The sequence below is a fragment of the Pipistrellus kuhlii genome, unplaced genomic scaffold (genome assembly GCF_014108245.1).
Source record: "Pipistrellus kuhlii isolate mPipKuh1 unplaced genomic scaffold, mPipKuh1.p scaffold_m20_p_16, whole genome shotgun sequence".
NCBI classification, from domain to species: Eukaryota; Metazoa; Chordata; class Mammalia; order Chiroptera; family Vespertilionidae; genus Pipistrellus; species Pipistrellus kuhlii.
This window is the reverse complement of record NW_023425471.1, coordinates 13244386-13316474: the sequence shown is the minus strand read 5'-3', so window position 1 is coordinate 13316474 and position 72089 is coordinate 13244386. Positions and strand designations below refer to the sequence as shown.

The window sequence follows — 72089 nt, the reverse complement described above, 5'->3', positions numbered from 1 at the left end:
GGTCCTTCAGCACCACCTGCAACCTCTACAATCTGGGAGCCCTCATGGGAAATCCTACTGATGGCTTAGGACTGCTTCCCATGGTTCTCGGCTCTCTCCAGACCTGCCTGCTTGACACCACTGCAGTCCCAGTGTCTGCTCTCTGTGGGGACCCTGCAGAGGACTGCCTGCCCCTCACTGCCACAGCCAGGGGTAAGCAGGGCCCTGTTGTCTGCTCATTCGCTGCAGGGGACTGCTTGCCCCTTGCTGCTGCAGTGAGGGGCAAGCAGTCCCCCACAGTCTTCAGTCTGCTTGCTCACTGCGGGGGACATTCCCACCCTGGCCCAGGCACTTGCGCACAAGCTATCTCAGAGTGCCTGGGTCCCAGGGATGTTTCTGCCCTTCCCCCAGCTACTTAGTACCTCTGCACATAGGCCTGGAGTGGCAGAGGGGTCATTCCAGAGTGGCCTTGGTCCCAAATATACCCATCCCAGGACCCAGTCTGCTTGGTGCTGGGGCAAGCACAAGCAGCCACCCCCCCCCCCCCAGCCACTTGGTGCCTGTGTATGCAAATTAACACATCTTTGTTGGATTAATTTGCCTACTCACTCGTTTGGCTGGTGGATGTAGTGCAGTGATGGTCAATTTGCATTTTTTCTTTTATTAGTGTAGATATGGGACAAATGTTTTAAGCAGAAGGAAAAGTAAGTATAAAAGGAGGGAGTATGCCTAGAATGTTTTATCAACAGAGAAGGCACTATACCTATGGTAGTATGGATGATAAGGAAAGGATTAGGAGAGAGCATAAAAAGAAATGGAAGCCAGTTCATATTAGGCCATGTAAGTCATAATAAAGACTTTGGCTTTTACTCTGAGTAAATTAAAACCCACTTCAGGGTTTCAAGCAGAGCTTGAAAATCACTGACATGATTTTACTGACATTTGACTTCAGCATTAAGAATAGATCAGAAGGCGGGAAGAATAGAACCAAGCAGACTAGATATCACTCTAATAATCCAGGAGAGAAATGATAGTGATTTAAATCAGGATGGAAGCAGTTAAGGTAGTAAGAAGAGGTCACCATCTTGATCTATTGTAAAGGTGAAGATGGCAAGGTGAAGACTGATGTGGAGCCTGGCAGAAAGAAAGGAGTGAAGGATAATTCAAAAGTATTTGTCCAGAGTAACTGGAAGGGTATGAGTACAAAAGCTTTAAGGGGAATATCAGCTATTAAGATTTGGGACATTTTAATTTTCAAGTGTCTAATAGTCCCCCAAAGGAGAAGAATCTCAAATTTATCAGAGGAGTTGGAAACAGAGATATTGATTAATCAGTTGTCAACAATATGGTATTTAAAACCAACTATAATACTAGGAAAAATGACCAAGGAAGTGAGTTGAGAAGAAAACAAAAGAATGAGCCTGACTTATTTTATCATTGAGATAAAATAAGATGAGACAAAATGAGCAAAAGAGCGACCAATGAGTTTGGAAGGAAACTAAAGAGAACATGATTTCTGAAAGATAAATGGAGACAGTGTATCAAAGAAGTAGTGATCAACTGTTGAGACAAGTAAAGGAAAAATAAAATGGGGAAACTGGATTGGATTTAGCAATGTGGAGGTCATTGTCAATGGCAAGAACAGTTTAGTTGAAATGGTAGTTCTGCAAACCAGATTGAACTTGATTTAAGAGAGCCTGGCCATCATGGCTCAGCAATTGAGTATGGACCTATGAACCAGGAGGTCACAGTTCAATTTCTGGTCATGGCACATGCCCAGGATGTGGGTTCAACCCCCAGTAGGGGGCATACAGGAGGTAGGAGGCAACAAATCAATGACTTCTCATTACTAAATCAATAAAAATAAATTTAAAAAAATATTTTTTAGAAAATAGATTTAAGAGAAAGAGGAAGAGAGCAAGCATAAGCAACTCCTGTTTTACTGCAAAGTGAAGTTCAACAGGAGCTGAGAATTGTATGTGAAAATATTAAGATCATTATTAAGATTAGAATTGGATTGTTAGTACTATTATTAGGAGTATTGTTAATATACAAAATATTGTTAGGAATACTAATAGTGCCCTAGCTGGTTTGGCTCAGTGTATAGAGCATCAACCTGCAAACTGAAAAGTCCCAGGTTCTATTCCCATCAAGGGCAAATGCCTGGGTTGTGGGCTCACTTCCCAGTAGGAGCGTGCAGGAGGGAGCCAATCAATGATTCTTTCTCATCATTGACATTTCTCTCTCCCCCTCTTCCTTCCTCTCTGAAATCAATAAAAAAATGTTTTTTTTTAAAAATAATGCTAATAGTTATAAATATTTAATAAGCAATTTCTGTTTCTGTTATTGTCCTAAGCATGCATGTGGGTATGCCTGTGCATATGTATACTAGAGGCCTGGTGCACAAAATTTATGCATCGGGGGAGAGGTTCCCCTCAGCCCAGTCTGCATCCTCTCCAATCCTGGTCATCCCTCTCACAATCCGGGACTGCTGGCTCCTAACAGATCACCTGCCTGCCTGACTGATCGCCCCTTACTGCCCCCCCCCCCCGCCAACCTGATCACCCCTAACAGCCTATGCTTGCCAGCCTGATCACCCCCAACTGCCCCTCTGCTGGCCTGGTCACACCTAACTCCGCCCTCCCGCCATCATGGTCGCCCCTTAATGCTCCCCATAGGCCTGGTTGCCCTCAACTTCCCCCCTCTGCCAGCCTGGTCATCCCTCCATAACCCCCCCTACTGGCCTGGTAGCCCCACACAACCTTGCTGGTCAATTGTTTGGTTATCCTCACTAATCCCCCTACCGACCTCATCACTCCATGCAGCCTGGTCAGTCATTTGGTCGCCCCTTGAAAACCCCCCTGCCAGACTGGTTGTCACATGCAGTCTGCTGGTCAGTTGTTTGGTAGTCCCTCACTAACCCCCCTGCCAGCTTTGTCACCCCACATAGCCTGCTGTTCTATTGTTACTAAGGGCGTTGTGACCAATTTACATATTACCCTTTTATTAGTATAGATGTGTGTGTATAATAAATTGTTACATTTTATGCAATAGGCTCTACTGTTAGCCCATTTTATTTCAGAGGAAAGTGAGACACTCATGCAGAGAACCAGTCTCCTCACATAGGTAGAAAATTGCAGAGCCAGGATTCAGTCTAATTTGGCTTCAGAATTTGTCTGTTTCAAACTATACCATCTTGCTACTGTATTATGAAAAAAATTATTAATACAAATGAGGTGTCAGACAGGATACTTAAACCATGTAGGATATCAAATTATTCTAATTGCCTGAATTAAGTAAACAGGTGTTTGCAAAACCCTTCTGATACACATTATACTTATCTGTTAAAAAACCTCTAAGACATACTGCAAAGATGTTCACACAATATCAAAGGTTAACCTGACCCTCTTTATATGTTTACTAATGGCCTGATGCACAAAGTCCGTGTAAGAGAAGGCCTTCCTTCCCCCAGCTGTGGGCACCGTCTTCCCTTTGGCACCTGGGACCGGGACCTCCCTCCTACCACTGGTAGGCACCAGGGACCTGAGCTTCCCTCGCATATTATGCTTTTATTATTATAAACGAGCAAATTTTACCTCTTTCAGAATGTTCATGGATTTCAAATGTTCTTTCAACAGTCTAAATGAGGCTGTACTACACAACATAATGCAAATTAAAATTTGATATATAAAGAACTATCCTAAAAATAAAACTTTCAACAAAATCTAAAGAGGGAAATGTTCTTGCACATGAATACTTAATTTAATGACCTCTTCATAGTTCAGTATAATTACAATTTCTTGTGTACTCAGAACAACTTCCACGCAGACAAATGTAAACTACTCTTGGGCCTCCTGAGCTATTTCCCCTCCAGTCTCAAGTCTGGCAGTTGAAAAGATCTTTTTCTATGTAGGTCACCCTCTGTCTTAAACCTCTTTACCAGCCTTGCCTGTTTTCCTGCCTCAGACCGCAGTTCCTTATGATTATCTTCAGGGCCCTCATCCCTGCCTGTAGTGTTGCTTTGATTCTTGCCCCAGTTTCTCGGGCTTAACTTCTAAATAGTGCCTTTATCACCTTCCTCCACTCTGGACTCATGCTGCCCCTGTTCCTAGTTCAACAATTTCCTTTGACATCATTTTTGAAAATTATATTTTCTTTGACATCCTTCTTGAAAAATCTTTTTACTAGGAGAGTTGCCTGGGGTAAGGAGGTGAGGAGAAGGGAGAAAAGAACATAGACAGTGGACATTTGGAAAAAGGACAAAGGCTCTGTAGTATTCTTGGCTGTGTAACTCCTCACTTAGCAGCCACCTCACGCTCTCTTGATCTGGGACTTTGCCTCTCACCCTCAGCCAAAGACCCTTCATATACTGTTATGAAATGACTGTGCCATCAATTTGGCTTTTCTAACCATTCAGCTTCATCACTTCATCTGAGCTTGTTAACCTATCATTCTGAGCGTTAGGAGCTCTTCAAAAAATAATAAAAGTAATAGCATAATAGAAGTCCCTTTCTCCTTTCATTTCCTTCCAGATTTCACCGTAAAAGTAGTGTGAAGTTAACATGGCAACAAAAGCAGACTTCATTAATAGCAAAGAAAATGGAATAATACTAGCCAGTATTCAGTCATTGTTGTTGCATTTTCTAATACAGGCACTTGATTTTCCACACCCAGGCCTACCAATGCAGTTCAATATGAATATTTCAAAGTAAAAGTAAAACAGTTGTATGCTTCCTCTGGGAGATTTTTGTTTTTTCAATTATGAAAAAGAAAAGAAAAACACTAAAATTAAGTAGAGGACAAATGAATGTGACACATACTCTTTTAAAAATTATATGTGCTATAATAATAGTATACAATTAAAAGCTTTGAAGTTGGTGGTCCTATTTGGAGACCTCTTAATATGGAGATATTATTGTATTATTACATCAGCCACCTATTAGCTGATCACTAATACACCAATTAATCTTTCTCATGGTAAGCACCCTTACATCTGAGTCACTTCCTACTTGTTGTCATTTCGCCAACCCTTAAATTGATATCTGTGGCCCTAAGATCAATTACACTTAAGCTAATGTGTAAAGCCTGGCATGTTAATTAATTAGAATCAAATTTATACTTCTGTAATTGAGACTAATTATTTGTTTGGTGTAACTATGCTTTTAGGCATCTATTCAAGCCATTGGTCATAGGTCTTGAATAAACATGGTTTCAAAGTCTATATATGTTAAAACATCAGGCCTGGGACTTCATGGAAAGGAAGTCTTTCTGAACTGACATCTATAAATAAATCTTAGGATCTTACTCAAATTCATACACAGATGTAAAATAATAAAAATTATAGCACAATTTAATATTTCCATAATATAAGCATCACAAATCACATCACAGTTCATTACATATAATTCATTATCCAATAAATTGGAAAGTATCATATAGTTTTCTTTGTTCATTTTATTTATACCATAGTTTTTTCAACAACACATGCTTATCAGATAAGAATATTTATTCTATATTAGATAATATTATAGAAAACATAGCCAAAATCTATTTAAAGTTATTAATTCTGAAATACTTTGAACACATAAGTTACATACCCAGTAAAAGGGGGAGAAATAATAATTTAAAAATTAAAAGTTTTTATAGCCCCTACAAACAGTGTAAAAGATACCTATATTAAAAAATTGATACTTCATGTCATCTAAATTATTGAGGCAGATATGGGCTGATTAAGTAAAGCAGGAAAATCTCCAATGATAAAAATTGTCATTATTATGCTGAAATCTCAAAGTTCTCAAAGGAATCGCTGAGAGAATAATGTAAACTTCAGTAAATAGAATAACTTCCCAAGACATAAATGTATTTAACTTGATTTACAAATGCTACAACGAATATAAAGCTGGTATTTTTAAAATCCCTATATGTTCACGTTGACTTCTGTCACCCCAATTAATTTAATAAAAAAATCATAATTGAAACAAAAGAGGGAAATGATCTATTAGAAACTATCATAAATCAATGTCAAGTCATGGCTGTGTAGTTTTTTTTTAAAAGAGAAATCTTAAATAAAATAGAATAATGCTTATCAATAAAAGTAAAGTACTAAGATGTATCACTACTGCAGTCAGGGGTTGACTTTCATGTTTGACTTTGAAACAATCCATCCTCTGGCACATTATATAATCTCAACCTAAAATGACTATTTCATATGCCAAATTTAGATTTTCATATATCAGCTGAAGAACAAGTATTTCAAGCCATGGCTTGCAAGCCCTACTTACCCACAGATAATACCATAGCTAGTGTTGCCATTTTTACTTGGAAAGTGATGGTTTATAATCGCTTGCATGTTTTATCTCAGTGGTTTGCAACCTATGACCTACTAAACATTGGAATTGCCTCTTGGGGGGAAAAAAAGCCAAGTTTGAGGCCCCCAAAATCTATTTTATATAGATTACTAGAAGCCAAATGCACATATCCCTTGGCCTGACCTGCAGGGATTGGGCCAAAATCAGCTCTCCAACATTCCCAAGGGGTCCCAGATTGCATGAGGGTGGTTCTCGGGTGACACAACCCATAATCGGGCTCCCTCCTCTCTGGTTCCGGATATGTCCCCCGAGAACTGCAGCTGCCAAGTTATGGAAGCTCGGAAGCTTCTGTGTTGAGTGCCTTCCTCCTGGTGGCAGGGTGTGTAAAACCTACCAGTCGGTCACTTATCCTTTTATATATATAGACTAGATGCTCAGTGCATGAAATTCATGCAAGAGTAGGCCTTCCTTCTGCCACCTGGGACCCAGACTTCTCTTGCAGCCCTGGTTTCTTCCAGAAGGACACCCAGTCTAATTCACATATTACACCTTTATTATTATAGACTAGAGGCTCTGTGCACAGATTAGTGCACTGGTGCAGGTCATGGTCTGTGGGGATTGGCCTGCTGTGGGAACACCACTCATCCTGGTCAGCTGAGTGGTGATCCCACTGTGGCAGTGCACTGACCACCAGGAGGCAGCTCCTGGTGATCATTTTGGCCATTATACCATTTGGTTGCTGGGCTTTTAGATATATAGATATCACCCTTGCTCTGTGAAACTTATATCTACAAAGACTTTCTTTAAGGAAATTATTCCATGGCCTTAAAAAAGGAAGAAAGAATTTTAAAAGAAAGGGAGTAGGAGAAAGAAGGGAAAAATAAAAGCCAGAAGAACTGGGGGGAAGATAGGAGGAAAGAGATAAGAAAGGACAGAAGAAAAAAAAGATAAGCAGGAATGGAAGGATTTTAAAGGAAGTCAATGGTTTGTGTGTCATTTTCGTGCATTTATAATGCTAATAAGGCTATGTAAAGTGTACAAATGCTGTCTCAGTGGTTGAGGATCAACCTATGAACCAGGAGGTCACGGTTCAATTCCTGTCAGGGCACATGGCCAGGTTGCTGGCTTGATCCCCAGTGTGGAGCATACAGGAGGCAGCCGATCAACGATTCTCTCTCATTATTGATGTTTATATCTCTCTAGGTCTCTCCTTTCCTCCTTGAAATTCTATATAATAAAAGCCTAATATGCTAAGTGCCCAACCATTCATTTGACTGTTTGACCAATTGCAATGATGTGCACTGACCACCAGGGAGCAGACACTCAGACCTGTAGGTTAGCTTGCTGCTGGGGTCCAACTGATTGGGTTGGACACACCCTGGAGCCCTTCTGCGGTCCCTCCCTGGTCCTGATCAGACACCTGTGGGGTGCCTTGGCCTGGCTTATGCCCTCTCGCAATCTGGAACCCCTTGGGGGATGTCGGAGAGCCAATTTTGGCCCAATCCCCACAGGCAAGGCTGAGGGACCCCGGGACCCCACCAGTGCACATGCACCAGGCCTCTAGTCAATGTGTGTGTGCATGTGTGTGTATGTGTGTGTGTGTGCATATATGTATATGTGTGTGTGTGTGTATATATATATATATATATATTTTTTTTTTTTTTTAAGAAAGTGTACAAGCAATAAGATACATGTCTTATAAATTTGCTTTAACTCACTCACTGATTTACTTAGGCTTGTTTATTTTGGCACTAGTCGGCATAACCCTGAAGGGTCATTATAGCTCCAGAGCATCCTGTAGAGCTGGCTAAGGTACTCTTTGAGCATTTTAGCATGCACTGTCATCCCCTTCTCTCCTCGGCTGCTTCCTTTCCCTCTTTCTCACCAATTCTGAACCCCAAAATCACTTTCTAATCAACATTCTGCACAGTAAACTCCAATTTAGAATCTGCACCCTGGGGAACACAAGCTAAAGCATATCCTTTACATATAGATAAGCACATATATAACTCTTTTTTCAGAGTATGGGTTCTACTAATATTCAGAAAACCTTTTTTTTTTTTTTTCAGGAAGACTCAGGTTAACAATTCTTCAGACAGAGGCAATATTTTAAATTGTTCCAACTACTATTATGTGAACAATAACTAATCAAAACAGACTGCAGTATTAACAACAATAGAGCCCTGTCAGTATGCATTCACTGATCACCAACTCTGCCCTCGGCCCTTTTATAGGCAGGAACTTAAACTAGGTGCATCTTCTGAGTCTAGGGTTCAAGATGATCACATACATGAAGAAAGCCAACCCCTGGTTGCTCTGGTCTATCTGGTCATGCTGTACACAGAGCTTGTACGTGTCTGGTAATGATATCCTACACACAAACATATATGAATAAAAATAGTATATGTCTGATGTATAATGAATACCGCCTCCCCAAAGAATTTTGGTCAGTCAGAGAAACTCTTTGGTAACTGCAAAATAAAAGTCAGACACTTTAAACTTGTACAAATTAAGTTTTGAAATGATATAATTACAGTCATTAATGTAAAACATTTGAGATGAGCAAATTAGAATACCTAATTAGGTGTCTAAATTGAGCTGTAAAGTTGTTTTTAAGTTAAAAAAATAGAAACAATAAAAATAATACATGAAAACTTCCTAATGCTTATTCAAGGAAAAATATTTTTAGAGCAACAAATACCCAAATATATATAAAAGCTATAATATCTGCAAGAAAAGCACTATAATGCACTAAGGAAGGACATGATTCCTGAGATTCTAAATAAGTTTTATACTTAACTTCTTTGCATCTCAGTTTCTTCATCTATAAAATGGGTCTATTCATTATATAAATTAAAATTTATTCTGAAACGAGGCACTATCAAAGGAAGGTTGCAATAAATATACACTATTGTAATAGTTTTGGCAAATATATGGGTGGATATATTGTATTTTACTTTCTACAAATATTATATAATATCTTTTGCTAAGGCCCTACATGTTCTTTTATGTTTGAGGCTCTTTTTTATTTTCTTAGAATAAAACAGAGTCATGAAGTTTCCCTTTCATAAAAGATCAAATAATTTCCTCCAAAGAAACAAGTTCTTTTAGAAATGTCATCATTGTAAACAGTTTGAAGTTCCTAAATAAGGAACCTACATCTCCAGACTGCATGGTGGGCTGCGGGTGGGTGTGCAGTTGATAACTATAGAAAATAAATTATCCTCCCTCCCTCTCTAAATAAAGGCATCGCCAGAAGAAATGTGCAGAACTACAGATATCAATTCTATATTGAGACTTAAGAGTAGTTTAGCAAACTATTGAAAGCATAATCTCTCTGCTTACTTTGAATAGTCATGGGAATATAAAGTTCAACATATGAAATATAGCCAATAACATTGCAATAAATATGTATGGTATTAGGTGGGTAGTGGAAATATCAGGGGAAACACTTTGTAAAGTAAATGATTTTCTAAGTACTATGTTGTACATCTGAAACTAATAAAAATAATATTGAATGTAAAAAAAATAAACATAAAAAACGAGTCGTTAAACAGAAATTGATTTGTGAACATTTCTACACATAATAGAGTAATATTCAACAATAACCGTGTAGCATTATCTTGAACTGACCCAAATAGTTACATCTGTTATAACAGGAAATTCTAATCTTATATAGACTGTAATGAAAATAATTTTCTTTATTAAGGGATTAGGAGAAATAAAAAGAATAAAGGTTATCAGTGCCATAGATAATCCATAAAATAAAACTGAGGTATAAGTCTTATGGTCACAGGACTCCTACTTCCACAGAGCTGATCTAGGAATGTTTGCAATCAGATTCTTGTTTCTGCAATAATATTTCCCCTGAAGAAGCAATACAAGTCAGCGATTACACATGTGGACTATAGAACTCCAGATCCACTCACACCCTGTCATTTACCAATATCTGGAGCTTGTGCAAATTGTTTATTTCCTCTATACCTCATTTTTTCTTTCACCTATGAGCTGGGGAAAACAACAGCAACTACTTCACAGGATCACTATCAGGATGGCATGAGGTAATCACTGCAGAGCACATGGGACTTTGCCTCGTTATGGTAGCACATCAATGATCTGCAACATGGTAAAATTTGTTAAAATACTGTTTAAATTTCAATTTCTAGTTTTACTTATTGCAGGGGAGTTATGTAATAAGCTTTGCCTTAACATTTTAATTCCATCACAATGCCCTCACATAACAGGCATTACAAAAATATTGGTTTAATGAAAGAATGCCATCACCAAGCATCACAGTCTCCATCTGGAGTAAATGAGGTGCACAAAAACGTGTGTAGTGATATTAATCATCACATAATGCATGTTATTAAATAGGACCAAGTTATTATCCTTGATTTCCCTTGCCCCTATTGATTTCTTGAGCATAATATCAATATGTGCATAATGCCAAAAATTTGGAGTCATCTAAGACCCCATTTTACATGAGAACAGGAAAACCCATGGTCACTTATACCATGGTCCTATCCTAAGTAGAATGATCACATCAACTGCTTTTTAAATTCATTTAAATGCACTCTACAAATATGCCCAATTCTCTTTTCCCAGTGTTTCCAACAGTGAATCAAAATACCTCTCTGAAGCTAATATTAACTATGTTTTCCTCACAAATCATAAAAAAATGAGCGAATTGCAACACTGTGAGCATTAATTGTTATTTATTTAATATAAATAACTTTTAAAATAAGCAAGGATTTTAAAGAAAATGACCACCTTACACAGGGATAACTTTTCTCTTTGTTTCCTTCCTACATGTTGCTTTACTAATTAAAAGAAAATGCACAAATGGTCTCAAAGTTTTAAATGTTCTCTTAAAACTGTCATAAAGGAGGTTGCCAGAGTATTCCCTCAAGAGGCCTATGTCACCATACAGACTATTTCATAACGTCACAGCCATCATAGTTTACTTTTGCTCAAGATTTATTCTTAGAATAATCTACCCCACTACTTCACCTTGCTGATTATCTTCATGTTAGCTTTTCCACCAAGGAATTGTGGGTTTTCTGACCCCATAAGCGATAAAGTAATAAAATGGAGGCTCTTGTAAGAGTTTTCAACCTTTAAAAAATGTGTGAAATTATTCTCAACAAGAAGGTTGTTTGTTTGGGAGTGACCCCATATTGGCATGGAAGCTTCCAATTATTCTAAAGGTCCTATCTACTTCAATGACTTCTTGGCTTTCTGCAGTTCTTTGTAAATGCTTATGTATCTGATTGTATTATTAAAATCAAAACTCATTTTGGATCATCTAAGCAACTTTTGCTTTCCTCGGAACACACAGAGATGGAATCACATGCCAAGTTATGTTCCATTTAACAGAAATTTAGAAATAAGTGTTAGATGGCTTTGTATAGAAAAATCAGCAGTTGACCTTCTCATCCATATTTTGTTTTTTAACAGAAGCATGGACAAGTCACCAACATTTAATATTCTGTATTGTATATGGATAAAGCAATATCTCTAAACAGAAATTAAAAGATATTGTTTACACTACCAAATAGGTCATTTGGCGTGCTTAAAATGCAGAAAAGGTAGGGAAAGACTATAGGGAAAAATATGTGACTGGCAAGGTATTACTAAATTCCTCTATTTCTCCAAAATCAGCAAACAGATATAGCTACAACTATTATAACACCAGCATTGTTCCCTGTGTTAATTTTACTAATGGATACTTAATGCTGACTCTTCCTGTGGACTATAAAATATAAATCAACAGGAGTGTATGTGAACAAGTTAAGTTATCTTGGAGACAGCTTAGGTTGGACAAGAAAATTCACTTCTGGCCTGTCTTCATACTTCATAAATATGCATCTTGCAATTACATGGCAGGGTGGATTTTTTTTTAAAGAGAAAAAATAAAAGATAATGATTCCAGGTGCAGGAATTTTATTACAACAAATGAATAAATTTCAAGAGTTTAGGAGCAAAGAAAATCACAAATTACCTAGAACTATGCAGAGCTATTTATCTTCTTTTTTCTTCAATAGTTTTTCAACAATTTTTTTTTCAAGTAGCCTATGCTCACTCAGTAGGGGAAAACAAAACAAAACAAAAAACTATGATCAAAGTCGCTGGATAAAACTGAAATCTTGCCGAGCTAGCATGGCTCAGTGCTTGAGCATCAACCTGTGAACCAGGAGGTCATGGTTTGATTCCCAGTAAGGGCATATGCCCAGGTGTGGGAACAATCCCCAGTGTGGGATGTGCAGATGGCAGCTGATAAATGATTATATCTCATCACTGATGCTTCTCTCTCTCTCTCCTTCTCCCTTCCTCTCTGAAATCCATAAAAAATACATTTTGAAAAAATTGAAGCCTAAATAACAATATTTCTAATATGATCTCTCTTGATTTTCCTGAACAAAGTAGACTAAAAGTTATTCCCTTCCTTTCTCATGTGTGAAAGAATGTTCCTATTAGAGAGACACACATCTGGCATGCTGGACTGACCTTTAATCTGCTCCACTTGGCAGCAACAAGATGTAACACCGTTCTACTTTTCAAAGAGAAACAAACTGGGAAAATTGAACTGCCTCTTGTTTTCCTTTCCCCAAGAAGCTAACAATCAGCCCGGGCCAGTTGGCTCAGTTGGTTGCGCCTCATCCTGTATACCAAAAGGTGGCAGTTTGATTCCCGGTCAGGGCACATGTGTATGTTGTGGGTTTGATCCCCACAGGACAAAACTGATCAATGTTTCTCTCTCATATCTGTTTCCCTTTCCTTCCTCTCTCTAAAATCAATTAAAATCATTAAAAAACAAACAACAAAAAACACAAACTTCAGCTGAACTTTAAACAATAAACTAGTGGCCTGGTGCACAAAATTCGTGCACATTAAAAGGGGGACCCAGAGTCAAGTCCCTGCCCACCCACATGCACCTCAAAATCACATGAGACCCAGATCCGGCTGCCCTTCCCCCACCCCAATTGGGCTAGATCCAGACATGACCAGTCCCACCCTGTCAAGCCCCCTGGGCAGGGAGCATAGCCTCAGGTCCCTGGACTAGCACCAGGATGGGGGCATGCCTTGAGATCCCCCATCAAGCCCCGCCAGGTGAGGGTCACAGCCTGAGATCCCCTGTCAAGGCCTGCTGAGCGGTGGGCATGGCCTGAGATCCCCCAGCAAGCCCCACTGGGCAGGGGGTGCAGCCTGAGGTCCCCTGTCAAGCCCCGCCAAGCTGAAGGGCACATCCTCAGGTCTCCTGGCCTAGTGTTGGGACTGGGGTGCGGCTTGAGGTCCCTTGACCTGGTGCCAGGGTGCAAGGCACAGCCTGAAGTCCTCTGTCAAGCCCCACTTGGTGGGGGTGTGGCCTGGGGGTGGGGGAGGGTGTAGCCTCAGGTCCCTGCTGATAGCTTGTTAAGGCTCCTTAACTGGTTAAGGCCCCTCAACCTGGGCATATGCCATGGTCAGGAATGGAACCATTACCTCCTGGTTCATAGGTCAACACTCAACCACTGAGTCACACTGGCTGGATCAAACAGTTTTTGTTATTTGTTTTTTTCAGTTATTGCTTCAAGTTTATAGTCTTAGTTCCCCAACTAGAGGTTACACATGAAACCAAAGTTTAATCCAATATTCTGAGTATTATTCTCAAGCAAACACCTAGTTGGTGCCTAATAATAACATAAATAAAATAATGATTATTTCCTAATGAATCTTTACTATGAGACAGATCCTGTGCTAAACCCTCCTCATTTTCATTATCTTATTGATTCCTATAACTCTGTGTATTAAATATTAGTATATTTATGAGATAAGTGAGAAAACAGAACCAAAGACAATAAATAATAGAGCATGAAGGTCCACAGTAAGTGGGTGAGCCTTTGTTAAATCCAATTCGATCTGATTCAGAGCCTCTGTTCAGAGGCATTATATGAACATTTCTTAAATTCCTGTGAGCATATAGTCCTTTTTTTGTGAAAACAAACAAACAAACAAACAAACTGAAATTATGTCTGATGCCACCTCCATGCAGAAAATAAAGAAAAATTTGACTGATCTTTATGAAATGCATTCAACTATTTTAGGGACTATTTTTTGCAAACAAGAATGGGAAAGGATTCTCGTTCTTGGTTCAAGAATATTGTGAAACCTAGCACATTAAACACTTATAAAAGCCCACCTGGATGCACCAATAACAGATAAGCAAATTTTACATATTTATATCTATCCATTCCTCTATATCTCCATGTTTTTTTCTGTGTTTGCAAGGACCTACTTGTTCATTTACTTAAAACCCAAATTGTTCCAAGTCAAACAGACAACAGAAGATTGTCTCATGGTTAGCCTGATATAATGAGAGATGCTACATTCAAAATATTTATAAAATTCCAATAAATAATCACTTACAAAGGTAAAGTTTTTCTAAATTATAAAAAAAAAATGTGTCTCTTCAATTTATTTCAGAACTTGCTATAACTTCCCCATGGCAAAAAGTTTTCCCAAAGAACAATGAAAAAGCTTTTGCTTACAAAGAAATTTCATGAATGGATTGGCCATCTCCTGTTTGCGACACTCTATTAACTCGAATGTATTGAAAAATCTCCAGTTCACATACATCCAAAACTGTATCTTATAAAAAATAAATTTAAAGGACAATGAAACAAATTCTGTAGAAATTATCAATACCTAAATTATTTTTAACTTTATACATAGATTAAATTAAACTCATTTAATTAATTTAATTCATTCATAATTTTATAGGATAATTAAAATATGAGATGTAACAGAAATCAAAATCATCAAGAAGGCAATTTATAAATGCTATAGATTCAAAGTCATGCATTAATGCATTTCACCAATGCATCTCAAGCATCTCAACAGTACCAGGCAAATAGTAAGTGCTCAGAAAAATATTTATTGAACAATTCAAAGCAATGAATGATTTCTCATTCTATTTCCTGTCATTCCTGATTCCATTCTATTTCTAAAGAAGAAGTTTTATATGAGAGTCAGGGTTATTTAAATTTACTTAGTGATTTTCTCACCTGCAGTTTTTATTATATTTTGAAAGAAATATTATTAAATATATTTAACACTGACTCATCATATGAATTTATTAACACTGTCAGATAACACCACCAATTCAAGTTCATTTCAGAAAATGCTGCATTAGATTATTTTGCCTCTAGATGTAATGGAACGCAATTTAAAAATTCTTGAAAGTATTTTGAAGCTCAATGAATGCCTAATTATAATCAAAAAGGGGTAGGAAGGAAATATTTTTCTCAGTTATTGCTACTTTCTCAACAACTCTGAAAAAAAAACCCTCTAACCCAACACTTTAATTCTTCAATTCTGAGGCTCATATATCAAGATTTTGTGAAGCTCCATGATGGATTTTATACTAATATCTAATGTTGAAGCTGACAGGCATAAGGGGAAACCATGTGCAGGATATTTTTGTAAAATATCCCCTTTTTTCCTGAAAATCTCAGGCACCCATACCACTAATCATATCTCACACCTTACTGTGCCATGTGCAAAAGGTATTGCTTATTTTCTGTAGGTTTGACTGGCAATGTATTAATACTAAGTTTTCTATCTGTAAAACTGCTCATGGGGAGGGTCTTCCTTTATGTAGGTTATTTCTGCGTAAACTAAAACTCCCACCCAAAGTCAATATATAGATATTTGCACATTTCAGTGTGTGCTTGTGGGTTTGTGTTTGCTCTGAGCATCTGATTTTTAAAAAGATATTATACAGAATATTATTTTTAAATATATTTTTATTGATTTCAGAGAGAAAGGGAGAGGAAAGAGATAGGAAAATCACTGATGAGAGAGAACCATTGTTTGGCTGCGTGCTGCATGCCTCACACTGGGGATGGAGCCCACAACCCAAGCATGTTCCCTGACTGGGAATCCAATTGTGACTTCCTGGTTCATATGTTGATGCTCAACCACTGAGACACACCAGCCAGGCTACAGAATATGTAGGATATATATATCCTAGGTGTACTGGTTAATAATGGTGGATTTTGTAACCAAAGAAAACAATAATTTCAAAAGAAACATCAAATGTGCTTTATTAAAAGCTACACATTTCTCCCCATCTTACAGGTAATTTGTGGCTACTGTCCCAATATAACTTTTCTTGTTTTGAGGCAAAGCATTCAGAGATCCAACTTTCCACTTCTTCATATGTTTTTAAGTGCTTCTCAGAAAGTGTGTGTGCCATTGATAAGAAAAAGTGGTAATCTGAAGGAGCAAGGTCTGGTGAATATAGTGGGTTGGTTAATACTTCCCAGGCAAGATCTTTTAATGTGTCTTAACTGTTTTTCAAGTGTGATGGTGTGTCATCATAAAGCAAAATTAATTTGTTCTGTGTTCTGGCCCATTCTGGTTGTTCCATGATCAAAGTGTGATTAAAATTGATTATTTGTTGTCCGTAGCAATCAGTATTAATAGTTTCACCTGGTTTTAGAAGCTCATAGTACACCACACCTCCTGATCCCACCAAACGCAGAGCATTGTCTTTTTTCTGAAGCAATTTGGCCTTGCAGTTGATGTTGATGGTTAACCTGGATCAACCCATGATTTTGTGCAATTGGGATTCTCAAAATAAATCCACTTTTCATCACCAGTCACAATTCGATTAAAAAAAAAAAAAAAAAAAGACTTTCATGCCGTTGAAGCAACATTTTAATGATGACTTTTCAATTTTCCATTTGTCTTTCATTCAGTTGATGTGGCACCCATTTTCCTTCCTTTAAAATATTTCCTATTGCTTGTATTAGGTCTAGTAATAATTAATGTCGTTTTCTAATACTTTTTAAAATCGAATTTATTTAAACAATACAACAAAATTTAATCAACAATATAGTTGCCGTTGTTTTCTACTACTTGTGCCCAAAGCTCAGGAAGCATTTTAATCCCTCTGTTGTAAAATGCTGTGATTTTGATGCAAAAAATTTGGTCAATGCATTTTTGAGGCATTCTTCATTATTAAATTTTTTTTCCAAGAAGAAAGTTTTGCAAAGAACGAAACAAATGGTAATCGGAAGGGGCAATATCAGGAGAATTTGCAGGTTGAGGGAGAACTTCCTATTCCAACTGGCGCAGTTTTTCAGCAGTGATTCTTGCAGTATGCGGTCGTGCGTTATCGTGGTGAAGAATTACGCCCTTCCGATTAATCAGCGCGGGTTCTTTTTCTCTTAAAGCTTGGGCTAACCTTTCCAATTAGGCACTATACACTGCACTTGTAATGGTTTGGTTAGATGGTAAAAGTTCATAATGAAGAATTCCTTTAAAATTCCACCAAACACACAACATCACTTTTTTCGCATGCAAGTCAGGTTTTGGCATGGGCTGCGGAGCCTCATTTTTGTCCAACCATTGAGGCCGCCTTTTCAAATTAACATACAGCACCCATTTTTCTTCTCCGGTAACAATTTGCTCTAAAAACGGCAAATGGTTTTGACGAGAGAGGAGCAAACTGCAAATTGTGACTCTTTGATTACGGTTGAATTCGGTCAACTCATGAGGAACCCACTTTCCAAACTTTTGGACTTTGCCAAGTGCATGCAATTGATTGGAAATTGTTTTTTGTGAACAATTTAAAGTTGTCGCAAGCTCTTGCTGGGTAATTTGAGGATTTTGCACCAAAAGAGCTTGAAGAGCTTCTTGATCAAAATTGGACACACGGCCTCGACCACTCTTGTCATCTAACGAAAAATTTCCCTCGCGAAATTTCTCAAACCAACGCTGGCATTTTCTGGCGCTAACTGCATCTTGACCAAGAGCACTACAGATGTTTTTTGCAGCCTCACTTGCTTTTCTTCCTAATTGGAACTCGTAAAGCATGCAGTGCCGAATATGCTCTTCATCAGCCATCTTCTTAGTTTTGCAACAAAAACCAAACCAAACACAAACTTTTTCAAGCAAAACTTGTTAATTGCACTTCACACGTTCTGTAGATACCACGTGTTTGAAGGTTATGTCAATACAAGTCAACGCCAGCAAGATTTTAAACGAATGTTTAAAAACGACATTAAGTATTACTAGACCAATACTATTCAGAAATCTAGGCAACCTCAATGAAATTCACCGTTACAAGATATGTCTATTAAGATTATATTGGCATTTCCTTCTGTGTACTTTACTCAGCTTCTTGGAAATTGAAATTTTACATTTCAATCTAGGTTCATCTTCAAATCACTAGAAATTTATAGGGAATAGTAAGAATGTGAAGCTCTCCCCATTCGCATTGCTCAGTGGTTGAGCATCGACCTATGATCCAGGAAGTCAAGGTTCGATTCCCAGTCAGGGCACATGCCCAGGTTGTGGAGCATGGAGGCGACAGCCGATCAATTATTCTCATTTGATGTTTCTCTCTCTCTCTCTCTCTCTCTCTCTCTCTCTCTCTCTCTCTCTCTCTCTCTCTCTCTCTCTCCTCTCTCTCTCTCCCTCCCTCCCTCCCTCCCTCCTCTTTTTGAAATCAATAAAAAATATATACATTTTAAAAATGTGAAACACAAACATCTTTTATTTGGGGGGGTGGTGGTAGGCACTTTATATTTAATCTATTATCTAGTGTAATTGACTGTCTTCCTTATACTATTCTTTTATATGTGGACTAGAGGTCCAGTGCAAAAAATCGGTGCACTTGTGGGGGGGTGTCCCTCAGCCTGGCCTGCGCCCTCTTGCAGTCCAGGAGCCCTCGGGCGATGTCCCACTGACAATGAGTCAGGAGAGGCTCCTGCCACGACTGCTGCACTCACCAGCTGTCAGTCTGGCTTCTGACTGAGCAGTGCTCCCCATGTAGGAGTATACTGACTACCAGGGTGGAATTCCTGCTTTGAGTGCCTGTCCCCTGGTGGCCAGTGCACGTCATAGCAACCGGTCATTCGCTGTTTGGTCAATTTGCATATTAGCCATTTATTATATAGGATAGGATTTCCTTCCAGACTCTGATTAACCAAAATAATAAGTATGAATTTGGGAACAGAATGTCTTGTACTCATAACTATTCTCAATCTTAGCTCATGGAAAAAGATATTTGTTAGAAATGAAAGATCTTTGGCAAGGAAATTCTAGACCCGATCTCTTTTACTTTTAGTTGCCATGATTCAGAACCCAACTTATATAACATTTCAAGGCTTTAGATTATTTTTCCTCCACAGGAAAAAAAAATAGAAACAATATTAAATTAATTCATCAAAGACATATGGAGCATACATCAAAATTATTTCTGAAGCCAAGGTCATTTTTTTCGTAAGATAAAATATCTACACCCTTATCTAATTAAAAGGCCATTAGACTAGACATATATTTAATAAACAACTATTTTTATAGAAATTCTGGTAAAAAAAAAATTAACCTCTTTGGATAATAGCCAATAACAGAGAACTACACTCTTAGATAAATATTATTTTAATGAGAGGAATTTAATTATAAAATAAGATGGAATTACTCAAGAAGCATCATGTTATTTTTTAGAAAACCATAAAAAGCATTTAAATACTATTAAAATTGGGAAACTTATAAACATGCTTTAAAAAAAATACCCTCACAAAAACACTATGGTACATCTATACAATGGAACACTATGCAGCTATAAAAAAAAAAAGAACTCTTAATATTTGTTATAGCATGGATGGACCTAGAGAGAATAATTATGAGATAAGTAATACACTCATATGTGGAATCTAATGAGCAGCATAAACTGGTGAAGAAAAATAGACCCAGAGACATAGAAGCATGGACCATCCTTCAGAATCTCTGAGGGAAGGAAGGGGATGGTGGGTGGGTGGGAGGTAATCAGCCAAGAACCTTGTATGCATGTATGCATGGCCCATGAACACAGACAATAGGGTGCTAAAGTTCTGGGGTGGAGGGCAGGGGACAGGGGCGGGCTGGAGGGGTGAATGGTGGAGAAATGGGGGCATATGTAATACTTTCAATAATAAAGAATTATTTTTAAAATACCCTCACAAAATATATACAGCTAATCTATTATTGAATACTATAAACAGGATCTGGTATTATTTAACTTGGGTTCTTATTATTCCTAGTAAGTAACTTTAGACACATATTGGAGCCAAGGGTAAGAATTAGTTCAGACAGCAGGGCATCTTAGATGTATACTGAGAATGAAATAATAGACAAAGAACATGGTTTTATTCAGTAAATCAAATTACTCTTCTCAAAAATATTGAGTAGTTCCCCAACATCCATGTAACATAAAATATCAAATTCCCTCATGCTGCCTTTCAAAAAAAAAAAAAAAAAAAAGCAGCAGCTTATTTCTTCTTATTTCTTGCTCACACTGCATGTCCATCACAGGTAGTTAAGGTGCTCAGTTCTTCAGTGAAAAAAACTGCCAACCAAGAATCCCATATCTAATACAAAAAATATCCTTTACCAATTTCTTCAATCACCAGGGCAGAGAGAAAAGGGGTAAGTGGATTTCTTGGAATCATCCCCATATTCCCAGTGAGAGCCTAGTGAAGTTCCTGGAGCAAAAGTCCTCCCCACCATGACTGTAGCCCAAATGAATAGCATACACTCAGCCTCCAGCAGTTCATCGGAATTTCCAGTTAATGTTACTTACAGGCATCAGTGGCCTCTGGAGGCTACTGTACCAGGTAATCAAATGCCTCTGCTTGTGTCTCCTTCCAGGCATCTCCCTTTCCAGGTTTTGGAACAGACGGTTGCCCCGAAAAATAAGTTTTCTGATGGGTCCAAGAAATAGATTGATAACCAGTTTGTCGAGTTTTTCTCTTGTTGTAAGGGCAGGAGTGATAAGTCCTCAGCTTCTGGACATGTCCAAGATGAAAACAAAGTTCTCTCTAGACTGCTAGCATATATTTAAATCTCAAAATTATTATGCATTTATGATACAGACTATACAGTTAGATATGGGAATTTCCCTTTCTTTGCCAGGCCCGTGAAGTCCCCCTACTTAGTTATAAAGATCACTATCAATATACTGTAAATCCATCAGACTGGTCTTATATCTCATACTACTGGGAAATTGCAAGGCACAGCCCTATTCTCAAACCACCCTCACTCTCTTGATGATCTTATTCAATCCTTCTGCTTTAAATATTTTTATTTACGCTGACAGCACTCAAATTCTTATCTCCAGTCTAGATTTCACTCCCAAATTCAGAATCATAAATCCAACTGTCAACTCAAATCTACTTGGAGGTCCTAAAGAAATCTGAGACTTCAAGTTTTCTCAACTAAACCTGCCTCACCTACAGAATCATCATTTCAGATTAACCTCCATTGTTCCAGTTACTCATGCTAGACACACCTTGATATCAGCCTTGATACTTCCCCTTCCTTTACAAGCTACATTTAATCTGTCATAAAATCATACTGGCTCTATCTTCATAAGAAATCTAAAATCTTACTTCTCTCAATTTCCACTATTAACATACACGTCTGAGTTACTATCATATGTTGCCTGGATTCACACAACAGCTTCTTTGCTTCTACCCATATTTTCCCTCTCTTTCCCTAACTTGGATATTTCTCAACACACCAAGCAGAGTGATACATTTAAAATATAAGATAGCCCTAGCCCAGTGGTCGGCAAATTGCGGCTTGCAAGCCACATGCAGCTCTTTGGCCCCTTGAGTGTTCTAACGCCACTTCTTCAAAATAGACTCTCCCAGACCGAAAACCAACTTCTGCACATGGGCCACAAAGTTTCAAGCACACTGTAAGTGCGCGCCTGCACGTGGTATTTTGTGGAAGAGCCATACTCAAGGGACCAAAGCGCTGCATGTGGCTCGTGAGCTGCGGTTTGCCAACTATTGCCCTAGCCAGTTTGGCTCTGTGGTTAGAGCGTCAGCCCATGGACTAAAGAGCCCCATGGTTCAATTCCAGTCAAGTGCATGCACCTTGCTTGCAGGCTCGATCCTGGCCCTGGTCAGCATGCATGTGGGAGGCAACCAATTGATGTGTATCTCTCAGAGCAATGTTTCTCTCCATGCCTGTCCCCACCCTTCCACCGTCTCTCAAAAATAAATAGAAAAAATATCCTCAGATGAGGTTTAACTATCCTATATAATAAAAGCCTAATATGCTAAGTGTCTGCTCGTCCAGTCATCCATTCAACCAACCAAAGCATAATATGCTAATGATACACTAAGGCCACTCAACTGCTTGCTATGACATGCACTGACCAACAGAGGGCAGACAATCCAATGGTGGGTTACCTTGCTGTTAGGGTACAGCCTATCAGGATTGAGCAAGATGGGCCAGACATGCTCTGGAGCCCTCCCATGGTCTCTCCCCAGCTGGCCAACCTCCTGCGCCTCTCCACAGTCCGGATTGTGCACCAGTGGGGTCCCTCGGCCTGGCCTACACCCTCTGGCAATTCAGAAACCCTCAGGGGATGTCGGAGAGCCGATTTCAGCCCAATCCCGCAGGCCAGGGGACCCCACTGGTGCACAAATTTGTGCACCAGGCCTCTAGTGTGTGTGTGTGTGTGTGTGTGTGTGTGTGTGTGTGTGTGTGTGCGCGCGCGCGCGCGTGCGCATATTAAAAGGGAATTAGAAGAAATATATTAATATTGCTATTTGCCCTTTCTCTATAATAGAAGTGTCAGAGATAAAAGAAAATTAGGAAAATGTATATGAAAATCTCCCTCCTGTCAGAGTCTGGGGAGCACCACAAGACCCAGAGTCAAATGCCTGCCCACAGGTTCACCTGCCAGAGGGAAGTTTGGGTCCCAGCTGCTGGAGGGAAACCGGTGCCAGCAGCCGAGGGGAAGGAAGGCCTACTCTTGCATGAATTTTGTGCATCAGGCCTCTAGTTATATATATTTTCATCAAATCACTTTTTTTCACTGCACAATAAATCACAACCATCTCTCAGTGTCGATAATAAATACTCTATGGTATGATAAACTACATTTGAACAATTTTCTTTCTGAAAGTCATTTATGTCAGTCATTTCCCCATTTTCACAAACACTACAATATAAGGACTTCTTATGCATTCCTAGATGTAAAAAGGCTGAGTTAAAAGCCACCAACCTTTTAAATTTCAGGGTTCTGCAAAACTGCTTACCTAGAAACTTGTATCACTCTGTTCTTACATACCATCAACTAATCTCCTACTCAAAATTGCCTAAATTAGAGTCACTACTCATTCTTCCACCCACATATACACCTAATATGCCATGTTAATTTCTACCTTCAAGCTGCTGCTTGAAACATTATCAGTTTTTACCGTTTCCTCACAATCCCACCCCCAGATCCACATGCTCACAAGACCCCACCCCACTCCCCTTTCATTCATCTACATCACATCCTTCATTCAAGACTAGGAAAAGTTCTTCCTGATCTGAAAAAAATTGGCATTTCTCTTCTGTGTCAATACAAACAACTGTTTTTAGGCACAGACTGTAAGTCAGATTCCTTGGGTTCAAATTCCTGCTCCATGGTTAAACTATGTGACCCTGTGCTTGATAATCACTCTATGGCCCCATTTTCCACATTAGTAAATAATCATCAAGAGTACTTTCTTCTGAATTTGTAATGATGATTAACTTAGGGCTATTTTCTATGAGTATGCTAAATGTATTCTATTTTATTATAACAAACTTGACACTTACATATTGTTAATTTTATTCACAAAGTTTTTAAAACTGCTCAGATAATTTCAAATTCCTTAAGGATGGGGGTAAACTCTTTTAATTAAATGTCTGACAACACCTAACACTTCATCATACATACCTGGTGATCAACTGACTAACTTGCACTATCTTTATTTTTTATTCTTACCATAAGGATGATGCCTTAAGGACCTTTGTTAAGTAGGAAAAAATAACACATTTTTACACATGATCAAAGCCCTTAAATAATTTGCAAGGCCTTTTTCCATGGAAAGACATGTTTTGTAAGTAAATATGAAAATCTGGGAATTGAGCTATTTTACCCAGCAAACAAGCAATCCAATGGAAAATTCTTCATTGCTGGGACACTTCTCACATTCTCTTTCAATTACTCAGAAACTTGCAATAATTCCTCAATGTTTTAGGATGATCACATTTCTACTAAAACTGGTGGGAACTTTGTGCTCCCCAGCAACAGACTTTCTGAAGGGCACTATTTTTTTATTCCAATATTCACTGAGACTTTAGGCTAATTCTTCATGCTTTAAAGAAGATGTTCTGCCAACTGCACTAAAGCATTTAGCCATACACACAACTCCTTAAAGTCAGTGAAAAAATGTGCTCCAGAAATCTCTATTCATGGCACCACATTCTCTCCTCACTATGTGCATAGCATTCCTATTTATACTAAGTCAATAGAGAGGAGGGAAAGACCTTTAAATATTTCTCTTTTAGTCATCAGCTCAGATTAGTTGTTTTATAAAAAGCCTTCTTTTTTTACTTTTAATTAAATATGAAGCAACATACTGTAGTTAACATCATTTGGGTCAAGCTCATTCACAGTGATGTCACCATTTCTCTTTGGAAGCATTGCCACCAAGATAGATTTTTCAGGTGCTTTCCCTCTGAAATTTTAACAGTTGGAAAAAGAGCAGTCAGTTATGATCTGTTCTATATACTCTCGGTGAGCCTATGTAAGTTTGAAGAGCTTCCTGTAAAATGCTTATAATTTAAGAGGGGAGAAAGGATACACATGATAGAAGTTGGGAAATTGCCTCAATTCATTAATTACCAAAGAAGTCTAAAAAAGCAACATGTTCTGTGAAAAGCTGGCCTCAGTTGTTTGAGCAACATATCCAGATATGACCCCACACCTGTCAGAATGGCTATTATCAAAAAGACAAGTAATAACAAGTGTTGGAGAGGTTGTGGAGAAAACTGAACCCTCATTCACTGTTGGTGGAAATGGAGACTGGTATAGCAACTATGGAAAACAGTCTAGCGATTTCTCAAAAAAAAAAAAAAAAAGTTAGTGTTTAACCCAGCTATCCCTCTCCTGGGCATATACCCAAAAACCTCAATAAATGTATTGATAAAGATATATACACCCCCATGTCCATTGCAGCATTATTACCGGTGGCCAAGACATGGAAACAACCAATGTGTCCTATGATAGAGGACTGAATAAAGTAGATGAGGTACATAAACACAATGGAATGCTAAGAAAGGATGAAGTGTTGCCATTTGCAACAACATGGATGGAACTTGATAACATGCTAAGTGAAATAAGTCAGACAGAAAAAGATAATGACCATATGATTTATGTGCTATATAAAACTGAAAATTCATGGACAAACAGTATGATGGTTGCTGGAGGGAAGTGGGTTAGGGTGAAGGGGGCTTTCTATATGGTGACAGAAGATGATTTGACTTTGGGTAGTGAGTGAACAGATCTTGTATCAGAGAAACCTGTATGATCTGATTAACTAGTATCTCACAAATAAATTTAATTATAAAAATATAACAATTTGTAAGTCCTGCAGGAAAAAACTATAATGAAAGGAAAAATAATGTCATCCTTCTGGACTTTAAGGATTGTTGGGAGAAACAAAATGAAGAAGACAAAGGCCACAATTGGGGTGGTAGCAGTTGGTCTATATAAAAGAAATGGTGAAAGAAATGGAACAATGATGGAACAATGGCCTTTTTTTATTAGATGTGGAGATTAAGTTAAAGATATGGGAAGTGGATAAGTAGAAACCTGATTGTTTAGTTGACCCACATAATAGGGAATTGGTTCAGGGAAGATGGGGGTACTCTGGAGGGTCAAAAATGTATGTCATGAAACATCATTTTGAACCATAAAAGTGAGTGAACTTTTCATTATCCTGGAGTTTAATTCTTCAACCTATCTGTGATTAAGAATAAATCTTGAATGGATGGACCTGGAGAGCATTATGCTAAGCGAACAAGCAATCCAATGGAAAAGCCAGTCAGAGAAAGATATATATCACATGATCTCATTTATTTGTGAAAAATAATGAACCTCATAAACTGATGAACAAAAATAGATAGAAAAAAGCACCAAACAGACTGTCAAACTTCAGAGGGAAGGTAAGGGATGGGTGAGGAATGGAGGTAAGAGATCAACCAAAGGACTTGTATGCATGCATATAAGCATAAGTAATGACACAGATATATGTAATACTATATATAATACTTTAAACAATAAAATAATACTTTTAAAAAACTATGGCTCAAAAAAAAGTAATAAATCTTGACACTAACCAAAATGTGGCTTTCTTTCTCATATTCTCTCTCCTCTCTCTCTCTCCTCTCTCCCCCCTCTCTCTCTCTCTCTCTCTCTCTCTCTCTCTCTCTCTCTCTCTCTCTCTCAGGTGTGTGTTTCTTAGAAGTTACTGAAATAACCTTAGTCTAAACAGTTGTTACCCAGGGCAATTTTGTATCCAAAGGGAAATTCAGCGATGTCTGGTGACATTATAGGTTATCACAATTGGAGGGAGTACTAGACTAAGGTACCATTGTCTATTGCTTGCCCCATTGCAAATGACTCCTTGTGGGAGAGGGAGGAAGAGAGTGGGCGGGAGGGAGGGAGGGAGGGAGGGAGAGAGGGAGGGATGGAGGGGGAGAGAGAGAGAGAGAGAGAGATAAAGAGAGAGAGAGAGAGAGAGAGAGAGAGAGAGAGAGAGAGAGAGAGAGAGACAGACATTAATTTGCTATTCCACTTATTTATGCATTCATTGGTTAATTCTTGTATGTACCCTGTGCCCTGACCAGGGACTGAAACCATAATCCTGGCATACTGAGAGGATGCTCTAACCAACTAAGACACCTTGCCAGGGCCCATAGGCTACTCTTCTTGTCCCACTCCAATCTGCTCTCCATGAGACACCTAGAGTGATATTTTTAAAGGTAAATCTGACAATATCTCTCCTCTGGCTTAAAAGGATTTTATTCAGTTTGCCATTGCTCTTTGTATAAATATCTAAGTTTCTAGCATGGTCTACATGGCTGTGTATGAATGGGACCCTACCTCTATGTCCAGCTTCATCGGTTTCAACGATTTTCATTACTCCCTTTACTGCCACCTCATCTTGTAAAAATGTAATGCTCTCTCCTATTCACAGACCTCAACCCTGCTATTTCCTTCAGCTGGGATGCCTTCACCTAATTAACTCCTATTCCACCTTCAAATGTCACTTTTTCAGAGTAGCCTTCATTAAACCCACAGCCTTGACTTTCTATTACAATTTTTTTTTACAGCAAACTTTCTTTTCCTCTACAGAATTTATCAAGATATATCATATTAATGTGTTTTAGCTCGGGTTTCCCTAAATTCCATACAGAGACAATTTGAATTTACTTGGGAAGTGATCTCAAACAAAATTGTTTAGGATTAGAAGTGAGCCAGAGAAGGCAAGAGAGTCAATAAAGGGTGTCCTAACAAGCAAGTCATCACCATGGGCAACTGGAGCCTAATCCCTCTGGAAACTCTAGGAGAAAGAACACATCTCAAAACTATCCCAAATGAAGGGTGAGGAAGACGGGGTATTTATCCACCATTCACCATCCATCACTATTTGATGGCGGCTCTCAGGGTTATGAATGCTTCAGCATATATGGTTTATCATGTGCATGGGCCAAGTGTGTTCATATTTCCAGAAACAAAGTCCTGTGGGCAGAAGTAAACAGCTTTGCTTCATAGAGTGCTAAGGCATGTGGATGAGCAGAGAGCATCTACTATACTACAAACTTACGTAATTACTAGTAGCCCTGCACATGAATCCGTGTGCCAATAGCTCTCTGCAGGGCCTGGCCCCTCTGCACCCACTGCCCAGAGGCTCTCCGTGGTCCAGAAACCCATTCACGGCCAGGTGCTGAACGCTTGCCTCATCACTGGGACTACAAAGCAAGCATTCCCCATTCCCTCAGAGCCACTCCATGCCTACTGCCCAGAAGCCCTCCAAGGCCAGGTGGAACACTTGCCCCGTTGCCATGGTGACAAAGCAAGCATTCCACCAGGCCACTCACACTGCCTGCTCTCAGCGGCTGCCCCTCCCCCGCCCCCCGCTGGGACTGGGGGACTCCAGCTGGGTTGAGGATTGGGTGCTACCATCTTGTGGCTATGGTCACCACCATCTTTGTGACGGAGTGCTGGTTAATTTGCATATCACCGTTTTATTAGATAGGATTTCATGAATATCCATCTTTCCCACTGGACTTGATAAGTCTGTTTTGCTAACCAAGGCATACACTGAAGCTAGCACAATGCCTTGAACAAGGAAAACACTTTGTAAATATTTATACATAAGCAAATTATTTTATGAAGGGAATTCTTGCACTTTTACTATCAATAGTAATACCAATCCTGGTTCAGAGATGGGTGTTTGGCCCCCAAAATCTTATGCCACATTTGTAAATCTGGTCACAGTTTATAATACTTGACAGACACTTCACACACATTATGAAAGCTATTACCAAAATGACAGTAAAATACAGTGTAAAGTAAAGATGTGGAGGAATTAGAACCCTTATGCATTGCTACTGATAATGTAAAATGGTGCAGCTGTTATGGAAAATAGTATGACACTACATAAAAAATGTTTATTATAAAATCTGGGTTTTTCAGAGCTTTTCCAGGTTACACAGAAAGCCATGTCTTACCTCCTTCATCATTACATTCACTTCTTTATCAAAATTTGACTAGTTGCAGCTATTGGATCATTATGACTGTGCAGTGATCCATGCTGTTCTTTTTCTCTGGAATTCCTGTGCCCACCAGTATAGGTGACAAATTCTTAGGACCCCATGAAAAAATAGTCTCTGCCCTCTGAGATACATTGGAGTGCTTGTTTTGCTGTTTATGTTGGCCATCCAATTTCTTATTAGGATAAGAAATCCTTGAGTATAGGGAATGTACTTTATTCATATTTATATCACATAGTCTTTTAGAGTGCCTATTTCACAAGTCTATTACATTGTTTTCTTTATCCAATAATCCAATAATGCATTTTTAAATGGAATCATATAATTGAATAAGAATTCCTTTTTTTCAAAATATCAATAATTTGCCTTTACAGAAAGGCCTACTTAACCACCAAAGCATGCCAATAAGTTTTATAGAAATTCTTGCAGACCTTTTGAAGGGTATTTATAATTTCAAATGTTTTTAAGGTTGACTACACTGCTTTTGTCTTGTTTTTATATGGCAAGAATTTCCATTCAACACTTAAGTTCCCTATCCATGAATCAAATTTGTCAGTAGCACTATGTTAAGGTTTATCAAATGCAATTTGGGTAATTCTCTTGTATTATAAACACAACAAACCTTCAGCCAGTTCCACTGGCTATGTCATCAAATTATAACCTGGATGTGTTGATTTCTCTCTAATTGCAATGTTATCTTAGACTAATCCAAGAGAACTGTAATAATTGTACTGTACCACATCTTACCATACCCACTCTGGATTGCTATAAAACATTTTTTTTAACTAAATCAAAGTGAATTTTTAGAGGACAAATCAAATCATGCCACAAATCCTACTTAAAATTTCTGTTGTATTTAGAATAAAATATAAGTATATATCCAATGCCCAACATAATCTGGCCAAAGACTGCCTATCTCTCCCAGAATTGTTACTCTGAATAGCCAGTATTCCTAATCTTGCCTACCATACTCTACTCACAGTATTCTGTTACTCAAACCTGCCAACTGGCCCCTACCACAGTGCCTTTGCATCTGTTCCTGATATCTTCCTTTGTCTGGCTCTTTTTTATTCGGATTTAGGCTAAAATTTGACCTCTCCAGAGAAACCTTGCATATCTAATCACTCTCCAATACATTGCCATATTTAATACTCATCTCCTTGTTATGCATATTATTCATTATCAGTATTTTTAAACTATCAACTACCTCTCTACTTAAATGCAAGTTCCATTAAATAAGTGTCCTTTTTTTTTTCACATTTTCTGCTAGATCCCCAGCACATACAATAGTTCCCTGATACATTATAAGAGGCTGTGAGTATAAGTGTGTGTGTGTTAGTGCCTATGTGTGTAAAGGAAATAGAGAAGGTAGGAAGAAAAGGAAGATATAAACAGAAACGGAAGTCATACTACAGTTGGTCCTCGGGTTACGTTGGAGATCCATTCCTACAGCGCGAGGTAAAGCGATTTTCACTGTAAGTCAGAACCCACCTACATAAGCACGTCTTTTGCTCATAAGGAGCACATACACAGCAGTAATGAAGTGAAACAGTAATAAGAAAAAATAGTTAAAATAAAACAAATCCTGATCTTTACTTGTGGTGAATGAATAATAAAAATCATAAAGCACATATGTACATATGTCAAAATGGCAGAATTTTTAAAAAACAAATAAATGGGAGATGGCGACATAACCTGAGGACTGCCTGTATTCTGAAATTTGGAATAGAAAGAGGGAAAAGAAAGGAAACTATGATAGCTTAAGATTTCATCAATTAGTAAAGGCTAATGGTTTCTTGATATATTGAAGTTTCTTCCTTTTGAAAACCTGGCAGACTGCTCTGGTGAAGGGGATAGGGTATTGAGGGGGGTGGAGGAATTGAACAAAACAATGGAAAAAGAGAACTCAGGGACGTGGACAACAGTGTGGTGATTGTGGAGAGAAGGGAAAGATATAAAAGAGAGCATAGAGGGGATAAATGTTGATGACATTTTTAAAATAATAATTTAAAAAAGAGTAGACACCAGGCTGACCAATTACAATCTGCAATCTTGTGCAGTATTAGAAGATAAGAACTGAGACGTTTATTAAGATAATTCAGGTTGCCTTGGCCAGTGTGGCTCAGTTGGTACCAAGAGATTACAGGTTGATTCCAAGTCAGGACACATGCCTGGATTGGGGCCTCGAACCCCCAGTTGAGAGCAGCTTATCTAACTCTCATTTATGTATATCTCCCCCTCTATCGCACTCCTATCTTTCTCATCACAAAAAAAAAAAATGTATTTTAAAAATATATACTTCAGGTCAAATAAATAATACCTCTCAGGCTCAGTAATTAAATAGAATATTACATCTTAATTTCATTTTCAATGTTTAAGGTACAGTCTTTATTTCAGATAAGAAAACTATAATACAGAAGTAAAGCATTTGAAGAAATAAATAAGTTCATTGTGAAACAATTGTGTGGAATGTCATTAAATTGGTAAATGTCACACATCTCTGATCACTTCATTTTCATCAATTGAGAAGAATGTTAGTTTATAATTCTGCTGAAATATAACAGATTTTAACAGCAAGTTTTTTTAAAAAAGCATTCCAACTTTACTTTTCATTAAGTGTCTTAGTAAGACAACAATTCTCTAAAAACTACACTGATTATCCCATTTGAAGTAAGTTTCTTTTGTTAACACTACCATTGCAATGATTACTTGAAAAGGCCAATGGTTTCTTGGTATATTGAAGTTTATGCCTTTTGAAAACCTGTCAGTTATATTGACAGTTTTTTTACAGTTTGTAGTACTGATCAGAATATTTCAGTTTGTGAAAATGTGCCATTATAACCTTGAAGATTACCTTTGGAGTAAACATTTTAATTATTTTAAATTGCCATTTTTTACAATTATACTTTACTTTCTATTATGTATAATTTAGGACACATTGTTTAATTAAAAGTTGACTTCCTAACAAAATATTTAAAGTTCTTATTGTCCCTGAATCATGTGATTTTAGAGTATTAAAAACAAAACACGACATAAACAAAAGATGGAAAGATTTGGTATCCAAACCACGGTTACATAGAAGGAATAGCTAAAACCCAACATTTTACATGACATGCCAAGTATCACAAGGCAAATTACCATATCAAAAACAAATACCACACCACAATCCAAGACTTAACTACATAAGCCTCATTTCAGTGTGAGCTAATAGGTTCTCATTAGGCTCCTCTAATTCAGGCAGGAGAAGTATTGAGTGGTTGTTTAAAAATAAATATGCCCTGCCCTATCCCGTTTTGCTCAATGGATAGAGTTAGGCCTGTGAACTGAAGGGTCCCAGGTTTGATTATGGTCAAGGGCATCTACCTTGGTTGTGGGCTCAATCCCCAGTAGGGGGCGTGCAGGAGTCAACTAATTGATGTTTCTCTATCATTGATGTTTCTAAGGCCCTATCCATCTCCCTTCCTCTCTGTAAAATCAAAATATAAATACATAAATAAATATGCCCTGTTTTATAGAGATATTTGATATCTAATCTGTGCTGTGAATTGTACCTTCATTTTTTTCAGTAAGACATTAGATTATTTTCTTCAATTATCTTCTCTTTTCAACCCTGTGTAAATTCCCCTACCATATTTTCCTGCTTGACATCTTTTCTGTAGGATAATATCTCAATAAGATCACAAGACTTTAATACATGATTCTGATCCTAAAAGACACACATAACTTTAATGCCATAGGCAGGAAATAGTGGAAATAGTTGTATGCTGAGTGGCTCCTCACATGAGCAATAAGCAGGTCAACCATGTGTCATAATTTCTAACTCGTGCATAAACCCAAGGGCTTGTCTGGAGGTTTACGTGTGTTTTATTTCAATATTGAGAACCAGAGAATCAGACAAAATAAAATTCATTTATCTAGCAATTTTCTTCTGAAGTTAAGACATTTAATACGTGTTATTTCATAGATTTTCAAAGTAGGCATGTGGCAGTCTTGTAACTAATCACATTTTACAAATATGAATCTCTCAATCAGTACCATGTCAAATAATAAAAACTGCTTTCTATTGCATATCAAAGCAAGTGATGCTTCCCTTATACATACACTTCACACATTCTTATTACAATAATTTTTACATCAAATTACAATTTTGCAAGCATATACCCCATTCCATGGATGTCACTTGAGTAGCTAGTCCAGTGATTAGAAACAGGTTCTAAATTGGGAAAAGTCAATTTACTTTTAAACTATTCAGACCTGATTTACCACAGAGTTTAGGAACAAGAGTGCAGTTAAAATCCCAGCTTTGTAACCTTGCATAAATTAATTTCTTTGGGCTTTAGTTTCCTTGTCTAAAAATAAGGACTGTGATAGTACCTACTTCATAAGAATGATGAGAGAATGAAAGAAGTAACATATACAAAGTGTCTGGCAACTATATTGACAATTACTATTATATTACTTTATAAGTAAATAGGTTGATATAAGCTTCAATAACTTCTCTATAAATTAAGTAGCTATTTTTTCCCTACACCAACTTGCAGAATATTATACTCTTACTAGTGGCCTGGTGCACAAATTCCTGCACACTGAAAGTGAATTAATTAGAAGAAATATTTTAATATTGTTATTTACCATGCCCCCTGATCGCCGTCCCCTCCCTCTCCCTGCCAGCACCTGCTTTGGCTGGCCTGCTGCCACCCACGCTCTAGCTCTGCCCCCCACCAACTGGTCATTCCACCGTTCAGTCAATTTGCGTATTACCCTTTTATTATATAGGATTAGGCAGCAAAAAATCCCATAGACTCAAGAAGTCCAAAAATTTTTTAAATCTTCCCATACTTTTCATTCCATATCTAATTTCTTCTACCTAAGAAACTAAATTCAGAAACTTATCCTCTTTTTAAAAATATATATTTTTTATTTATTTCAGAGAGAGATAGAAACATCAATGATGAGAGACTCATTTGCTGCCTCCTGCAAACCCACCAGTGGGGATCTAGTCCACAACCCAGGCTTGTGCCATGACCAGAAATCAAACTATGATATCCTGGTTCGTAGGTCAATGCTCAACCACTGAGCACACCAGGTGGGCCCTATCCTTCTCTTAAATAATACTTTTAAGTTTTTTAAAATGTTTGGGCTTAGCAATTAATTTGCTATTTTTCATTGTCTTTCCATTGATGAAATTAAAAAAAAAAAAAGTCCTTGGGGAATGTAGCCTTTCATGTCAGGTTTCTTAATTTCTAAAAAGGCAGTTTCTATTGGCATGTATATTTTAGACTTCTAAACAAAATGACAAATGGTGACCCGACCAAATGTATACTGACTGTGACATAGCTTTAACAATCTCTTTTTATGGACCCTTTCATAAAATCATTTTAAGGTTCTGCCTCCCAGTCCAGCAATAAAGGTCTTTTGTTGCCTTCCACGTATTCATCTGTCTGTCACTGTGTTTGCCACTTTAATATGGTTCAAGAATTGATGGCAACTTTAACCAAAATCACATATGGTACATTAACAATGGGCAGCTGTCAGTAAAACAAGACTACTCAAGCCCTTCTCCAGCCATGAGGCTTCTACTAACAGGTGGGAGTCTGAACCTAACACCTGCTGAAGTCATCCTAATCTGGCACTAATTAACTTAATTGGGCATAATCCTCCTTTGCTTCAGGAGAGAGGATACACTTCACAGGAAATGTTTGGCTGAAATGTCTGCCTGAGCCAATCCAGTTATTCTTTTAAGAGATATCTCCCACATCCATGTATACAGATTTATCCATTTCTAAAATGTTTTCACTATTCTGTAGGTCTGCTTTTGTTGTGGTAACAACTTAGAAATAACCTCTTAGTAAAACATGGAATATCTAACACTGAAATTTTAAATGGCAGCAGTCACATCTAATGAACACCTACTTTGTATATAGCACTCTGCTGAATATACGGAAGGTATATTTAAATATAACCAGAGAACCAAAAGACATAATATTCTGAAAAACTAAACAGAATACTGTGATTACTTCCAAGTTAGGGTTTTAGTTAGCTGTGAGGTAGGTAATTTCTAATCTAAGGGAACCCAAATAGGAACCCAGCCTCTGGCTCAAGAGATTACATAATCAACATGGACTATCTGTTGACTGTGCAATTGCAAACAATTACCAAAAAGGGTTAAGAGAATGGTGCAGTAGATTATAGGTGCAGTAGATTATACTAAAGATACACCAGGCAATAAAAATGGGAATGAGAAAGAATTTGCTCACTCAGTGAAAGAGGCTGAGGAATTTGTAATCCAAGATTCCCATGAAGTGCAATTTATGTGCTTGAACTTATTTCCACATAGTAGTCTGTGACTTTGCTTGACAGGGAAGCCGTTAATCTGCTTGGCTACTTCAGTTTGTGTTTTCTTAATCTAAGTATATAAGAGTAGGGGCCCAGTACACAAAATTCATGCACTGGTAGAGTCCCTAGCAGCTGCCAGCGGGGTACTATCGTCCTTCCTCTGGCCAGCCCCACCCTCTGGTCAAACTCCTGGACAACTCCTGGTCGAGGGGACAATTTGTATACTACACTTTTATTATATAGGATTCCCACAGTCATTTATACAAATTTGAACTTATTCATGTATACATTAATTTTGCATAACCAAGTTACTTGCATGACAGAGTACTTTTTCTCACTGGTTAACCTGTTTCAAATATATGCCCATATCAGACATACATATCTGTAAATGATTGTAAACTTAATTTGTTACATTAAAAGAAGCTGACTATATTTTAAATTGTTTTCCATTTTTCATATTCTCTGCAATATGATAATTTTTTCATATTCTCTGCAAAACATACAAAAAAGCATTAAAATTCATCATTTTGATCATGTCAATTAATTTAAGTTTTTTTGTTTTGTTTTTAGATTTTGATTCATATAAGTATACTTCCAGTAGGACATGATCTCACTCATCTAGGGGAAATGATGAACAACATAGACTGATGTACAAGAACAGACCCAGAGATAAGGAGCCATGGGTCAGACTGTTGGACTTCAAAGGGAGGGTGGAGATAAAAGGAAGAGATCAACCAAAGGACTTGTGTGCATACTTATGAGCCTAACCAGTGGTCAAAGACAATGGGGGGGGGAAGCATAAGTGGGAAGGGGTGGGGATTGGAATGGGTGGTTGAGGGCAAATATGTGATACTTTAATCAATAAAGAGCTTAAAAATAAATAAATTGATTTTGAGAGAGGAAGGGGGAGGGAGAAAGAGAAACATCAGATATGAGAGAGAAACATCTACGGGATGCGTCCTGAATGCCCCCTACCAAGGATTAAATCTGCAACTCCAGTATGTGCCCTGACTCAGAATTGAACCAGCAACCTTAAGGTGCAAAGGATGACACCCAACCAACTGATCCACTGCAGCTAGAGCTTACTAAATTTTTACTACAGTGATTTGATCCAACATAATGTAGCAAATTATTATTAAATCAAGAATAGCAGTTTTAGCACTCAACCTGCAAATGTTGTATCTATTGTGATTAAACTCTAAATACCTTTTGAGAAATAAAGTTAAGAGCTCAGGGGAGGTTAATATTTACTTGTTTACCTGCAAAATATCATGCTATCCATTTACTTAAACAATTTTATATGTTTTCAGCTATGAAGTTATTCAACTTTTTCATTAAAATTAGTTTTTAAATCCCTGTCCCATCACCATAATTCAGAGATGTCAGTAAGAAAGTCAGAGTAGAAATGCCAATCATAGCAAGAAAAACACAACTCAACATCTTTAATTAGTGAGAAAGTTATGATGATATGACCACATAGAATTTGAGTACCATTCTCCTTCACCTTTATTCCAGGTTAGCTGAATTTAGTCTACCAAATTATCCATACTCATTCATTCATATTCTCTTTCTCTCTGTTTCTTTCTAAAATATGGGATTTTGTTTGTTTCAGCAAAAGATAACTTGAAATACCTGGGTAATGCAAAAGAGTGATCAACCTTCTGTTATATTTAATGACTAGGAAGAGGTATGGAAATCACTGGGTTCAGCTTCTGTAATTTATACCAGAAGAAAATAAACCAAATGATCTCCATAGCCTTTTCTAATCCTTTAAACAATAATTTTCATACTTTGGAATGTATTCCTTTGATATAGAATTATTTAAGGATATATTTTCAAGGATGTTTACTGTAGCAACATTTGTAGTACCAAAGCATGAAAGCGAAAGCGATGTGCCTGCAGCAAATATGGCAAAAACTAAATAAATTCACCCACTTCACCACAGAATATCATGTACCTATTAGCAATGCAAAAACAAAAAGTAGGGCTATCTATCTTTTGACTTACATTCCCAAGAGTTATTGAATGAGAAAAGCAAGACACGGAAAATTCAATAATGTATAACCCAAATTTTCAAAAAAGTGATGAAACGTTTTATGTGTGATGTGGGATTCCTAAATAGAAATATAAGAAAATGGAGAGACATCTTTAGATTTTGTTGAGGGGGGTTATGGCTGATTTGCGTAAAGGGTAAAAGGAATAGAGAGGAAGACAAACAGCAGGAAAAATAGAAAAATGGGGCGTGGGGGGGGGAGAATGCTATGATTAAAGCTATGCATTTATGTAAAATTATATGTCTTTAAAAATATTAGATATTTAAGATAAATTTAAAATGCCTTTCAGGGAAAATTGTAATATCATTTTTGTCACAGCCTCTATTTTAAAGTATTTTATTATTAAATTCTTTAGAATTTTTAATAAAATTACCTAGACTTATTATCTTGCAAAGCTACCTACTTATTGAGGAACACAGAATACACTAAACACTCAACATATATTAGTTTGTTTTTAACAAAGTTTAACTTAAAGATCAATAAATTTCCACAAGTTACACCTTAATTCATGGCTAGGCCAATGTACCATTTCTATATGTAAAATCTATGAAAGGCCAACTATGAAAGGCCAACAATATGTAAAATCTATGAAAGGCCAGTGCCTGCCATCATTGCTGGCACCTGGTAGATAACAAATACTTGCTGAATTTTTGGAATAAATGACTGCATGTGATTATTTTATGTGTCATTAGAAATCATATTTCTGAATATGATTAAGTTACATAATGTTTATTTCCAACTTTCCTGGTATCATGTTATTATACTCCTAAACCAAAAATGACCAATAAAAACAGGAAACAAACATAAACCTAGAAAACTCAATATTTCAAGATTCTAACTTTCAAAACAAAGTTAACACCTGAAAGTCTGAGAATGTAAATTTTATATATTTAAAAATAGATCTATATGGTGTAATTCAGTGTGGTACAGTGGCAAGGACAAAAATACACTCTAGGCAACTGGACTGCCATGATTGAAATTCTTGTCAATCCACTTAAAAACTGTGTGACCTTGGGGAAGTAGCATAGACTCTCTGTGCTTCCTCTGTAAATGCTGTGAGAATTATATGTGGTATAACATATAGAACTCCCATCACAGGGTCTAGCATGTGGCAAAAACGTAATAAAGTTCTTTCTGATACTATTAATAATCAGGTGAAACAATAAAAAGTATAACAATAGAGATTTTATCATCTGTTTGCCAAATGGCTTTTGTGTTTTGAACAGTTACCCTAGTAGGTCTATATGGAGTACCTCAGTTATTCAACACACCTCCCAATGGCAGAGCTGAAAACTGAGGTGAGGATTGAGCCCAAGTTATACTGGGCAAGAATTCAAGAGATTACAATTGAAGATAAAGTTAAAAAAAAAACTTAGCAGGAATGAACAGAAGAGCAGATGCCAAAGATCAGGGTGGAATAGTGGTTAAAAAACCAAGCAGGTAGAAAATAGAATCCAGGAAGCAGGATGCCCAGAGAACCCAGAAGAAGGATAGGAAATTTCAGGAAAGCGAGCTCCAACACCATGAGGAACTTGCTCGTGATGAAAATCCAGGATTGGTCAGAAAAGTCCATGCCTTTCACCTCCTAGCCAGTAAAACAGTCTTAATCTGCCAGTTAAATCCAGATGTGGGTATCCCTGAATGAGATGAAAAGTACAGGAATGAAATTAAATGAATTAAAGACTGTTGTAATAAGAGTAACAACCCATTTATTCACTGCTTACCTATTTTATGATAGTGTTTTACTTTGTTTTTGTATTTAGTTGTCCTAGGAAAGGTATAGTATTGTAGCACCCTCCCTTAATCACAGATAACAAGCATAATTGTCACTAACTATACTTAGTGAATTCTTCAGAGCCCAATTAATATGCTAAAAGCTCCCCAGTTCCCACTGCCTATCTGTTGACCTGTGAAATTTTCATAATTTTTAAATTAGAGATAGCTTCAGAAGTAATAATCTCATGCCTGCCTCGTAGACTGGGCCAGAGTGAGAGTGGTATGTTAAGTCAATTTTCAGTGGAATACAATTAAGAGTGATGCTTAATTTGTGAAATTAAAGTATCTCTTCAGTCTCATTGAAAAGGCACATGATCCAAATGCCCAAGGCTTAGGGAGAAAGAACAAAGACTGATATGAGCATATACTGCAGGACTGAAACAAAGCATTGCTTGGTGGCTGGCCTATATGTGAAGGCAGGAAAACAAAGTGCAGCTTGGGATAATGTTCTCTGGTTTCCTGGGTAACAGGAGTCAAAGACTACTAGGAATAGAGCTGAGAAAGGTACTTGCCGAGGAAAAGCAAGAAACATACCACCACAGGAGATTCTCTGCAGGAAGGTAATAGTGCATGTTCAACAACTGTAACAGGACAGGTATTCAGCCAGAGGTGGGAAAGATGAACTGACCCAGAAGCCCTGACATATTCTTTTTGGAAATACATTTCCTCAGCAGTTAGACACAGTTACTTAACCAGCATTCCTGGCCTTGCATAATTGAATATTGATTGAAAAGATGCATTTAGTGCCTCCGAAGTGAAATAGGTGGGCACTGTCTGCAGGTAAGGACTCAATAGTCGGGTCACCGAGCAGGGTTTCCTGCTGACAAATGAAGGGTCGGAAGCAGCTCTTCATCAATAACACCGGACCTGCTGGTTCCTTCTGTAAGCCATCATTGTTATTCCAGACACTAGCTGTCCTAACAATCCTATCAAACTCACTTGAACTCAATTCAGTAGAAGAAAATTAAAAAGATTCATCCAATTTGATACTTGAAATACCTGCAAATGGGCAAAATGTGTTTGATTGCCACTCTAAAGCAGGACTTTGTCAAAATGTTAGGTTCAGTTTTAGCCTTGAGACGACATTACTTGGAGTTAATTGCTACATAAAATAGAGTCATTTTATGACAAAAGCATAATGAGATCATCATAATTTCTAAAAATCAACAATTTAACCCTGGCAATTTGGATGGACAGCACATCTTCAGATGGCTTAAGAAATAACACATCATTAAAGGCATATGCATTTTTTTAAGTGAAAAGGACTGTCCTGTTGATTTCCTGTTGCATGACAAAACATAGCTTTGGCAGCACTGCCCTGTGAAGGGTTGTTTACCGCTTGGAAAAGGGTTTCCTATTAGGAGTGTATTGAACTTATTGCAATGTCACAGAACAGTGTCAGCTGCGTCATTGCCAAAAATGACATCAATTCTCACCCCCACAAAGACAGACATTGTGAGGGGTGCCATTAATGAGGCATACACTTTTTCTTCCCTCAACTTTTCCTCTATGGAGTAAGAGACCAAGGCTTTCTAGTGGAATCATCATTCCAGAAGATAAAGATACTGCAACGGTTTTCAATAATACAAAAGTTAATGGGGAAAAATGACAGCAATGCATGCAATTATAAAATTCCCACATAAGGATAGACAAATAGAAATACATGCAGCAAAACAAATAAGTATATATACACACATAAGCATTTTTCTAAGTATTTACTACTTGAAATGTTTTTAATCCTCTAAAATTTACACTGGATTTCTTATCCATTTTTATGTTTTACCATCTGATTTAAATGTTATATATGAACTATGGACACTTAATATTTTCCTATCCTCTATGTTGCTTAATCTCATTAATAAAAGCTATAGCTACTTAAGTTATTTTTGAACAAACATCAAAATTATTATAATTTTAGCAGCCTCTATATGCCAGATTACACACACACACACACTCTCTGGAGGCCCAGTGTACAAAATATATGCCATATTATACAAATACACACACACACACTAGAGGGGCCCGGTGCACAAAATTTGTGCAAGGGTAGGATCTCCAGGCCTGGACAACAATCAGGGCCAATCAGGGCCTTCAGGCTGCTGGCCAGGGCCTTCCTTTGTCCCATGCTGTCCCCTGGTGGTCAACACATGTCATAGCAGACGGTAAAACTCCCAAGGGGACAATTTGCATATTAGCCTTTTATTATATATGAGATATACTTGTATGTAATGCTTACAAGCTAGTTATAATTATCCTCATGTTTGCACGGAAGAAACTGTGATCAGAGAGATTACTAGAATAGACCAGAACCACACAAGTAAGTGGCAAAGTTGGGACTCAAAATCTATTCTTTCTCATTTCAAATCTGCACTCACAATCTGCTATGACTGGTTGCCCATTACCATGTGGAGGAGAGACTGCTCCATGAGGTGATTGCTGCCTGATCCTTATGTTAGATTGAGGCCAGAACAGAGATAGATTCTCTTAAACTCCCTCAGAGACCATTCATTCATTAATTTATGAAATAATTATGTCCCATCTTCTCATAGGAGCTAGACATACAATAGTTGGTAAGATCACTCACTCTCTCCCATCTCACAGAGTTGATAGACTAGTGTGGGAGATTTTCATTATTCACATAATAATGCAATCCATATATATAAAAGCCTCAGTGACCAGCCAACCAGCTGGTAGCTATGATGCACACTGACCACCAGGGAGCAGACACTCAACAGAGGAGCTGCCCCTTGGTGCTCAGTACGCTCCCACAGCAGAACGCAGCTCAGTTGACAGACAGGCAAGAGACGTAGGGCTCACGGTTGGCGAGTGCAGCTGGCAGCATGATCCTCTCCTGTGAACACTCCCCCTGCATGCCTCAAGTGGCAGCTGATGCAGGCACAGCGGGGCCAGGGTGAGTGGAAGTGGCACAATACCCAGCCCGGGCTCGGCTCCTCCCCGGCCGCCTGCAGCTTCATGCATTACTTGGTGCTATGTGGGATTGACACAGACAGCAGGCGGAAGCCCAACAGCTGGCAGGTAATGCTGGGCGGCAGTGGCATGGAGATCCACTGATCCCCACAGGCCAGGCAAGGGACCCCACCGGTGCAAGAATCCATGCACAGGGCCTCTAGTGAAATATAAAATCACAATTTTCTTAATGCTGCCTAGCAGGGGTACATGGCACCACTGAAAGTGTGTAAGAGGGTATTTGACATAGTCAAGGTGGACAAGGATGATTTGCCAGAAGATATTAAAAAAAAGGAAAAAATACTTGCTAAATAGATATTAATATGAATAGGAGGGAAAGTGTTCCAGACAATTGTAACCACATGTTCAAAACCATGAGTTTGTATTGAGGATTGAGCAGGACCAGCAAGTATAAAGGACAAAAGCAGGTAGAGGGGCTGGGTTGCAGAATTGTAAAGCGGGAGAGGCAATTGGTGCTAGATCTTCAAAGATTATATTAAGGAGTACTGTATTTCTCCTATGAGCAAGTGGAAGTCATTGAATGTCACTGAACATCTGACGTTCTTTATGAATTGACTTTGTGAGAATGTCATTCAGAGAAGGGTATTATTGTCATTGTCATGTCTAGGACAGGAGACTGGATTACAGTGACAGCAGTGGAAATTTAGAGAAGTGGACAGAATTAAGAGATATTTAGGACACTGTAGCAATGGTTGATTGTAGGTATGGTTGTGGTTACAGTTATGATGGCAATATGGTTATATGAAGCGAGGGAGAGTAAGGTTTCAAGAATGAATGAAGTTTTTGCTTGATTAACAAAAGATATGAAGTTGTTACTTATTGAAGGAAAGAACAAAATAGGATGACACTTGATGGGAGTTGATCATGTGTTGTGACTTTAATATGTGCTTACTGTGCCTTTGAAACATTCAAAATGAGGTATCAGTTAGGTAGTTTGACTATATGGCCTGGAGCTCAGAAGAGAGGTCTAGCTAGTGAGAGGAATATTGCATGCCGAATATAAGTAGTAAGGCAGTCATGAGAGCTGTTCACCAAATATTCGCAGCTCTCTGTCCCCTGGGGACATGGTAGGGTTGCACATCCTAACATGGGTTTATCGGTCAGGGGACCAGAAAAACAGAAAACACATTAACATTTCAGCACAAAAGAAATTAATACATGGAATTGTTTGTACAGGTGTTTAAATCGCTGAGAAGCCAAATAGAGGATGGAGAGCAAGGAAGAAAGACAAGAGTCAAAGAGAAAGTAGTTTTACCCAACTCTGGAAGCCATTTGTGGAAGATGAAATGACATTGTGCCTATATTTTGGGAGCTGAAATCACAGAGAAGCCACTGCTGCTAGAGATGACCTCCAAATCTGAAAGAAGGACAAAATGCAGTAATCGAGTTTCTCCATTCCTCTGGCCCTCCATTCTTCCATCACTATTTCCCAATGGCTGGAACTACTTGAAAGCCAGAGAGCAAGAAAACAAGGAAAATGCAGTCCATTGTAAATCAGAACACGTTTGAGAAGGGTAGAGAATGGACTCAGGGCAAACAGGCAAAAGACTGGCACAGTGTGGTCATTCAGTGGGTCTGATCAATGAGTTATGAGAAGAAGCAACACGAAACTGTTGAACAGAACATTTAGTTACAAATGGGAAATTCTCTACCAACCATGGTCTCAGAATAAAGATAATATGGAGCAGAAGCCCTAGCAGACCCACAAAAGAAGTATAGCATATAACCTGAGTGAGAAATATTTTTTTTGTTTTTGTTTAAGCCACTGAATTTTTTGGGACTTGAGGAGTGTTTGCTACTTGTAGCATAACCTAGTATATCCTGGGAGATACAAAAATTAGAACTGGTAAGTGGGGCGATGCCCTCCCTTAACTTTAGAGGGTTGGCTGGCAGTCACTGATGAAACTGATATTGCAAGCTAGAAGGATTATAATATAAATTATACAGTGGGAAAATATTAGTTAAATCAGTTTTTAACAACAGTTAAATATGCAAATAACATATCTTAGAACTATATAACTGATATATATATATATATGTGTGTGTGTGTGTGTGTGTGTGTGTGTGTGTACACACATACATTTCCTAAATTTGCCATGCTTGCTTTCCCATCTCACACTTTCCTTTCTCTCAATTAACTGAAGGTATCACAGACCTCTCACTCTATGGACCCAGATAGTAACTATCATACATTATCTAAAGATTTTGGACTTTTGGATGGGATTTATAAATTTTCCTTTGGGAAGTTTATTTTTGCTTTCAGGCCAAATAGTTGAAAACCAGGAAAGCAAATATTTTCCACCTCATTTTGGTGGAGTCATATTAGTTTTGTCCAACAATTGCAAAGAAGTGACCTGTGTTACTTCCACATGGGATCATGGAATAGCTGATGTAAAAACTCCACAAGTTTCTTGCCCTATGACATAGAAACCAGCAACATTCCATACAGAAGTTGATCCTTTAGCCTAGGTATCATAGGACACATAACATGAATAAGAAACAGCTTTTATTATTTTAATCCACTGAGATTACAGCCTAGTTCATCCTGATTTATAAATTAGTCTATAAATTTATAAATTTATATATTAATATATTTATAAATTATAATTAAAACCGAGCATATAAAGTGAATGGGAATGCCTAGAAAGAAAACAGATTTGTGTTCTAGGAAAATATACCTTGAACAGAAGCAGAGAATGGAAAAGAAAGAAGAGAAAATTTAGAAGAATTTTCTGCCTCAGAAGCACTCTAAGAAAGTGTTTCAAGGAGAGAATGGTCTTATCTATTACTGCTAAGAGATCAAGCTTCAAAGAGGAATAAAAACTTCCACTGAAGATAGCTAAAGATGTTCTTGATGATCTCAGCAAGATGTCTTTCATCGAATGAAGGAGACAAAGGCCAAAATAGCATGGCTTGAGGACTGTGTGGGAGTTGGAGGAAGTGACAGGATATAAACAACTCCTTCAGAAAGCCTGGATGAAGGAGAGATTGAGGGCAATTAGAGACAGCCCCAAAACAAGCATCTTGAAAAGAGGTTTATCGAGGCTTGTGCCCAACACACTTCATTCTAATGGAATAACATAGCATGTAAACTACAATTATTTGGAATTCTAGTTGTTGAGGTGAAATAACTATCACTTTTTAAAATATCTTTATTGATTAAGGTATTACATATGTTTCCTTATCCCTCCATTACTCCCCCAGCTCCCCACTCATGCCATCACCCCCTCAGACCTTCAAACCTCAGAGGGAAGATAGGGGAGGGGTAAAGGAGAGGTTATAAACCAAATAACTGTCACTTGTAATGCAAAATTTAAATCACCTTACATTTGTGATTCTTGAAGACAAAACAAAAAACTGTCTTTATTTGATTATTGTTCAATAAAGAGTAATATGTGCACCTGCAAATTTACAGCTAATGCTTAATTGCAAAGAATACTTGCAGATTGTAACATTACTATTTAGATCTTTTTTAATGCTTGCATTATGATTAAATTGATTTTATCAGGTAGAAATTGGTTTCTAGGTAGAACACATAGCTTATATATGGAAAAGCCTGCACTGATTTCATGTTTAAAAATTATTACATAAAAGCAGTTTTAGTGTTTTCATTTTTATAATCCCAGTGCCTAATGCAGTGACCAGGATATCCATTGCACACCCTGTCACTATTTTCAGGTCACATCCTTTCAGTCAAAAAGTATAATTGCCAATGAGCTAATTAGTTACTGATGAAACCAATAATCACCAAAACTTCAGATAATCTTATTCAAATATTTTTTGCAGCCATACAAAATAGAAGCCACTATCCAAGTGAGATATTCATACTACATGTACAGCTTTAAATTCTTGGTATACCTCTTTGCACACGCATGCATTTAAAGGCAACACAGAAAATACTTTAAAGTGAAAAACAGCAACAGCTTTTTCATAAAATGACTCAACTGTGTCAAATCAATGTTAAGTGGATTATATATCTTAGCTCAAATCCTCTCAATTAATTTAAGTAGTAGGTGTTATAATTCCTATTCTACACACAAATAAAGGGTATCAGTTTAAGTCCATATAGGTAGCAGGTGACCAAACCAGGACACTAATCAAGCTCCATATGCCACCAAGAGTGTTGCACAAAACATTATGAATATTTTTCATTACAAACACAAATATCCAATCTCCAGATTGGCAAGCGGATAGGCTGCGAGTTTCATTCAGCTTTGTGGCATGTTTTAGGACTATTTTACCTAGAGCTAGAAGGTAGAAATTCCTTTTTGAGTCTGACAAAGATTGTTATTAAGGTCCTGAAGTGGAACTTGATTATGTAGCATTGGCAAAAGAAACTACAATTGAAAAGTCTTATTTTCTGCAATGCATCACCTATTTATTTCAAATGGCCTTTTGAGTTCTCACATAGTGGGTTAAATAACAATAGTAAAAACAATTGTTTAAAACAATTTTTACAGTGAGATAAATTAATGAGGATAGAAAATACTTTCTCATTTTATTAATATTTTTTCTCATACTTCCATTACATGTTTTCAAATTTACCATTTCCAGAGTAAATTTCAATGTGAGAAATAAGTCTTCATAAAGACTTATTTTCTTCCCCATCCAACTAATATAAAATAATTTAATTTAAAAATAGACCATGGCCCTACAGATTTGGCTCAGTGGACAGAGTGTTGGCCTGTGGACTGAAGGGTCCCACGTTTGATCCTGGTCAAGGCCACATGCCTGGGTTGTGGGCTCAATCCCCAGTGGGGGCATGCAGGAGGCAGCTGATGAATGATTCTCTCACTATTGTATTGGTGTTTCTATCTCTCCCTGCCTCTCCTTCCTCTCTGAAATCAACAAAAATATATTTTAAAAATAGATCATAACTACAATGTAATTCACAAACATTTTGTCAATATCTCTCACCATAACCCAGATTATAAAATATTTACTGACAGTATTTTTCTAAAGGCTAGAAGCCCTGGCTGAGGTTTCTCAGTGGTGTGAGCATTGGCCCAGGCACCAAAGGATTGCAGTTATAATTCTCAGTCAAGGACATATACTTGAGTTTTCCCTGATCAGGACAAGTGCAGGAGGTAATCAATTGATGTGTCTCTCTTCTCTTCTCTTCTCTTCTCTTCTCTTCTCTTCTCTTCTCTTCTCTTCTCTTCTCTCCCTCCCTCCCCCCTCCCCCCCCCTCTCTCTCATCTCTCTCTCCCCTCCATCCCTATCCCCTTCCACTCTCTCTAAAACGTCAATGGAAAAAATATCCTTGAGTGATGATTAGCAGAAAAAAGGAAGGTTAATGCAGACAATTCCTGTGAATTCCAAAATTTGAAGTGCCTTCAAATGGCTATATAACGTTATATTTTCATATATGATATTCATCATCATTCATTGTATAGAGATTATATGCAGTTGATAGTCACAATTTTAAGCACCAATCAAATAAGCCCCTTGATATGGCAGAAATGGAAGCACTTTTTAAATCAGAAAATGAGAGTTTAAAATACTGACAATGTACAAATATGATTGCTTTTGACAAGACATAGAGTCCTTCTAACTTCTATTTCTCAATTTTCACAAATTAAATAATGATAACTAATTCAAGGATTCATGATGAGAATAAAATAAAAAAGCACCTTGCAAGCTGTAATGTCAACTTTGATAAATATTTGATGTATTATAACATGACAGATATTGTGTAAACAAAAGGTAGTTCCTGTAATGGATAGTTATTGGTATATTTTGTTGAAGCAGTTGTTTGCTCGCCAAAGAAAACATTAATTTTTTTGTCCATGCTGTTCTACACACTACGAAGAAAAAATATAATAAAATCAAAACTTTTAAAAAACATACACGGAATGGGGGGAAAGGGGAGATATATGTACTACTATATATAATACTTTCAGCAATAAAATTTAAAAATAAATAAAATTACAGTGAAAATAAATAAAAATAAACCATACAGGAAACTCAAAGCACAAATCCAGAAAGAGTTTAAATTTCCTTTTAACATATCCTAAATTTCTAATACAGCTGATCCGCTTATCTAATAAACTTTAATACTATTCTGGTAATCATTTCTATAAATGCACATAAATGAGGATGGCCTTGGAGAGTATGTAGAATTATTCTGGGAAGAAAAACAAAAAGGTGTATAGTATTTATAGGTCCTAGAGTAATAATTATGCTGGAATACAGAGGCATTAGATATTGAATTCAATAAAGGGGATATTTTATTTCATTACTTCAAGATAAAGACAATAAAATATATGACCGTGTAACCTAAAAGAAAATATTAATAATCACCTAAAAAGCCCACAAATAACCCTGGCCAGTGTGGCTGTTGATTAAGCATCATACTATTCACCAAAAGGTCACTATTTCGATTCCCAGTAAGGGCACACACTCAGGTTATGAATTCAGTCCCCAGTGGCATCTCTCTCTCCCTCTCCCTCCCCCCCCCCCCTCCCCCTCCCCCTCCCCCTCCCCCTCTCCCTCCCCCTCCCTCTCCCTTCCTCTCTCTCTAAAATCATTAAAAACATATTTTTTAAAGCCAGCAAACAAAAATTTCCCTTATAAATTTTAAAAAATATTCCAAAGAAAATCTTTTATTATTGGAGGACAGGGGATTCTGGGCTATGAGTACCTGTTTTACAATTCTCAAACTTTCCCAAATCCTGCAAACATAAATGCATAATGTAAATAAAAATAAGCATTATATCATTCTTTAATATACTTACTCTAGCTTTGACTATAATATCCCTTTCTGTCCTTTGCAAGGTCATTCAGATAATATAGAATACAAAAGGTAGTGGAATTAACATTCAGGGGGGAAAATCCTCTAGTTAAAAGCATTCCTTAATATTTAAAATGAATCACCCCATTTTCATTAGATAATTAAGGTGATATAATTATATTTTAAAAACGACAAGTGAAGTAATATGTCCAATTTCCTAAGGCTACTGAGGTCTTTATTAAAAGCTGAAAATAATTCTGATCATTTTCTACTAGAGTAAACAACATTAATTTTGAAGTTCTTGTCTGGAATGTTAAGAGTATGTGGGGGTGTCATCTGGGATAAAGGAGAAGATCCTGTAGCTAACCACATGTCCAGATGCATTTTCTTTTCCAAGTATTCATCTTGTATTTTTAGTGTGTCAATCCCAAATCACCAACTATATTTTCAGTTAGTCCTTGCTTAGAAATCGCACTAGAGAAATTTGGAAGGGGTCAGGGGTAAAAAGCTGCCTCTTTAGGGGTCTAGAGGAAGCTATAATCAACTCTAATGGTTTTACTTCACTGTTTTATCTTTAATTGAAATAAAAATTATTTGTTTTAAATATCTTCAGTACTCTTCTGAGACAAAATTTTAAATCATGAGAATGTCTTTTGTTTATCTCAATTCAATATGTTATAGACTTAATCTGGATGTATGACCAAGACAGAATCCTATCTAATAAAAAGAATGATATGTAAATTGGCCATCACTCCAACTCATAAAATAGCTACCCCCATGTGGTCAAAGATGGATGCCCCATGTGGAAATAAGTTGGCCGCCACAAGATGGCCAGCAGGGGAGGGCAGTTTTGGGCAATCAAGCTGGCAGGGGAGGGAAGTTGGGGGTGACCAGGCCTATAGAGGAGAGTAGTTGGTGGTGACCAGGCCAGGAGGGGAGGGAACTTAGGGTCACCAGGCTGGCAAGGGAGGAAAGTTAGGGGTGACCAGACCAGCAAGTATGGGCAGTTAAGGGTGACTAGGTAGGCAGGAGAGGGCAGTTGGGGGCCATTTAGGCCTGCAAGGGAGGACATTTAGGGGTGACCAGGCCAGAAGGGAAGGTCACTTAGGGGAGACCAGACTGGCAAGGGAGGGAAGTTAGGGGTGAGCAGGCCAGCAGGAGAGGGGAGTTAAGGGTGACTGGGAAGGCAGGAAAGGGCAGTTAGGGGCAATCGGGCCAGCAGGGGAGCCATTAGGCATGGATCAGATTGGCAGGGGAGTGGTTAGGGATGATCAGGCTGGCAGGCAGGCAGGGAGCCAGCAGTCCTAGGTTGTGAGAATGATGTCCCACTAACCATTTAAGCCCGATCCCACAAGGGTCCCATATTGGAGAGGGTGCAGGCTGGGCTGAGGGACACCCCCCCTATGCATGAATTTCATGCACTGGGCCTCCAGTTTATATATAAATAGAAACAACAGTTAGCAATATTTACCCAGCTTTTGATTCCTCAGAAGTTTTAGGCCATATAGAATAGGTTAGTTTGGTCAATTCATTCCAAACAAATCAACTGGTGTAGAATAATTGAAGTTCACAAAGGAAAATAAAAATTATACAAGAGAAATCCCCATTACTCTTAGTGTCAAGATCCCACTGAATCTATTCAACTCTGCCAAATGCGTTCCTTGAACTACTGCACATAAACAGGTCCACTTGTATCTTAGTTTTATTTTTAAATAACCATTCACACTTAAAAATGAAATTACATCAATGAAGAAAGTCTTAAGTAGGAAGGAGTTCTAAATCTAGTTTGTAAACAATCCTAAAAGAAGAATTACACAAATTAACATGAAAATGCTCATGCTTAGAGTCATATAAATGATGAGATTTCATGAAAAATAAGTTGCCAATGAATGTCAGAAAAACACCATTCCTGTGTACCCTATACCAGTAAGAGAAGAAATGTAATGCTGTTAATTAGATTTTAAGATTAACTCCTAATTTCAGAAATGTTAAAGTATACTGAGAATCAGTAAAGTATGATAGTTTTTTGTTTGTGCATCCTCTTTATACAGAACATATAAAGTTAATCCAATATAAGCTCACAAATAAGCTCATTCAGTAGCTTAAGCCATTACATAAACTAGAAAAATTTAATTATTAATTCATCCATAAAATCCCAGAGAACAGACTATTGGTAAGTATAATCTCAACTGTGCTGTGGCTTATTAATTCTAAATAAACATCAGCCTAAATAACTAAATGAAACATGGTCATTGATGGGACTGACTGACCAAATTGGCAGCTGGGGTTTCACAACAGAAGTGAAGCAGTTACGGTTATAATTGAAAGATAGTTGATCCACTCATAGAATCTGATTATTTTCAAATGGTTACAGTATTATAAAAGTGAAATATTATAAAAATAAGTAAGCAATGTCAAATAATATTCCAACATTAAATTGTTTAGTTGGTGGAAAGTTAAATAGTTTGATATTTAAATTCATAATTTTTTTATTCCAACCAATTTCCAACTCTTCCGAAGTAAAAAGCTCTGCCATTATCTGTGATTTTGTTTGGTTTTGTTCCTCATTTTGGAGATAAGAGAAGAGCCTTTGGGGACCCATGAAATGTCTCATTTTAAAATGGTAACATAGTTAATAGTTATGCTTATCAATGTGCGATTAATTTAGAAATTAAATTAAAACCACAAATTTAAAACTTGCAGTTCTTTTCAAAGCTTAAGATTTAGTCAGCATTAAATAATTAATATCACCACAAATTTATTAAAATCCTATGGTGCAACATAAAGTAAATAAAATACGATTACTTTCCTCAAGAATAATCCCAAATTTATGAATAGGTCAGTAAGCATATTACATACCATTTATACCAATAATTTGGCTTCCAAAAACTAACATACAATAAATTCCATTTCCTTGATGTTTTCTGAATAGACTAGAAAGTGTTATATAGAATTCAATTTAGTTTACAACAGAATAGTGTAGCCACAGTTGTAGCACAGTAAAGACATCAGGGGTTTTACAGTATCTTACAACATAAATCCAGAAGCAGCAATGCTATTTTCATGTCTTTGAAAGGTATTGGAATGTTTTACATGATGAAGAATGCCCACAAATCAACCAACATATGACAGCTTACCCTTCCATTTCTTCAAAGTCAGAAGGAATTAAGAAAGTGCAAAAACTCACTTTCATCAGATGTGGGTAGATAGTAGGTAGAATGTTGTAAACACTGACTTTAGACATAAATAAGTGGAATACATAACACAGAGCTACCATTTATTCTGAGAATTCTCTTAATTTTTCAAGTCTTAATTGCCTCTATGAAAATGGTGACAATGCAATATTATATGCAAAAGTAGTTTTTAAATTATATAACAGCCCCTGATGGTGTTGCTCAATGGTTAGTGTTGGCCTGCATATTGGTGGGCCAGGAGTTTGATTCCTGGTCAAGGGTTCATAGTTGGGTTGTAGGTGTGATCCCTACTCCTGGTCAGGATGAGTATGGGAGGCAACCAATCGATGTATCTCTCTCACATCGATGTTTCTCTCTCCCTCTCTCTGTAGCCTCACCCTCCCTTCCACTCTCTCCAAAATTCAATGGAAAATATATCCTTACTCCTCAGGTGCAGATTTAAAAAATATATATAACAAATAAAAAGCACTGTTTTTCCATGAGTAAATATACTTGCCAATATAGAAATCTACAAAGTCCTCAGGAGAGGGGTATATATTTTGTTTCTTTCTGCATATTTTTTCTCCTTAAAGGAGTTGTCATGTCATGATAGTCAGAACATTGGCCCCCAACGATGGCCATGTCCAAATCTCCATAAACTATGAATGTGTTACTCTACGTGGCAAGAAGGATTTTAAAGATGTAATTAAGTGAAGAATCTTGATATTATCTTGGATTCTCTGGCTGACCCCAAATGATCCTAGTAAGGAAAAGAGGGAGGCAAGCGAGAGGAGCAGATGTGAGGATGGAAGCAGAAATCAGTGATGTGATTGCTGACTTTGAAGATGGAAGGCAGTCTATAAGCTAAGGAAATTGGGCAGCTTCTGGAAGCTGGACAAGGACACAGATTCTCCCCTAGAGCTTCCAGTAAAGAATGCAACCCACCAACCTTGACTTTAGCCTCATGAGACTTAGGTCAGGCTTCTGCCTTCCAGAATAGTAAAATAATAAATGTGTGTTGTTTTAACTCGTTAATCATGGGTTAACCTGTTACAACAGGACCAGGAAATTAATAAACAAGCCAAGGGAGAATGCATAGTTGAATTCTATAACCACAGGGCTGTGTGACTTTAAGCCAGTCCCTCCCTATTTCAAATAGGGATGTGGGGTTAAGGTGATCTCTCAGGTCTCCTACATCTGAAAAATACTATAATTAAAGATGCTAAATTCTCCTTTCTTTCTCTTTTCTCAGCTTTCATGCTTACTCTCCTCCTTTGATTAAAAAAAGCTATTTCCTTTCTTATATTTTATGCTTTAGGAAGAAGGTAATTCCTTGGGCTAGCTAGCTGATCTGGTAGAAACTGCTGAGAGATAATGAGGCCCACTTACCCTGACAAGCCATGGCAGCTGCTTTCCTTCACTGACAGTAAGTAGGGAACTTCTCTTGCCCACTCCAATTTTCCTCGAGTCTATTTTCCAGACTTCAAAATACACAGGCAGAAGTTACATAGAAATCCAATATGAACTCAAGGTCCTTAGAGAGTAGTTAGTTTCCTGGGCAATTATATGTAAAAATGTCCTCATCAAGATGATCCCTTTAAAGATTGTCTTCAGCACTACATTTTTAAAAATTCATGATTTGTCTTCCCAATTATAAGCAGGGAATTTATAAGGATCTGTGGTTTCTGTGGATAAGGCCACTCACTAACAACACACTTGACCTTGAACCAGAAGGGTCAACTAAACTATATATAACAATAGCCACAGCTAAAAATTGCATTTGTGCTTTCTTCAACTCAAAATTATAACAATTTTAACAGGAGTCTCAGGTTCCCTGAATGAGACGCCTGGAGTGTGAAGACTTTAATTCCTTAAACATCAAACTTTGTCACAATAACAAACTGGGTGATTATTCAATATTTAAAAATAATTACATTATGCTAAGTGAAATAAGCCAGTCAGAGAAAGATAAATATCACATGATCTCACTCATCTATGGGAAATAATGAACAACATAAACTAATGAACAAAAGCAGATCCAGAGATCGGGAAGCATTGTTCAGACTGTCAAAGCTCAGAGGGAAGGTAGGGGAGGGTGGGGGTAAGAGGGAAACATCAACCAAAAAACTTCCATGCATGTATATAACGCTAACCAGTGGACACAGACAACAGAGAGGTGAGGGCATGAGTGGGGGGGTTGGGAATATAATGGGAGGATGAGGACAAATATTTAATACCCCAATCAATAAAGAAATTAAAATGAGAAAATAAAATTACTTAAAATTTTTAATTTAAAATAGTAAGAAAACATTGTATTACCATATAAATACTCATGCCCCTGTGAATGTAGGCTGCAAAAGTTCTATGAATAAGATGACCCAGTAATTTCACTGCAAGTTATTTACCCAAAAGAAATGAAAACAAGTCTTTGAATACCTGTACATTATTTTTCATAACATCACTATCCACAATTGCCAAAAAGTGAAAAACTTGAATGTCTATCAACAAATTAATGTATAAACACACTATGGAATACACATATAATGGAATATCATTCAGCCATAAATGTTACAACATAGATGAATCTCAAAAACATGCTGAGGAAAATAATTGAGGCACAAAAAGTTATGTATTGTATGATTCAACTTATATATAAAATCCAGTATAGGTAAATCCATAGAGACTGAAAGCAGATTAGTGGTTACCAGGGATTAGAGAAAGAAATGGGGAATGAGTTGATGCATACAGGTTTTCCTTTTGGGGTGATGAAAATGTTTTAGAACTAATGTTGATGACTGCATAGCACTGTAATGTTCTAAATGACACTAATTTGTACATTACTAAGTTAGTTTACATTATGTGAATTTCACTTCAATTTGAAAACAAAGTTCTACGGTTAGACAGAACTCAATTCCCTTGTCGCCCTGCCACTCATAATGTGCCTTTGGCAAGTGACTTAAATTCTCCACCATAAAGACTAATGGACAAAAACCTCATTTAAACTGGAGTTGGGATGACCTGTATGGGGAACTCTCACACCCTACCACTCATACTCAATTGCTCCAAATAGAAAGTACTTTCCACCTCCAATAATATTTTTTCTATTCAACTATTGTCCTAATAATAAAAGGCTAATATGCAAATCAACCAACAGTGGAGCAACCAGTAGCTATGACATGCACTGACCACCAGGGGGAAGACGCTCAATGCCAGAGCTGCTTCCTGGTGGTTAGTGCTCCCACAAGGGGAGTGCTGTTCAGCCAGAAGCTGGGCTCAAGGATGATGAGTGAAGTGGTGGTAGTGCTATGGATGTCTGACTGACGGCTTAGGCCCACTCCCTTTAGAGCTCCCAGACTGTGAGAGGGCACAGGCCAGGCTGAGGGACCACCCCCAAGTGCATAAATTTTGTGCACCGGGCCTCTAGTAGCAGAATAAAGGGGGATTTTGTCCACACCAGCAATCACTCAGCCAATGAAAGATTGTTACAACTCAGCCAATGAAAAGCCACTACACTTAGAACTCCCAGTTTCCTCCAATGAAATCTGTTTACAACAGTCCCTCTGAACTTCTCTTTCCTCTATTAAACAAAGGTTCCTCTCCTCTGTTCTGTGGAGTATTGTGCAGTTCACTAGTAGACCATAACCCAGATTAAAATTCTTTATTTCCCACAAATAAACTCTTCTCAACTTTCAGGGTTAAAGTGGGTTTTCAATGAAATACTGTACTTACAGTATCTGATGCATAGCAGATTATTAGAAAAATAAAAGTACCCTTCTCTGTACCTGTTTTCCCCCTCTACAGACTTTTGGGACTTTAGAATACCAATTTATAAACATAAATGAGCAGTGGGAAAAAGCAAAAATGACATTGCTATACCACTTCTGGAAATGAACCTTAAGGAGGTAATCAGATGGAAAGGATGATCTTTGAATCTTTGAGTTTTCATCATACACACTCTCATAGACATTATAAATATTTCTGTCTTGTCAGTACCAGAGAGAAAATGTGGACACCAAATGTTCATCAATAAGAGATTGGGTTCAGTAAGTTAAAACCTATCAGTTTGATACACTACTATGTAGACATTCTAATCAGAATGAAGATTTGTATTTAATGACACTGAAAGATATCCATAGCATAAAACAGAGAGGGATAAATGTTTAAAATATTATATATCACATTAAAAAAACACACAGAAAAAGGCTGTAAGAATAAGCAAATACAATGTAAACAACTTCAAATGCGGGTATTAAGAATTACATTTATAATACCTTTATAATAAGAAAGTCAATAAAAATATACCTATTTTGAAAAAAGATGTAATGAAATTTTAATAACATACATTCCTCATTATCAAACAATATAAAATTGGTTGACTTATAAAAGTACTTCCTTCTATTTCTGATGTATAATATAAGATTGTATAACTCTTGTAGAACAGAATTTTCCTTTATAAAAAAGGAAAACATACTATTGATTAGCAGTGTGACTTATAAAAAATCACTTAACCTCTGCACATTAAAATCTTGAAAAGCTGAGTTACATGATTAGTATAGAAATATCAGTCTGTTTCTAGGAGAAAAAGAACTGGAATGAAGATCCAAGTCCTTGGACCTAGCAAATGCTAACAAAATCCTCTAAAAACTTCACTAGCCCTCAAGGAAAGTAAAAATCATCAATTAAGTGTTCTTGATATGCATACAAAATATTTAAAAAAGTCTAGCATATGGCAGCACATCTATGTGAACTACTTTTTCCTTTTTATTGAATTTATTAGAGTGACACTGGTAACAAAAGTATACAGGTTTCAGGTCACAATTCCACAACACATCATCTGTACACTGTACTGTGTGTTCACCGCCCCAAGTCAGGTCTCTTTCCAACACCATTTATCCCCCAACTGTAAGAATGACTATCTTCAATAAATCAATAAACCAGAAGTGTTGGCGAGGATGTGGAAAAAAGGGAACTCTCATTCACTATTGGTGGGAATGCAGACTATTGCAGCTACAGTGGACAGCAGTGTGGAGTTATCTCAAAATTTTAAAATGGAACTGCCTTATGACCCAGCAATCCCACTTCAGGGAATTTATCTGAAGAAACGCAAAACATTAATTCAAAAGAGTATATAATATAACTAATATTTCAGTATTAGTTACAACTAGAGGCCTGGTGCATGAAATTCATGCATGGAGAGGGTGTCCTTCAGCCCGGCCGGTGCCCTCAAGGGATGTCCCATGGAGATCGGGGCTAAACCAGCAGTCGGACATCCCTGTCGCAACCCGGGATGCTGCATACACTATTGACCATACTTTTCACACAGGTGAAAGGCATCTTGCTGTTCTATGAGCAGCTACATTTTTTTTGCCCTGATTATAAAAGTAGTACTTAACATGATCCTTCTGAGGCAGTAGTACCATTTCCCCCATCTTAAGGGTGGAAACACTGAAGCAGAGACAAGTTAAGTAACTGGCTTTGTCACACAGTTATAAATGTCAAAATCAGGGGTGACCACAAAATGTGCAAGCCAGCATCCATGCACATCATCTCTGCAACATCCTGTTTTTTCAGTGTCAGAAGAGCCTTGTCAGATTTTAATTTTTAAATCTAAGAGACTGTTCCCAACAAATATAGGGTAGGGTCCCTAGGCCTGACCTGAGATCAGGGCCAATCTGTGGGGTGACTGAAAGTGGGGGCAATCTGGGGGCCCCTGCCGGCACCTGCCTTGGGTGGCAGCCTGGCATTGCCCACTGGCTGGCCCTGCCCCCTTATCACCACCAGAAGTCGCCTTCCTCTGGGGGGCGGGGGGGGGGGGCAGACACTCAATGCAGGAGCTGTCCCACCACCACCACTAGGCTCACCAGACATGAGCCCGGCTAATGGCTGAGTGGTGCTCCCCCTGTGGGAGCTCATTGAGTTGAGTGTCTGCCCCCTGGTGGTCAGGGCATGTCATAGCAATTGGTCTTTCAGGCAGTCATTCTGCCATCCATTTGATTTGCATATTAGGGCTTTATTATATAGGATAGCCAAGATTTGAAAATAGACCAAGTGCTCATCAGTGGATGAATGATAAAAGTGCTATGGTATATTTACACAATATAATATTACTCAGCTAAAAAAAAAAAAAAAAAAAAAAAAAAAAAAAACACCTAAAAAAACCCACAGAAATCTTACCCTTTGTGACAGCATGAATGGACCTGAGAGCATTATGCTAAGTGAAATAAGCCAGTTAGAGAAAGACAAGTACCATATGATTTCACTAATATGTTGAATCTAATAAAATAAACTAACAAGCAAAATAGAAATAGACTTATAGAGAACAGGCTGAAAGTTACTGGGGATGGGGTGGGATATGGGAGCTGTGAAAAAAAAAGAAAAAGAATAAGAGAGAGAGGGAAAAAAAAAAAAAAACCTCATGGACACAAACAACAGTGTGGTGATTACCAATGGGTATGGGGTAGAGAACAGAGGTCGTTGTGAACTTTTTTATTATTAAATGTATTTGGGTGACATTGGTAAATAGGGTCATATAAGTCTCAAGCGTACATTTCTATGATTACATGATCTGTGTACTGTACTATGTTCCTATAACCCAAATTAAAGTCTTATTCTGTCACCATATACTAGGTCCCCTACAGCCCCCACTCTCTCTACCCCTTCCCTCTGGCAAGCACCACACTGCTGTCTATGTTCATGAGTTTCAGTTTTATATCCCACATATGAGTGAAATCATATGATTCTTAGCTTTTTGGGTCTGGCTCATTTCACTTTGCATAATAATCTCAAGATCCATCCATGTTGCCACAAATGGCAGTATTTCCTCTTTTCTTATGGCCAAGTAGTACCCCGCTGTGTGCTGTGTATATGTACCACATCTTCTTTATTCAATCCTCTATTGCAGAACACTTTGGTTGTCTCTCCGTGTCTTGGTCACCGTGATTAATGCTGCAATGGACATAGGAATGTTTATATCTTTGTGAATATATATTTTTGAGTTTTGGGGTACATATCCAGGAGAGGGATTTCTGGGTCATATGGTAAATTCATCCTTAATTTTTGGAGGAATCACCAGACTTTTCCCATAGTGGCTATACCAGTCTTCATTTCCACCAGCAATGAATGAGGGTTCCCTTTTCTCTACAACCTGATTTTTAGATTTTTTTAAAAAAGAATTAAAGGATGCTTTCATATTATTTTAGCAACTAAATTTAGAAGATGGAGCAATAAAATGAAAATGTATTGGATTTACAATTAAGTGCGGTAGAAAAAAAATTAAATTAAGTGTGGTGGGGCAATTATCACAGGAGTCGAAAATTCCCATTAACAATCATGAAAGTGAGTTGTAATTGATCCATTCTACCAAAGTACTGTGTTTAATAATAACAATTCAAAAAGTAGTAGCATGCTAGACAAGGTCAGCTATACTCATGCAACTAATGAATGGAATGTAGTTCCCATAATGTACCCCAACCAATTAAACTTCATCAAGGCTTGAGGACTTGTAGCTGCCCCAATACATAACTTACACCATGAAGAATTTATTATTAATCAATACAATCTAAGCCCATTGTATATTTGTTCTTATATTATTTCTAAATATTTTATATGGCTGTTGTCCTCAACATGTCCCCTTCTTTATATTTTTATCTGATACTTTCTTCCCCATCACGCCCCTGTATACTACACAATACTTAGCAAAATGCTGGACATCTGGTAGACGCTCAAATATATACATTGGCTTTGGTGAAAATAGTAGAACAATATAAGCAGCAAATAGGTAATGCAGCCTGTTTCTCAGCCTAACAACAATGTTTATTTACACTAACCCACAGGGGCTTGGCAAACATACACAGAATGGCTGACATATTCAAGCAACCATGACATGCCATGTTAGAGAAGTAATGAGGGTTTAAAAAATGCTTTGAATATCTCCTGAAATGTACCTTTGCTCCTCTATTATGGAACTTATTAAATTATCTGCAACAGCCACTGAGGAGAACAGATGTGGTACATATACTCAAAAACTAAAAATGGAACTCCCATTTGACCCAGTAATCCCACTTCTAGGAATATATCCCAAGAAACTAGAAACACCAAGCAGAAAGGATATATGCACCCCTACGTTCATAGCAGCACAATTTATCATAGCTAAGATTTGGAAACAGCTTAAGTGCCCATCAGCAGATGAGTGGATTAAAAAGCTGTGGTACATCTACACAATGGAATACTACTCTGCTGTAAAAATGAAGGAATTCTTACCATCTGTAACAGTATGGATGGATCTGGAGAGCATTATGCTAACCAAAATAAGCCAGTCAATGAAAGATAAATATCACATGATCTCACTCTTTTGTGGTAAATAATGAACAACATAAACTGATGAAGAAAAACATATCCAGAGACAGAGAAGCATCGATCAGACCGTCAAACCTCAGAAGGAAGGTAGGGGATGGTGAAGATAAGGGGGGGGGGAGATCAACCAAAGGACTTGTATGCATGCACATAAGCTAACCAATGGACACAGACAAAAGTGGGGAGAGGGCATGAGTGGGGGGTAGAGGGGAAATGGGGCGATAAGAAAACACATATAATACCTTAATCAATAATGAAAAAAAAAATGATTAGCTGCAACAAATCGTCAGTGTAAGCCACAGAAAGGATAAATGAGATGATTCATTTTAAGCCCAAAAGTGTAAAAGGGAGAAACACCAAGATGACAATTGCTCACTGATGTTATTGTAGGTCAAGAATTACCTTGACCAGATCAAGAATAAGGATAACATAAATTTATTCATATAAATATTTATTTTGTGTTTTTTAAGAGCGATATTTAATGAATTTTTCTTACTTAAAAAATAAAATGAACAAAAATGTTGAGCTTTTCCTTTTTAATCTTAAAACAAAGATAAAAGGTCAAAAAAGAATTATCTTGACCAAAGGATGGCATAGATTATGGTTGGGTGTCCACTGATTTCAGCCACACCCCATTTATACCCACTACAGAAAAGTATGTCCATCTTCCCATCACTTCCAATCATTACTTATGAATTTCCCTATATATACACCAACCAGGCTGTTTTTTTTTTTTTAATATATGTTTTGTGCCTTAAAATTAAAATGAGGAAATATGTCTTTTTTACTTATTTTAAACCCATGTTGCCAGTTTAGGAGAGGGAGAAAATTTTTCACTATCCTTCTAGGTTCTTTAACTCGGTCCAATAATTAAATTGACAGATTAACAAGAGGAAATAAGCAAATTTCATTATATATGGACATATGGGAATCCCAAGTACATGAAAGGTTCAGAGACAGAAAGGTAAAATGAGGTAGATATGGTATTCTGAGTTAAAGAAGAGGTAAGTCACCTGATGCTTCAGAAGGGAGAAAGATCATTCTGAGGATAACAAGATCAGATGTTCAGTCATTAGAAATTTACCCTGACCTATAGAGATGCCATAAAAGGTTATCTCTGGCAATAACTTTTATTATGGGCAAAGTCCCTAATATAAAAAAATTTTAAGGGGCAGTAAAAGTTTCTTGTGAGCCTGCAGGGTCTTGATTGCCTTTAGCTCAAAATAAGCCAGATGCCAAAGTAGAGCATCTTGGCCAGGCCTGTTCTGAGATCCCTTTATCAGACAGAGACCCAAGAATTTAAATGTATAAAATGTGCATAAATAATACAAAAAAGCAGGATATTTCTCAAATTTATTGAGTTAATTTTGGTTTACAACTCAAAGTTTTAATAAATCATGCATACCACATAAACTTATAAGCATTCTCCAACTTTAAAAAGCTAAATAAGCCAGCCAGAGAAAGATAAGTATAAAATGATGTCACTGATATGTGGAATCTAATGAACAAAATAAACAGATGAACAAAATAGATCCAGAGACATAGAAGCATGGAACAGACTTAAGAATCTCAGTGGGAATGAGAGGGTAGAGGGTATGGTGAGATTAACCAGGGAACTTATATATGCATATCCCATGGACACAGGCAATAGTGTAGGGGTGGGCGTAGAGTGGAGGGGGTAAATGGCAAAAACGGGGGGACATATGTAATACTTTCAACAATAAAGGTCTTTTTTTAAAAGCTTGGGTTTTAATTTTTTCTTTTTTTCCCAAGCTATTAAAAATAATTTTACTCTGATCCAGGAAAAAGTAAAATTCTAAGGTGGTTATGTTTTCCAAAATAACTATATCTCCAACAGGATCATATTTTCCCAAGCCAAAATTAGGACACATTGCTTGAAATGTAGGTAGATAATTCAGACTATTTGAAAACCAGGCCAATTAAAACAAATCTAGGCTAACTGGATATTGCACTTATTTTAACTTAGATTAACAAAAAAAAAAAAAAAAAAAAAAAAAAAAAAAAAAAAACACATCGATATATAAAATATTCCTCGCTCAAAATATTTTCTTGGCATAAAGTCAATAATGAAAAAAACAAACAAACAAAAAACAACCACCTGATGATATTTGTTTTCATCACAATCCCCACAGACTCTATTTCCATACATGACAGATAACAGGCATGCAATTGAGTGAATGTGGAGGGAGGGGAATGTTGGGGAGGTGAGAGGGGGAGGGAGAGGGAAAAGGAGAGGGGGAGGGAAGAGGAAGAGGGAGAAGGGAGAGGGAGAGGAGAAACAAGGGAGAGGGAGAAGAGAAAAAGGGAGAGGAAGAGGGAGAGAGAGAAGAAGAAGTAGAGGGAGATGGAGAGAGAAGGAGGGAGGGAGGGAGGGAGGGAGAGAGAGGGAGAGAGAGGGAGAGAGAGGGAGAGGGAGAGAGAGAGAGAGAGAGAGAGAGAGAGAGAGAGAGAGAGAGAGAGAGAGAGAGAGAGAAGGAGAGGGAGAAGGAGAGAAAGAGAGAGAATATGTGTATGTATGTGAAAGAGATATTTTTTGCCACGACAAAAAAGAAGTTCCTTGGGAAAAAATAAGGCATTTAAATGTGTGCTTTTTATCTTAGTGAGCCCATAAATAATGAAGCAAATACAGTCAATGGGACAGAAAAGAGGGGCAGTAGGAAACAACAGGAGCTGCTAAGGTTCCCAGCCCTTCCCACAACAGTCAACCCTGGGATCCCCCTGTGTGCCATGGCCCACAGAAAGCAGCCTTTGATGACGCAGCAGAAGAATGTGTGATCACTGAAGAGTACAAACTATGGGAAAAGAACACCTTTTCTTTATGATTTGGTAATGACCTATGCCAGTGGTTCACAAACTCATTAGTCAACAGAGCCAAATATCAATAGTACAACGATTGAAATCTCTTTTCAGAGGCGAAAACTGACTTCTTCGCATGGGCCACAAAGTTTCAATTGCACTGTACGTGCGCGCCATGTGGTATTTTGTGGAAGAGCCACACTCAAGGGGCCAAAGAGCTGCATGTGGCTCTCGAGCTGCAGTTTCCCGACTACTCTTGAGTAGACCAGCCTAACTGTGCAGTGGCTTCCAGATGTAAGCAGACCAGATGAGAAATATTTCAGGATTCCTGGACCTGCCTTGGGGACATACACATTGGATGACCAAAACCACAACAGCCAGTGTGCAGTTCCCTAAATATGATGCTCAGCTTTAGGCTTCACACTCGGACAGTGAGAACAGATAATTTTGAGCTTTTGGCTCTGTTAGATGAAAAAGTAAAATAGAAATCAGGATCAACCATGAAGAAGTAAACAGGACATGTTACATACCACAGAATCCTTGCATCAATGCAACAAAGACTCCATCCAATGATGTTCTTATTTTTGACTACACAAAACATCCTTCTAAACCACATCCTTCTGGAGAGTGCAGCCCGGACTTGCAACATCAGAAGGAAGGCTATGGGCTTTCTTGGAACCCAAATCCCTGTGGGCACTTACTGCATGCTTCAGATGATAATACCATCTGCCCGTGGGACATCAGTGCTTTTCCAAAGTAAGGAAAAGTTGTGGGCACATCTCTACAAGTCACGGAGCAGTGGTAGAAAATGTCTCCTGGTATCTGCTCCATGTGTCTCTGGGTCAGTTGTTGATGATCGGAAACCTTATAATCTCAGTTTGCTGCATCCCACCTCACTTCTTCCCCTTCCAGGGGCCAAGTGCTCACACAGTGCTCAGCTCTCTCTATCCCCAGAACACAGTAAACAGGGAAAACCCCTTTACACTCAGATATAAACACCTGAATGTGATGTCCACACAGAAAGCACTGGCCTTTTAAGAGCGGACCTTGGAAATGAAATAGAAAGCACACAGGCATGCATAATTTTCAAAAGAACTGAAGTGAAGTTGACCAAGCAAGACACTGGAATGAAGAGATTCCTATCAAGTGGGAAGTTAAGTCTGGCAAGTTGTTCTAACTGTTGTACTGCCACTAGAAAGTGCGAGTTGATAAGAAGAGCATGACCCATAATAAAAAAACACCTGAAGTTAGATAGGGTACAAGAGCCTTGTTCCAAGATGAAATTCGACAGAAGTAAGGCAGGTGAGACCGGGGGTGAGCATCAGTGGTAGACTCAGCTGTGAAATGCCTGAAAGTACGAGAAAGAGGAATCAGGGTTCCTTACGCATCAGTGCTGCTAGTAGGTGGTCATTAAGTCTTTTGCTGGAGCGAAACATTTCACCAACAGAAAAGTATCAGCTCCCTTCAGCATTTATTCAATATATTTTCACTAGAGTATCGAGGCATGAAATTCGTGCATGGGTAGGGTCCCTAGGCCTGGCCAGCAATCAGGGCTGATCTGTGGCGTGACTGGCAGGATGATTGCCCCCCCACCCCGTACCCTGCTGGTACCCACCTTGGTTGGCCTGGTGCTGCACACTTGCCAGCCCCGGCCCCTGCTGCTAGTAGAGTCCCCCCTGCAAGACGACTGGCAGGGCAATTGGGGACCAAGTTGGCACCTACTGTGGCTGGCCTGGCACTTCCCCCTTGCCAGCTACGCTCCCTCTTGCTGCCTGCTTGCTGGCTGGCCAGGCACCTCCTAGCAGCCACCAGTTGCCTCTCTCTGCAGGGTGACCAGTGGGGCGATTGGGGACCCCCCCCCCCCCACTGATACTCGCCTTGGCTGGCTGGCTGGCGTGGGACCTGCAGGCTGGGGCAGTTCCTGCATTGAGTGTCTGCCCCCTGGTGGTCAACGCGTGTCATAGCAACTGGTCATTCCACCAGTCATTCTGCCATTCAGTTGATTTGCATATTATGGTTTTTTATATAGGATTCATTCATTTAGCATCTTTTAATTGAACAACCAATAAAGTTATGTAATAAGATTCCTTTCATTTATCATGTTTAATCCTATATAATAAAAGGGTAATACACAAATTGAACATGATGGTAGAACGACCGCTATACCAGTCACTATGAGGCTCACTGACCACCACTTGGTCCCTGGGGGATTCCCAGGCTAGCAGGCTCCAATCACCTGATGGCCATCCGCTGCAGAGGTGGGGTCAGCAAGTGGGTGGGAACAGCTGACCTCTCGGTCCCTTCCCCCAGCATTCAGGCACTGATCACCCAATGGTGAACAGGGAACCGGGGTTGGGTGGTGGAGAGGGTGGGGCTTGCTGCAGGCAGCTGTGAAAGATGACCCTGATTTCAGGCCAGGCCTAGGGACCATTCCTGTACACGAATTCTGTGCACCAGGTCTCTAGTAATAATATAAAACACATCCTTTGTTTTTTAACATTTTTTCCTTTCTTTACTAGATAAAACACACTTTACAAAGTTCAATTATGTCTAAGGGATAAACTCTGCATCATGAACATTCAAAAGTGTAATTTGTCTTTGGAACTGTTCTTAAAACCATCATTCCCACATAACTACAAATTTTCATATTTAAACCCGGAGAGATTATGCTCTGTGCAGGTACAAACACACTATTAAATATAAATTATTCTCAGTAAGAAAAAAAGGACTATAACTTTCTTAGCTATAACAAAACATGTCAGAAGATGAAAAAAGAGAAAAGCTCATCAAATTGCTTACAATTCTAACCCTGAGAAGGGTGAATCAATTTAACATTATTCTCTGAATACTGTAACAGTCCTTTCGGAAAGTACTGTAAAATAAGTACCAGTGAAGACCTACTGGTCTCAATCATATTTCATATTAAATTGGCTAGACAGAGAAAACAGTTCAGCAGCTCGTATGCTCCTTCTACTGAAAAAAAGAAGAAGAAAACAGCCCTCAAGATCTGTAGGATGGCCTCAGATTCTGGTCTAGTGCCCCTGGCAGAATAAGTTTATTGAAAAAAGAGGTTTTTAATTTTTCCGGCCAAAATAAATTTATTTCCCTACCAGATGTGTTAAGCTTCTATGGTTTGTTCATGCAGATGCCCCACTTGTTCAATAAAATGAGCCCAGGCAGTGGTTCTGAGTGATTCTTATTATCCTGCTACCCAGCTGGACAGGAAATCCAGACTTCTTTGTAATCATAGTTTCTTGGTAGACATCCCAAACATTTAGAGAAACTAATAAATTAAACGAGCGGTTACATAACAGGTGAGAACTGGACTACAAGCTCAGTCTGTGTTCACAATTAAAAGATTGCGAAGGACAAAGTGTATTACTGAATGCAATCAATAATATCTTTGTTATTAAATATGCTTATATCCTTTTGGCTGTGAAATTTACAATTTTTGTTTGGCTGAGATACAAAAGTATAACTAGGATAGTCCATTTAGCACTTAGCAAATATGTGAGTCCCATGAGTTTAAATTTGCATTGAAATATCAAGGCATAACTTGGAATGAGCATGCCATTTGTCCTTTTGATTTGTTTGTTAATGTAGTTTCCACTTTTTAAAAGAGCTTTTTTGAGGGACTTGAGGGATAAAACCTAATTGTTAAATAACGAACAACTGAGTTAGTATGGTCATTTTAGAAGGCTAAAGCCTTAAACTTCAGGAAAACTGAGTTATAATTAATTGATGCCATTCGCTGGGAATTTTCACCACGGAGGTGTGCTATCTATATTTATAGATATTATCCTTTAAGTGTTCACATGACTAATTTTAACTTTTGCAGTTTAGTTCTTCTGTTTCACACCTTAATATAATTATTTGAATCATCTCAATCAGCATATCACTATCATTATTAGATCACTGGTAATTAGATTAGAATTTAAGCACCTTTAATGTATTTTTTGTTTGTATTTATTATTGACATTATGATAAATATCCCCATTTTCTCCCCAGTTGCTCACCTCCACCCAGTCTCCAACCACATTCACTCTGGTCATTACACTGTCTGTGTCTATGGGTTATGAATAATCTTCTTTAGCTAATCCTGTCACTTTAATATATATATATATATGTATGTATATATATATATATATATATATATATATATATATATATATATAAATTTTATTTTTATTTTTATTTTTTAGAGAGGTAGGGAGAGGGATAGAGAGCTGGAAACATCAATGAGAGAGAAACATTGATCAGCTGCCTCCTGCATACCCCCCACCAGGGATGTGCCCACAACCAAGGTACATGCCCTTGACTGGAATCGAACCTGGGACCTTTCAGTCCGCAGGCAGACGCTCTATCCACTGAGCCAAACCAGTGCGGGCATAATCCTGTCACTTTTTATCATCCTGTCCTCCTTTCCTCTTTCCCTCTGACAACTGTAAGTCTCTTCCATGTATCCATGCCTCTATTTCTATTTTGTTCATCAGTTTATTTTGTTAATTTGATTTCACATATAAATGAGATCATATGGTACTTGTTTTTCTCTGAGTAGCTTATTTCACTTAGCATAATACTCTCTGGGTCCCTCCATGCTATCACAAAAGGTAAGAGTTACTTCTTTTTACAGCCATGTAGAATTCCATTGTGTACATATACCACAGGTTTTTTTAAACCACTCATCTACTGATGGGCAGTTAGGTTATTTCCAGATCTTGGCTATTGTAAATCACAGTATAAACGCAGGGGTGCATATATTCTTTCAATTTGGTGTTTTGGGGATTCTTAGGATATATTATCAAAAGTGGGATTGATACCATTGAAATTAGCTAGTTTTTCCTAATAGAAAAGCAAAGAGAAGGCCAGACACTATAGCCATGTCATTTCTGGTTTCAAGTTTGCACTCCCTAGGCCAGGGGTCAGCAAACTCATTAGTCAACAGAGCCAAATATCAACAGTACAATGATTGACATTTCTTTTGAGAGCCAAATTTTTTAAACTTAAACTTCTTCTAACGACACTTCTTCAAAATAGACTCACCCAGGCTGTAGTATTTTGTGGAAGAGCCACACTCAAGGGGCCAAAGAGCCGCATGTGGCTCGCAAGCCTTGGTTTGCAGACCACAGCTCTAGGCAACCACCAGCTCATTCCCTGAAGATCCCTGAGGGAAAAGGCCCAATAGAGGGGAGATGCACATATGCCAAGCTAAGTAGGTGTGACATAGGGGCAGTAACTGGCAGTCAATCAAACCTGGGTATAGAGATGGTTAGCAGGAATGGGAGTGGCTTCTGCAAGCCCAAGAAAATATGGGAATACAGAGTACCCTAAACTAAGGAATTTCCCCTATTGGTTCTTGGTTATTATTGTGCTTGACTCTTGGCTCATGGGGCTCTACTGCCCCTGCTTCCTTGAATTCACCCATGTTTCCTCCATAGCCCTGTGGACCCCAATACTTCAGGGGGGACACAAACTATACTAGCCTGATGCTAGATTGGACTGTGCTTCAATATGGAAAGGAAACTCTGGACACTTGCTCTCATTTTAGCTCTACTGAAGCCCCAGCTATACTTCTGTGACTGAAAAGGGGAAATGGGACTTTGGGAACTAAGGGATTTAATGCCACAGAAATAAAGCTTTCTATAACAACTCATCTTCCTCTAAGGGACTTGTGAAATTCTTAACCCAGTGGTACCCCAAGAATCCCAAGTCCATTGGTAAGAGAATCACTAGCTCAGAAGGCAGTCCCATTTTTTATTTTTTGATGGAAGTCCATACTTTTTTCCACGGTGTCTGAACAAGTCTGCATTCCTACCGACAGTATTCTAGGGCTCTCTTTTCTCCAAATACTTGCCAACACTTGGTTTATCAAAGGTAGACATTCTGGCAGGTGTAAGGGGATATCTTATTGTAGTTTTGATTTTAATCTCCCTGATGATTAGTGACATTGAGCATTTTTTTCATATGTTTATTGGTTATTTCTATGTTCTCTTTGGATAAGTCTATTCATGTCCTTTGCCCAATTTTTAATCGGACAGTTGGTCTTTCTGGTGCTGATCTGTAAAAGTTCTTTATATATGTCGGAAATTAACCCCTTATTACATGTATCATTAGCAAATATGTTCTCACATAGTGTGGGTTCCTTTTCATTTTCTTAATGGTTTCTTTGGCTGTGCAGAAGTTTTTTAGTTTGATGTAGTCCCGTTTGTTCATTTTCCCCCCTCGTCCTAGGAGATATTTTGGCAAAAATATTGCTGCAAGAAATGGCTGACATTTTACTGCTATGTTTTCTTCTAATATGTTCATGGTGTCACAAATTAGATTTATATCTTTTATCCACTTTGAGTTTATTCTTGTGTTTGGTATAAATTGGTGGCTTACTGTATTTTTCTGGCATACTGAGAACCCCTCAGATTTGGGCCAATGGGATGATTGGGAACCCTACTTTGAATAAGTTTTTGGTCTAGATTGGAACCATGCAGGTAAGCGCTCAACTGGATAGCATCAAAGTGTTTAATGGCGACATATTAAAGCACAGTGAACTGAGACCATGTGGATTCTGGCAACAGAGAGGAATTGACAGGACTACTCCAACCATGAAGACAGAAGAGAAGCAGTCCAGAGATGGAAGACGCTGAGGACACCGAGACCGGTTTGGCTCAGTGGATAGAGCATCAGCGTGCGGACTGAAAGGTCCCAGGTTTGATTCTGGTCAAGGGCATGTACCTTGGTTGTGGGCACATCCCTAGTACGGGTGATGCAAGAGGCAGCTGATCGATGATTCTCTTTCATCGATGTTTCTAACTCTATCCCTCTCTCTTCCTCTCTGTAAAAAATCAATAAAATATATTTAAAAAAAGAAGAAGAAGACACTGACCACACCTTGCCATACTAGCAGTCAGCAGCTGTGTATCACTGCAGGTTGCCCAGGACCAAACCAGAGAGGGTTGGACCTGCATCACTACCATTTGCCCACCATCCAGAACTGAAATATCATTGCTGACATGTACACATAAGGAACTGTTTGACATTGAAATTGGGTCTCAAAAGAACTGTTGGCCCAGAAAGAAGCTCACTAGACTGACTCATTTGCCTCTCAGCATAACGATTATAGCTTGTCTCATTTTTTATTCTTATATTTCCAGTAGGACATGATCTCACTCATCTGGGGGAAATGGTGAAAAACATGGAATGATGAACAAGAACAGACTCAGAGATAAGGAGCCATGGGTCAGACTGTTAGACCTCAAAGGGAGGGTGGGGATAAAAGGGAGATATCAACCAAGGGACTTATGTGCATGCATATGAGCCTAACCAGTGGTCAAGGACAATACTGGGGTCGGTGCATGAGTGGGGAGGGGTTGGGGAGTGGAATGGAGAGTTGAGGAAAAATATGTGACACCTTAATCAATAAAGAATTTTTTTTTTAAAATAAAAATAAATAAATAAAATAAAAGCACAGTGGAAACAATGGAGTGATACATATACCTTGGAAACCTTTTGTATTTACCCATCAGGTTCTTATCATTGCAAGCCTCTTAAAATCATGCCCTTTCTAGCCTCAACAATGTCTCCAAACTCACCTTTTAACTTCCTGCTCTGAAATTCACACATTGCTATTATTTCTCCAATCTCTTTAACTTTCTGAGCTTCAGTTTTAGTTATATTGCAATCATTTCCTTTCCTCTTCCAGCCATCCTTAACTCTAACCTATCATATTCCCTATTATTGTTTCTAATAAATTTCTGGGCCAGCTCACTTTAGGAGAGGCCGAGAATAAAGTAGCACTTAAGAGAGTTTGTTGAATGAATGACTCAGCATTTTGATTATCTATACTTACCTAAAACATAGATAAAGCCTATTGGACAAAGTCCATCTCTGTTCAACATAATAAGCGAAGGCACTTTTTATTAGTATTTCCTGATTGCCAAGCACTTAAATTTCCTCACTTAATCTTCTTAACCACTGTGAGAGTAAATGAGCATTATGATTATCCCCATTTTATTAAAAAGCAAAACAGGCACAGAAGTTATCAATGGTATGACAAAAACATCCATTCCAGGTCTTTTTACAACAGCTCTTATGAATACATCATGCTGTCTCTGGCCCTCAGTTTACTGAATGCTTTGTAACTGGAGGATATTATAATAGGCAATATATAGTTTGGACAGCAAGCATTTGCCAACAGAGACCTTCAACTAGGAGAATTAGGGTACCCAAAAAGTTGGATAGACATGGTTATTTGGAATATAAAATAGGAATTTCTAACCTTAACTCAATCATCCAAGACACACTTATTGGCTACAGCTATTGCAATTCATATGCAAAGCTGGAGACACAAAGCTGAGCAAGAAAACAGTTCCTTTTGATAATCAGCCTGGAACCCAGTAGCACTGCCAAAGAATGGTTAAAAGAACCCTCTTTAAGAATTTCTATAATTACCCTCAAACCATCCAAAATAAACATGCGATTTAAGTAAAAGCAATCTGATTGCAATGCAAACACAGCTTCAAGACAAATTGCTTTTCCCTTCATATCCAAACAGCTCCCAAAGCACCGCCTACATACAAAGAAATTGTAAGGCTGCCACTGTTGAAAGTTGAGGTCAGAATATCAATCACCAGGAAAGGAGGGATCGCATATGCAGTCACCAAAAAGATGTTCAGAACCAAATATAGGGGAGAACCAGAAAGTGATTAAGTTACTAGCATGGGGGGAACCAAGACTTGTTCTCAGTAACAAGAAGCAAGTACAGTTAGTTACTAGGATTAAGGCACAAGGTCTAAGTGAAGCCGACAGTTCTGGATCAGCACTTAAGCCAAGACACATGTGAGGCAATATGACAGCCCTTTAAAGTTGTCTATGTTGTACTACCCTGTTTCCCCGAAAATAAGAGTGTCTTATATTAAATTTTTTCTCCCAAAGTTGCGATAGG

The 72089-nt window shown here is 38.0% G+C and overlaps 1 pseudogene; it reads left to right on the top strand.

Annotated features, from left to right (window-relative positions):
* The first annotated feature begins 30269 nt into the window (after positions 1-30269).
* On the top strand, positions 30270-64192 carry LOC118720184 (annotated as a pseudogene).
* The last annotated feature ends 7897 nt before the right edge of the window (positions 64193-72089 follow it).